Genomic DNA, 72,089 nt, shown 5'->3' with positions numbered 1-72,089 from the left:
AGATTATTTTCTACATGCATCTATGAAATGGGTTTGTGCTTCACAATGATGGGTGAACTTGTTCAGGTAAGGCTACTTTCACACATCCATTTTCTGGAATCCGGCACGATGCGGCGAAAATGTAAAAAACCTGATCCGGCACCGGATGGCACCGGATCCGTTTTTTTCCTCATTGACTGTCATTATCGCCGCATCGTGCCGGATGGCCATGCGGCGTGTCAGGTTTCTGACAGAAACGGGAAAAATGCGCCGTCCGGCATGTGTAAAAAACGTTCCCTGTAACGTTTTTTCAGAGCGCCGGAACGGTTTTCAGCACTGCGCATGCCCGGGCACGTTGTCTTTTAACCCCATAGGTGATTCTCTCTCTCTCTCTCTCCATACCTGTCTGCGTCTGTCGCCCTATTTGCGCTCTGGCTCCTTTAAATCTTCACGACACCGTATCCGCCCATACACTGACATCCGGTGTCTGCGCTCCACGCCGCTTCCGACACTACGGCTTTTCACCGCAAGGCGCTGGATCACTAAAAACGGAGGTGTGAAAGTAGCCTAAGGTGTTATCTGAGCATGCTCGTGTGCTAATAGTATTCGAGCACGCCAAAGATACTCAATGTTCGAGTCCTCGTGACTGTTTGACATCCTCAACACATGTAAGGACTGCCTAACAGGCAATCGTTTAATTGGCCGGGCCTTGGTAGGCGCCTGTGTATCACATATTCTGAAGTGCTGGATAACTATATGGTAGCTGAAGGATAGGCACTCTCCAAGAAGCTGATATACAAAGTGTAAAAAATAATTCAGTTGCCGAAATAAGGTTAGAGAAAATAAATATGGGGATAGGAAGGTGAGAAAGTGAATGGCCAAAATCTTCTGGGAATCTGGCATTAGATAACCACTTCCGATAAACTGAATAAGGCTGGGGACACACAGTGACTATGGTTGTGACAAAGGTTGCATGAGCAAAGACTGCTGTGTGCCACTGTAGAGTTGCCATGAGCGGTAGTCATGACCGAGCCGCTGTCCTGTTACACTCTGGCACTTTACTGGAAAACCGTGTACCATTCCCAGTGTGCTATCAGGTGTGGGGTGCATCCCACTTACTTGTAGGCCGCAGGCCTCCGGTGCCTCCAGGCTACCATGCTCAGTAACCATCACACACATTTTAGAGGACACCACACTCTTTGCAACAAGCAAACGTTTACTGGTCAGTTCAAGTTTATCAGGTGGTGACGTGTGGGATAGGGCACAGCATTTCATGGTCCTTACTTCACTAGTACAATACATCTTCAGCCCTACCATTCGCTCTTCCTGGACTACCCCTAAGCCCACTGACTCTGTCGACCTCTGGGATTTCCTGTCCACTTCAACTGTGCACTCGGGATCGACCACCTGCCCTTAATGCAGTTCCACGTCCACCAACTTTGATCCGTCAGAAGACCAGGCCCTTTCCGTGGCCCTTGGCCCAAGCCCTAAGCTCTGAACATTGCAAGAATCTTCTGCAGGGATTTCAGTACGGCCTCCCACTACCTTGAGAGATACTCAATGCTGGCCCTAGCAGCCTATTACACCTGAACTTGACCTTTTCACTGCACTTTTCTATCTCCCTCCCTATCAGGAAGTACCCACCTTTTATTAACACTAGTCCCCACCCACTGGGCTAGTTCTATTTATTAACTTTATCTTATCCTATAGACTAAACCTATTGTCCTTATCTTATGTCCCATGCCATTGCTAAACCACTTATTATATAAGCAATTCTTATCTTATCCCTAGTCTAATCCTGTGCTTACCCTGCACTATATATTACTTACATTATACATTAACACTTTATATACTGTCATTACCATCAAACAATATACAAAACGCACATCACTATTCACATTACACAGAGAAACCGCATAACACTTGTACACAGCGCCATTGTTGTTTTTAGGGGAGGAATGCACCAGAACACTCCATCATTATTACACCACACTATAGTACAAGTGAATGGGGTCACTATCAAGCCCTATTGAAGATACAGAAACCAAAAAGTCAGCCTATTTGCCAATGCTGTGTCACGGGCAAAGCTTATTATAGAGTCAGTGTGCGCGAGAAGCCAACTCTTTGCTGAGAAGAGGGATCCAGGCCTGTAGGGAGACCCTCAAGCCATACTTTTATGGCAAACTGATATCCCATAAACTGGCCTATTACATGGCTCTGCCCCGACTCCATTGTGCACATCGTGTACAGACCACTACAGTAGAGTACTTGGACATCACATTCTCCAATCTATTGGGCAGGCTGTAAACCAGCAAAGGTTTCATTCTCCTTCCTGATCTAATTACAGTGTAAGACGCTCCCAGAGGAATGGAGCATGTTTTATTCATGCAGGGCGCAGCTGATGGGCTTTGTAACAATGACTTCTTTCTAGCTTGCTGTAAAGCCATCTTCCCAGTGATTACCTCCACCCTTCATAGTGGCGATAAGGTTTCCACAGAGCAAAGAAAGAAAGGCTGTTCCCATATTGTGTCCTGCTGGTCATGATCTGAGCACTGGGTAATGAACACACAGTGCCAATCCATCCATCCAGCCACATATACATTTATCCAGTCATGAATTACCGCAGGTTATTTTCACTTCCATATTGGAGTCTCCATCACAGATCCCAACGACAATGTTGGACCAAATAACCCAGCGTGCTGCTCTGATTTGTCTGGTAAATTAGTGGACACTGATGGAAAATCTCAAGGATTTTTTTATAGTCAGTGAGATCCATCAGGTGCAGCTGGTTTCTGTCATGTCACTTCTTGAAAGAGCAATAAACTGAAAGAATGAATAGAGCCTAGTGATCTGAAACTATAAGCACCATAGATAAGCAACTATCCATAATAATCATGAAACCAATTGGATTTTTCATTGGAAGGGCAGGTTCATACGACCGAAGTCTCCACATTCAAGAAAACAAGTCCTATTATCTGATCAGTGTGGCATCAGGTCTCCTTTCTCCATTCTGTCGGTCTGTGAAAATCGAAGGGTGCTTGTATGTCATCCGAGCACGGTCCAATTTTTTCCACATAGCCTAAACTTGTGTTGTCGATTTTGATCCGACACTTGGATCAAATTTAGAAATGTCTCCGATTTTTTTTTTTTCCCAAGACCACTTGATCCAAGGAAAAAATCGGACTTGTGGAAAGCCCCATAGAATATCATAGGTACGAATGCTATCCACGAAAACCATGGATAGTACTTGTACGAGAAAATCAGTCGTATGCACGAGCCCGAATTATCATATCTATCTGGTAACCTAAATAATATGGCAGATCTAAACTTTAGTATGTCTTCTACATAGTTAAGAAAATAACTGTTGGAGCAGTAAAGTGTGTATGGTCTCCATAAGTATATATGGGTCCCGCAGCCTGCACCTTTTAACCACATCTATAACACACTTTTTCCTAAAATTATGCAACTTTTTTTAGGATATAATAGTATAGCTGTAAATGCCCCCTATTAGATTGATTGCTGTCAGGAGACCCCTGGATGTTTGCAAGATCTACTGTTGGTAAAGCGGCCATGCATTGGTGAGACTGAATGATCACTGTAGGAGGTGAGCAGCTGCTTGACACCTTCTACACAGTCAATGTGGACAACCTAAAGGGACTGATTTAAAACAACCAGCATCACAGATTTCTGTGTTCCCCTAAGAGTGGGAAGCTGGAGGGGACTGCAGGTACTTACACACACTTTAAAAAAAAAAATTGGGATTGACACAAATCCGATATTTATGGTCAGCTATTTATCATTTTTATGGGCGTTTGGTGGCTGCTTATCTCCACCACCATTATACAGAGTAATATCCACACATGGCGACGTTGTTGTTCACTGAAATGAAGTTATGGAATGTGAACGTTCGTAATCTTAAAAGGGTTGTTCCTAGCAAGTCAATTTACAAACTTGGAGATGGAAGTGGACAGGAAACCCACCGAAGATCCAAAACACAATAGGAGACCAGGTGCGGTACGGATGCTGCTTTGTCAATGCGTTTCGAGGTGATCATACCTCTTCATCAGGACAAAGCACAATGATCTCAGTGAGTCTGACCACTGGGACCACTATTGATCCTTGGAAGGGCCTCAGGAGCCATTTTTGACAGGGGTGGAAGTCGATCATGAGCATATCTGCTCCCTTCATTCTATACAGGATGGCTGGAGATAGCAGAGTACAGCGCTAGGGTAACCTGGAACAATCATTTCAACTAATTAATGATGAGTTAAACGACTGACGTCTGCGGGAGCATAATTTACAACATAGCACGTCTTTAAGGTAGAACCAGCTAGTTTTCAACGCAAAGGTTTTTTCCTCTTCGCCACGACAGCACCCACTGAGAGAGGGGATCCGCCCCCGGAACAGGAAACCTACAGAGAGATAAATGGGGTGGTCCCCCTATCCCTCAGTTTTGGTTTCCTGTTCCTGGAAAGGAACCCACAGAAGAGGATTCCTAATCTGGTAGCCGCCTGCGTGCAGAATATGAGCAGCAGGGGCCCCAGGACTGGAGGCAGCATCGGGAGGAGAGGTGTGTTCCCCCCCCCCAGAGCTGGTAATGCAGGTGAGGCCGGAGGTGACAGCGGTGCCAAGGCTCACTAGGGAAGAGGGACATGGCTATACCCCCCCCCGAGGGGGCAGGCGCATTACAAGTACCATATGGGGCATACTGGGCCGCGTGCCCCCCCCCCGAGGCAGAAGAGCTCGGGTGCCGTGCTGTGCAGTAGCACCAGGAAAAATGGCAGCTCCAGGAAGGAATCTAGTGGACCTTCCAGGCAAGATGAGCCCTTAGAGAAAAAACGCAAGGAGAAGAAGTCGTCCCATGCCTCGCCTCAGCCTGGGTCGCGGACACCGCAGCCGGTAGTTTACTGACGAAACTCACGGGTGAGTGTTATTTGGTCAGAATAAATGATTGATGGCCTTCTCTTTCTGGTCCATACCCCTTTAGGCTAAAAGAACGGAGAAGGCGAAACATAGAGAGTGTGCCTTATGTTCTCAGCCTCTCCCAGACGGCCACCCTAAGAGATTATGCCAATCCTGTATTGAAGAGGCCTTACAGGAGGAATCCTCACGGAAAAAGGAGGATATCCGGGCAATGATAAGAGAGGAGCTACGGGCCTTAGGCGGCTCCAGTAGTTTGGGGGGTCACTCCTCAGTGAGAGAAATATGTTCGCCAAGAGGAGGAGTTTCGCTGGCGTCTAAGTCGCCGTCAGAAACTGGGGATATATATTCCAATAAGTCCCAGGAATACCTGTCCTCAGAGGACGAGGACCAGACGTGTTTCCCCACGGACAGTGTCAGTAATTTAGTGAAGTCTGTCCGAAATACTATGGGGTTGCCGGAGAGGGACGACCTACTCATAGTAGGAAAGTCTGTTTCACAGTGCGAAGCCAGAATAACTAAGATTATCTCATCCCTGAGAACACTAGGCTGGCTAATTAACTGGGAGAAGTCCAGGCTAGAACCAGTAACCTGTCAGAGGTTTCTAGGCCTGCAAGTGGACTCCGTAGCGGAGGAATGCTTTCTGCCCCACGCCAAAGTGATAGCCATAATCAATAAGATAAGGAATACTATAGAAAGACCTGTAATATCATTGAGACAGGGTATGTCCTTGCTGGGATCCTTGATATCGTGTATTCCAGCGGTGCAATGGGCCCAGTTCCACTCTAGAGAACTACAGTGGGCTATTCTGCAGGAAACAGACTGCAGGGGCGGTTGGAGGGGAAGATGTCCCTATCGCCCGAGGTGGTTGAATCCCTAAGATGGTGGTTAAATCCTTCCAATTTATCGAAGGGAGTGCAATGGTGGGTGACTCCCTCCAAAATACTCACCACGGATGCCAGCCCCTTGGGTTGGGGGGCCCATCTAGAGGAGCACATGGTACAAGGCTGGTGGCGTAATGATGAAATAGAGAACTCCTCTAATGTAAAGGAGCTAACAGCAATTTTCTATGCGATATCTCATTTTCTCCCGCAGTTAAGGGGCGCCCACGTAAGAATCCAGACAGACAATACCACCGCAGTGGCCTATATAAACCGGCAAGGAGGCACGCGGTCAGTGCCACTGATGTCTATTGCGGGAAAGATCCTGGAGATGGCCGAGGTACATCTTCTCTCCTTGTCAGCACTCCATATAAGAGGAGTAGACAACTCCCGAGCAGACTATCTCAGTCGCCAAGCCCTATATCAGGGCGAGTGGGTCCTCAGCAGGCACGTCTTTGAAATGATAGCGTCAGAATGGGGCACACCAGAGATAGACCTATTCGCGACCAGAGCCAACAGGCGCGTAAGAAGGTTTGCTTCACTCTACAGGTCAGACAACCCAGACATTCTAGATGCCCCCCAAGCACCCTGGACATTCCAGCTAGCCTATGCCTTCCCTCCAATGGTTCTACTACCAACAGTAGTCAGGAAGATAAGACAGGAGAGGGCGAGGGTCATCTTGATAGCCCCGTTTTGGCCAAAAAGACCGTGGTTTTCATGGCTGAGAGCCATGTCAGTAACCGACCCGTGGATCCTGCCGCTGCACCAGAATCTTCTCTCGCAGGGACCCTGCTACCATCCACAGGCCAAAGCCCTGCACCTAGCGGCCTGGAATTTGAAAGGGAGCTACTGAGGCAGAAAGGTTTCTCAAAGAACCTAATCAATACCCTGCTGCAAAGTAGGAAGGAATCCACAACAAAAATATATGCTAAAGTGTGGAAAAAGTTCCTGGCCTTTCACCCAGCAAAACTAGCCGGGGAAGTACCTATTACGGCCATTCTAGAGTTTCTGCAAAAAGGCCGAGAATTAAGGCTCTCGGTAAGCACTCTAAAGGTCCACGTGTCAGCCCTAGGAGCCCTATTTAACTAAAATGTGGCGGCAAATAGATGGGTGACCCGTTTCATCTCAGCTTGTCAACGCTCGGAACCGGTGCATATTCCTCAGCTACCAGCATGGAACCTTACTCTAGTTTTGGATGCTTTCACTCAGGCACCATTTGAGCCCATAAGCTCGGCATCAGTGAAGTGCCTCTCGTTAAAAACTGCTACGCTAGTAGCCTTAGTATCGGCTAGAAGAGTGAGTGATCTTCACGCTCTATCAGTGGACCCTCCGTTCCTGTCAATAACACGAGATAGTCTGATTTTAAAGACAGACCCGTCCTACCTTCCAAAACGGACAACTAAATTTCATAGATCTCAGGAGATATACCTACCTTCCTTCCATGAGAACCCGTCAACACAAGACGAGGTGAAATATCACACTTTAGATGTGAAAAGAGCAGTGCTAGCCTACCTAGATAGGACCAGTCCCTGGAGGCAGAGTAGGTCTCTTTTTGTCTCCTTCCAGGGTAGCAGGAAGGGGTCTGCAGTTACATCAGGCACGATATCCAGATGGATTAGAGATGCGATCACAATGGTATATTTGGCAAAAGGAGAAGACCCTCCACTGGGGATTAAGGCGCACTCTACTAGAGCCATATCATCCTCCTGGGCCGAGAGGGCGAACGTCCCAATCGAACAAATATGTAAGGCCTCTTTCACACATCAGGTTTTCTGCTTCAGGAGCGATCCGGCGCTTTTGACTAAAACCGGATCCGTCGAAATGCAATGCCGGATCCGGTTTCCCCCCCATTGACTTGCATTAGAGCCGGATCGAGCCGGATGGCCATGCGTTTCATCCGATTTTCGCCGGATCCGGCAATGTGACGCGATCCGGCGTTTGGAAAAAACGGTGACTGTAACGTTTTTTGTATCCGTCGAAAAAGCCGGACACGCCGGATCCGGCGTGTCCGGCTTTTTCATACAATGAAAGCCTATGAGCGCCGCAATGCGCCGGATCCGGCGGCCGGATCCGGTTTCTTTGGTCTGAGCATGCTCAGTAGCTCTGCCCACAGGACATATATAAAAGCAAGACAATGGGACCCTCAGCCACACCCAACATGCCACCCAAGCCAAAAACCAGGAGCAGGAGAAGGCAGCAGACATCTGCAGCAGCAGCACCATCAGCACCACCCCAAATGGAGCAGCATGCTGAACAACGGGAGGGGAGTCCAGCAGCAGATGAGAGACGGTAATTATCAAATCCCCCATTCCTCCAAACTAGGGCTATGGAATATCAAGATATTCATTGGCCCTTTGTTTCTCTTTATTCAACAGCCGCCCAATAGATGCAGCAGCAGCAATGGCAGCAGCAGAAACCCCACCCACAGCCATGGAGTCTTGCCATGAGGAAGACAGCACATCTTCTGGGAGCCCTCCCTCGCATCGTCAGCGTTTGACGGTAAGTTTTTATTTCCAAAATCCATCATCTCTGTAATATATGTGTATTCATTGCCTTTTATTTCAAAACAGGAATCACAAGATGAAGAGGAGCTCCCAGAAGAAGAAGGAAGGGGTGGACAGACACTTGGAGTGGGCTCACAATTGGTAAGTTTTTTGCATCAAACGCAGAAACACAACATCACACTACACACAACACATAGAAAACAATGTTCTGCAGACCACACACAGCAAACAAATGCCTACATCCAAAGACATAACATTTTTTGTTTTCTTCTCTAGTCTTCCCAATCTGGTGCTCGGCCAAGAGGTCCTCGCAGTGCCTCCCAGGGTCGTCGGCGACAGCAACGCGGCGGTCACCAGCGTGTAAGTATAAATATTTTTGCTTTTTTTTTTTTGCACTTTTTATTTCATTTCTTTTGTTGAGGCTAATTATGTTATTTTTGTCTTTTTCTTTAACAGCCTTCACAGCGTGCTCCCGACTCTGACGGTGAGGATGGAGGGATTGATGTGGACCGCCTCATCGATCTCGTCAGAGAAAGGGAGCCGCTCTGGAATATGGCTGACCGACGCCACGCTGACCTGATCGTTACCCGACGACTCTGGGAGGAAATCTGTTTGCTCCTTGTGGACCGCTGGGAGGACCTCGAAGCTCGGGCCCAGATTAAAGAGCGTAAGTATATACAGTACCGGTTGCTTGATTTAAACCAGTGTTTCCCGAACTCCAGTCCTCGTGGTCCCCACGGATCATGTGTTCAGGATTTCTATTTACTTTGGAAATCCTGAAAACATGACCCCTGGGGACCATGAGGACTGGAGTTTGGGAAACACTGATGTTGTATACTAACCACTTTGTCCTTTCTCGTTTCAGCGGAGAGAATTGTGAAGCGGTGGCGGTCTGTGAGGGATCGTTTCAAGAAGGAGTTCAATAAAGAGATGCGGGCCCCGAGTGGATCTGGAGGACGCAGGAGCAAGTACAAGTACGCACGAGCCCTGTCGTTCCTCCGGGAGACAATGCTCACCAGAAGGTAAATATTACACACCACATGTGACAAAAAAATGTTTAGATGTAACTTTTTTTTTTCAGCCAGGGCCATACCATGTCACTATTTTAATTTTTTTTTTTTCTCTTTATTCCACAGCACGGTGAGCAGCACTCGGGAGCCTGCACGATTGGACCCTTCTGAGGCGATCCCTGAGGAGACCGGCACCGAGGGACACTTCGACCGCCCCGGTACATCTGCACCTTCCCAGCCTTCCCACACATTCGACCCATCTGTCCCATCCACCAGCACAGGAGCATCGTGGCCGCCTACATTACATGAAGCTGCTGGTGAGGAGATCGCTTTCCCTTTACCCCACCCTTCTGCCCCTGCCACCTCTAGTACACCTGCGGGTACTGGGCGGCAGCGGCAGAGGGGTCAGGAAAAGACTTATGCGCCAGAGTTCTTGCATCTGAATGCATCTTTCCAGAACTGTCTAAAAGTCTTGTCAGAGCAAATCTCCGCAGGCTATCAGCAGATCAACTCCAGCATTCTGGAGGTGAAGACACTTCTGCAAACCATGCATTCAGAAGCAAGATCTTCGCCAAACCACACCTTTTTCAGGTCTGTTGTGGAGCGCATGGAAACGCTCTCTCCTGCCCAGCAGATGCATGTAATGCATTCATGCCACGCTGCTCTCCAGCAAGTTTCCTCCCAACCTCCTCCTCCCACCACAGTAGTTCCTCCACCTGCACCCCCTCCAGCCACTTTCCATCCTCCCCCTCCTATTACATCTACACCCCCTCCAGCCACTTTCCATCCTCCCCCTCCTATTACATCTACACCCCCTCCAGCCACTTTCCATCCTCCCCCTCCTATTACATACCATCCACCTCCCCAGCACCATCCACCTCCCCAGCACCATCCACCTCCCCAGCACCATCCACCTCCCCAGCACCATCCACCTCCCCAGTACCAGCAACCTCCCCAGTACCAGCAACCTCCCCAGTACCAGCAACCTCCCCAGTACCAGCAACCTCCCCAGTACCTGCAAACTCCCCAGTACCAGACATCTCCCCACTTCCAGCAACCTGCCCCGTACCAGACATCTCCCCACTTCCAGCAACCTGCCCCGTACCAGACATCTCCCCACTTCCAGCAACCTGCCCCGTACCAAACTCCTTCCCCATACAACTTGCCATCAACATCATCTGCTCCTACAGTCCCTGCCCAACCCTCCACTCCACCACCCACCACCTCTTCTGCTTCCCACATGTCCACCCATTCTGTAGTTTTTTCCACACCTTCACCTCTAACTGTTCCTTCCCCACCACGATCCCAGTCCTCTCTCCACACTCCCAGTGTCGAAGTGTCCCGCAGCCCCTCCAGCAGTATTTCCACCACACACTACACAGATTTATAATGTGTGTATTTAAATAAAAATGACCAGTTTTATGGTTTCAAAGCTTTATTAAACAAGTTTATTAAAATTTTAAAAAAGTTTACTAAAAAAAACATTTTTCAATAAAAGTTAAATTATTTTACACTGGTTGTCTGTCATTTCTTTCTGCGGCGAAAAAGGTTAAATACAGGGTATTTAAAAGGTGAAATGGTATTCAAAACTAGGTATATAACTGTGGGTAAATTTTAGCTTTTTGCCACAGTTGTGTTCCTGGTTGTGTTTGAAGCAAAGTATTTCACCTAAAAAGTTGTGTTTATTGTTGGTGATTTCATAACAATGTACACAACTTTTGTTAAAAGGTGAAATACTTTGCATAAAACACAACCAGGTACACACCTGTGGCCTAAAGCTAAAAATAGAGACCATGACAAGATAGCCAACTTTGGTTGGCAAAGGTATATACTGTTGGTACAGAAGGTACACAAGTTTGGTTAGGGCACAAATCTTTCACACTCTGTCATCCTGCCAGTGTACTCTGCCTTGAGGTGACATAAAGTATAGTGCAAAATTGTCCCTCATTACTGAAACCGTCACAGAACTTCTAGTGGTAATGTCATGGTAATCTTGCAAGGTGGTTTCTTCAGAGGTGTCCTCAATGGAAATGGGTTCCTTGCAGATAACAAAATTGTGGAGTACCACGCACGCTTTGATCACCTCGTCCACATTTTCTGTCTTGAGGTTGATCGCAGTCAATAGGACCCGCCATTTGGCTGTCAGAATACCAAAGGTACATTCAACCATTCTTCTTGCTCTTGTGAGGCGGTAATTAAAAATGCGTTTTGTTCTTGTCAATCCTCTGCTAGAGTACGGTTTCAAAAGGTGTTCTGACAGCTGGAAGGCTTCATCCCCTACACAGACAAATGGCATAGGTGGACCAGATGTTTGCGGCAGCGGTCTAGGTGGTGGGAACTGGAAGGTGTTTCCATACAGTTTACGCCCCATGGCAGACAGTTTGAAAACTTGAGAGTCATTGGAGCGGCCATAGGCCCCAATATCAACCGCAATAAATTTGTATTCCGCGTCAGCGATGGCCATGAGGACAATTGAAAAATATTTCTTGTAATTGAAATATTCCGATCCCGATCCAGCTGGCTTTACAATGCGGATATGTTTCCCGTCCACAGCGCCCAAGCAGTTGGGAAACTGACATATCTGTTGAAACTTGTCAGCAATTTCAATCCACCTCTGTTGTGAGCTCTGGTAAAAACTCTTCAGCTAAGGAGTCCCACAGTGCACGGCATGTGTACTTCACTATTCCAGATATGGTGGAAATCCCGAGTCTGTACTGGAAATGCAGTGACGAAAGGGATTCTCCAGTTGCAAGAAATCTGTGGGGAATTAAAAAACAATAAATTAGTTTTAAATCACAGCATTACATACCAAAACTGAGCTATAACACTTGGAGATACAAACTACCACCAACAAGATTGCAGTGAAAGTGTGCTCTGATGCGATCACATCCAATAAATGTGGCTTACATTAAAGTCACCATCAGACGCTCTGTGGGTGAAACAGAGAAGCGGCAATAGGTGTCCGCTTTTCTTATGAGGTGTGCAATGCGCTCCACCAAGTAATCAAAATTCTCCATTTTCATCCTAACATATCCAAAAAATGTATCCGGGTTTCGTCGAAGGTCCATGCAGAGTGTAGAATAGACCCCACGCGTCATTCTCTTGGCTGTGATGGGGTGGATCCACAAACGTCGTCTACGATGCCTGATGCGCTGCTGTCTTGCTCTCTCCTTCTCCAGAACAATCACCCTCAAACGATTCGCCTCCGTTATAAAATCCGCCAAATTCTTCAAAATATTTCCAATGACAACATCCATCTTCGCCAGTAACTTGCTCTTCTCTCCAACCTGCACTTTCTCCTCTACAACCTGTCAAAGAAGGGCTGTAGGAACATGCTATATATAGTTTTCCAGTAGCCAATCCCGTTCGGAAGGCCACAAGGGTCAATTTTAAAAACCGGATCCGGCGTAATCCGTCAAAAAACGGATAGAAAAACGGATGAACCGGATGAGACGGATCCGGTTTTGTCTGTCAAGAAAAAGACGGATCCGGCAGAAAACCGGATCCGTCACATCCGGTTTTACTAAACATTTGCCGGATCCGGCGTTCCGGCACGACGCCGGATCGCGCCTGACGCCGAAAACCTTAAGTGTGAAAGTAGCCTTAGGCTGCAACCTGGTCTTCTCCGTCTACCTTTTATAGTCACTATAGACTAGATTTGTCCTCTACCGAGGATCTAACCTTTGGTAGATCAGTCCTTAACACGGTGTGCCCTCCCAAGTGATTATCTCTGGAAATCTCTCAGTGGGTGCTGTCGTGGCGAAGAGGAAAAACCGGATTACTTAGGCTGGTTTCACATTAGCGCTTTTTAAGCGCACGCACGGCCGGGGGTAGCTCTGCCCCCGAGCCGGCTCTCTGCCCGGCGTGCCCGCCCCTTGCTTGTAGCGCCGCCTCCTAGCGCACAGCGGCGCCTGCGATAGGCGCACCCTATCTTTAGCATAGGGTGCGCAGATCGTGCGCAGGCCGTGCGCTAGTTGCGCTTTGACCTGCGCTGCGCACTTTTGACGGTGCGCCGTGCGCGCCAAAATCAATCTTTTTGGATTTTGGCGCGCACGGCGCACCGTCAAAGGTGCGCAGCGCAGGTCAAAGCGCAACTAGCGCACGGCCTGCGCACGATCTGCGCACCCTATGCTAAAGATAGGGTGCGCCGATCGCAGGCGCCGCTGTGCGCTAGGAGGCGGCGCTACAAGCAAGGGGCGGGCACGCCGGGCAGAGAGCCGGCTTGGTGGTGGAGCTACCCCCGGCCGTGCGTGCGCTTAAAAAGCGCTAATGTGAAACCAGCCTTACCGGTAATACTCTTTTGTAGAGTCCACGACAGCACCCGCTCACTTCCCTCCCGTATTAATTTTGCACACATGGGTCTCCTTGGTGGTGGAGATTATGAGTTAAGTTAGATATGTGATTAAACTTAGTAAGCATAAGAAGCTACATAGGGGTAAGATAGATGAATCGCCCAAACAATTTGACTAAAACATGTATGGCGGTTCCTCTGTTGTTCTCGGTAACACAAAACTGAGGGAGCGAGGGGGACCACCCCATTTATCTCTCTGTAGGTTTCCTGTTCCGGGGGCGGATCCCCTCTCTCAGTGGGTGCTGTCGTGGACTCTACAAAAGAGTATTACCGGTAAGTAATCCGGTTTTTTGTATTATGTTGACACTGAGTTTATTTTTTTTCTGTGGCTTTTTCAGGTTTAAATATTCGTGAAAAAAATGTAAAAAAAAAAATTGTGGGTGTGTTTTCTGAATTTTTTGTGCATGGGTCGTTGATTCCGTTGAAAAACTTGTGGCTTTTTTTTTTCCAGGTAGAAGGAATTGATATGTTTCTTTTTTTTTTCCACGCTGATAAAAATAAATGAAAATGAAATGGCACTTTAGGCACGTTTCCCCAGTGAAATCAATAGGAAGCCTTTTCAAAGAGTATCATGATTTTTTAATATGGATTTAAGGCAGAATCTGTTTCAAAATCCATCTAAAAAACTGTATAAACTTACACTATGTTGTTGACTTTTAAGTGGAAAAATACATAAGAAAGCTACTTGTAGAGCACGCTGCATTTGAGAGAAACTAAAATGCCAGGGATGAAAAATACCCTCCTCAATATTGGAATTGCAACACCAAGAAAAAAAAGTGGAGTTATGGCAAATCACAACATCAATCAACATGTTAGTTACCGTATATGCAAATGCTAAAAAATTGAAATAAAATTTTCAAAATATCTGAATTTATTCAACCACATGCAGAAATAGGCCATATACACATGTTCAGTATTTGGTCAGTATTTTGCATCAGTATGTGTAAGCCAAAACCAGGAGTGGAACTAGCAGAGGAAAGTATAATAGAAACATGTGACCATTTCTGTATTTATCACCCACTTCAGGTTTTGGCTCACAAATACTGATCAAACACTGAATGTGTGAACAAGGCTATGATGACACAGCCTTTCTTCTTAATTATGCCAGACATAAATTCAGTAGGCCCAGAGACATGGAATATTATCTTTATGCTGACTTTTGAAATTATGTATTTTCCTTTGGTTGGTCAAGAAGCACAGACTATTGTTCTTATGAGCCTGGATGTTGATTTTCGAGTTGATGTTTGTTGTGTCTTATTGTAACTATCTCTGCAAGACAGGGACGCAGGGTCATTGAACAATGGATGTTGGCTAAATATGTTGAATGACCACTGTGTGGGTCCTGTGGTTAGTTGACCTGCAAAACAGTGAAGGACAAACAATGCAGATTGATTACTCAAACAATGAGAGTTAGGCTATGTGCACACGCTGCGGATTCACATGCGGGTTTTTCCGTGCAGAACCGCAGGTAAAGTGACCTGCGGTTTTCCTGCTGTTTGGCCTGCGGTTTTCCCCTGCGGTTTCAAACCTCTACTGTGTTAAAGGTGTGAAACCGCAGTGGAATCCGCAGAAACAATTGACATGCTGCGATTTATAAACCGCAGCAAAACCGTGCGGAAAAAAACGCAGTGTGAGCACAGCGGTTTTTAAAACCCATAGGGTTACATGGTACTGTACTATGTCTGCGGAACTGCTGAAGTTCCGCAGGGACAAAACTGCAGCAGAACCACAGCAAAAACTGCAGTGTGTGCACATAGCCTTAAACTCATCCCACCTCCCCCCTGACCTGTGGATGATGGCTTGAAGTACAGTTGTGAACTATATAAGGGGGGATATGCCTCTGAATCAGGGGGACTTTACAAAACCACATCCAGGAATATTCTACAGGATGTCAGCTTAAGGGACCACGGCCCCAGCTAGAAGAACACAGATCTGCTCTATAGACCATAACTGAACCCTCAGATGTCTTGAGGAATCCAGGTTGGGACAATCGGGTCACCTGGCCACATAACTCACTGGTCTCGGTCAGCTTCCTAAGCTTGTTGTTACCTCCTCTCTGTTAGTGCCTGCCAAAAGCGGGGGGGCCACTGGTGGGGGTAGTCGGCCCTGGAAGCCCAGGGGTCGCAGCTGCTCTATTCCTGGCGAGTTAGCAGAATGGTGAGGCTCTGTAGTTTTACACCATCTTGGGTATTTTGCTGGGACTGATCTATAGGTTATCTGTTTTGTGGTTCAATAAAGTATTGCAACAATGTTTTACCCTCACCCTGTGTTGTTTGAGTAGTTCTATGCCCAAGGGAAGAGGGAGTGGACGTTCAGTTGGATGAGCCCTGGTCCATGCGGTCTCTGACCAGCGGACGAGAGCACCCACTGATCCCCCCAGTATCTCCACAATGGCCATATAAGCACTTACAAGTCTTGTCAAGCAATTAGAGAAGTTACCAATTGTCTGAGGAATGTTCCTTTTCACACGTCAAGATTCACTTGTTCAACCCTTTATGCAATTGGCGACCAATGGGATCCAAGTCTGGAGATGCTGAAGGCCGTGGTAGCATGTTAAGGTCACTTAGGCTGCTCAACCTATTATGAGCAAAATGTGGCCTGGCGTAGTCACTTTGAAAAATTGCCTCTGGGACATTTTGAAGAAATGAGTATACCACAGATTCACTTGTAAGGCAAATGAAAGTGGACATCATATACCAAGCCTAAGGCGTTATATAGCTTCTACTCAAATGATCAGAACAAGTTTTACAACATTTGGCTATGGGCCAGACTTTCACCTACCGGGGTTCCATTGATCTTATGTCCCTACATTCAAAGGCTATCATGGTGCTGAACAAGACAGCAATGGATTTTGGAATGGAGGTCTGTTTGATGAATCCTGCTTTTGTCTGGTCGCCATGATAGCCAGAGATTGGTCTGGAGGCCACTTGAGCAATGCTGTGATGAGGGATACAAGAGGGAACGTCACATCGGTCCTACTGCCAGGAATATGGTTTGGGGTGGTATAATATATGGTAGCTAGATGTCTCAAGTCTTCATTCTGGGTACATTAACAGCTCGGTGTTGCGTTGATTTGGTCATGGAACCAGTGGTACGGTCATCTCTCCAAAATGTCCCAAGAGCCACAATGCCAAGCCACATGTGCTTGATGATTTCCGTGCCCAAGTGCACTCAGTGTGGCAGAATATTCCTCCACTATTAATAACCTCATTGAACGTGTGCCAGAATGTATTTCTGCGTGTGGTGCTCATTCTTGATACTCAATAAATTGAGATGTTTTAAGAATTTTTGTTTCCAATTTTTAACACTTGCATATCATTAAGACAGCATTTTCTAATGTCTTTAATGAGACCCTGTGAGCTTCCCTAGCCCCCCACCCCCTGAAGCAAGCATTTATAGCCAATTTTCCCTGAATTCTAAGACATCCCACAGGGACGTGCTTACATGACGAGGGGGAGTATTAGTCCAGGGAAGTAAACACCCCCCGACTGGTCAGCCACTAATTTGCATAGCACAAGCGCAGCTTCAAGCCTCGTATATTAATTCAGCAATGGATGAGCCTCATAAAGACGCCTGACAGAATGCAGGGAAAGGTTCTTATGTATTCATGGTGACAGTCTAGGGGGCTAGGGCAGATGACAGGTTCCCTTTAATGCTTTCTTACTGACTCACAGCTCAGACTCTGGACATGGAATTATTAAAAGAACAGACTTTACAACTAAAAGCACAATGGGGTGCGACGGCGCCTCAATATTGTTCCCACAGCGATGACTCCTAGATGTGTTTATGGCTGAGACGGAAAGTAGTGGACCTTCCCCCATCACAAGAGGAAAAGGCCGCAGTATAAGCAATGGATGCAGAATACAAAAAGCGTGCATTGTGAGCTCTCGCCATAAATGGAGCGGGGCGCACGGTTCACTCAGTGGGAAGGATGTCTAAGTGGTTGGGTAGAAGCACAACATGGCAACACTATTATAAATGGCATGTGAGGCTTGTGTAAGCGATACCTTCTAATATGGAGACTGTCGTTATCTTTGGGGCTGGTGGTGATGTGACCTTACTATTCTCACTCCTGGGGACCAGGAGTCTTATTCACAGGAAGGATCTGATCCAAGAACGCAGATGATTAGTCGTATGACTGAGGAGGCTTTGTTCTGTGATGTGCACCATGTATATAACCGGCAGAATGTAACCGTGATTGTGTATCGGAGATGACAAGGAATGGAGGGGAGGGAGTGAGAATGGGACCATTGTGCTGGATGTCACCTCCGCACACAAAGAGCCGGCACTGGGGAGTGGCAGGAGAAGATACCTGAATGGAGGAGGGTCCCAGCCACACTGCACCCACTGCCACACATCAGCTGTCACTGAGCCGTATTCACATGCAGCAGATCTGGTGCAGCATTTTCCCTGTCTGGTTCATGCATGTGAATGGGGTCTTTTCTGAAGCAGGTGCATAGCTGTCTGCAAACTCCATTCAGATGAATGATGTATTCATGGGATAATCAAGCTTTGTGGCCGGGGAAGGTGTCCAGCCCACTACTCCTGCCTACGAGCACTAGCATATGCTACAGCCCGGAGCCCACCCTACAGGTAGTAATATGTGCGGGGCTGGAGACGCAGCCCAGAGCCCACCCTACAGGTAGTAATATGTGTGAGGCCGGAGACGCAGCCCGGAGCCCACCCTACAGGTAGTAATATGTGCGGGGCTGGAGACGCAGCCCGGACCACCCTACAGGTAGTAATATGTGCGGTGCTGGAGACGCAGCCCGGAGACCATCTTACAGGTAGTAATATGTGCGGGGCCGGAGACGCAGCCCGAAGCCCACCCTACAGGTAGTAATATGTGCAGGGCTGGAGACGCAGCCCAGACCACCCTACAGGTAGTAATATGTGCGGGGCTGGAGACGCAGCCCAGACCACCCTACAGGTAGTAATATGTGCGGGGCTGGAGACGCAGCCCAGACCACCCTACAGGTAGTAATATGTGCGGGTCTGGAGACGCAGCCCGGAGACCATCTTACAGGTAGTAATATGTGCGGGGCCGGAGACGCAGCCCGAAGCCCACCCTACAGGTAGTAATATGTGCAGGGCTGGAGACGCAGCCCAGACCACCCTACAGGTAGTAATATGTGCGGGGCTGGAGACGCAGCCCAAACCACCCTACAGGTAGTAATATGTGCGGGGCTGGAGACGCAGCCCGGAGACCATCTTACAGGTAGTAATATGTGCGGGGCCGGAGACGCAGCCCGAAGCCCACCCTACAGGTAGTAATATGTGCGGGGCTGGAGACGCAGCCCAAACCACCCTACAGGTAGTAGTATGTGCGGGGCTGGAGACGCAGCCCGGAGCCCACCCTACAGGTAGTAATATGTGCGGGGCTGGAGACGCAGCCCAAACCACCCTACAGGTAGTAATATGTGCGGGGCTGGAGACGCAGCCCGGAGCCCACCCTACAGGTAGTAATATGTGCGGGGCCGGAGACGCAGCCCGGAGCCCACCCTACAGGTAGTAATATGTGCGGGGCCGGAGACGCAGCCCGGAGCCCACCCTACAGGTAGTAATATGTGCGGGGCCGGAGACGCAGCCCGGAGCCCAGTAATATGTGCGGGGCCGGAGACGCAGCCCGGAGCCCAGTAATATGTGCGGGGCCGGAGACGCAGCTGTGGCCACAGTTCACATTGTACTTCCCAGGATTCTATTATTAGGAAGAGAAGAATGATAACAGTATCACCCGGTCCATCACATGATGGACACCAGAAGGCGCCTGTGGCCCCCACTATAAAGACATCTGCCATCATTAGTGACAGGCCTCATCCTGACACCTGGGGGCACATGGCGGGGGGGGGACACAGGTTGGAGACTTAGAGCCATTATCCTTGGTTTCAGCCGGTTACTGGGAGAAAAGTAAGACAGCAGGCAATGTGAAGGCGACATCTGCTCCGCGTGACGTCATTCCGTCACTTGCAGGTACTGACATGAGGTATCAGTATGGGGGTCTTTGTTAGCAGACCACCATGTTCCCGGTCCGGGCGGATGATGCTCCGGCGACTCCCTGTCTCTCTTTGTCCCTCACTCTGTCTGTGGTGGGTCGGGCGGATTACCTCATCCTATGACCGTGTGACCAATCACAGGCCAGTACTCACGGCGCTTGCACCAATGAAAACGGCTCCAGCCCGGTTTCCTTGACAACGCCGCTGTATATAACGGGCTGCTGTGGACCATGTGTAGCAGGTTCTCTTACACCGACCTCCTTAGAGTCGCACTGTAAGAAGGCATCCTTCTCCTCCTTCCTCTCGCCCTCCTCTCTGAAGCCCTCATCCCGCAAACATGGTAAGAAGGCTGGGGTATGGGTGGGGCTGGTGTACTGACACTGGGGAGCGGAGATGGAGCGCTCATAGCATAGGCAGTGGGCTGATGTGATCGCATAGGGCGGCTCCCATAGCTGCGCTCCCGTGGAAGCTGTCACTATTAACCCTTTGTGGTCAGGGCAGGGCCAGGCTGCCTGTAGCCGGATAGGACATGTGGGATTGTAGTAATGATCGCGGTCCATTATCTCTGTATGTGAGATGGCTGTGTGCTGCTGTGTGATGGAGGCTCTGTCACCCTCCCCCGCTGTGTATCAGCCTGTCAGATCCTCCCATGCCTGCAGTCAGGGCTGGCTGGTATCCTGGTGACGTGATGTGGACCCCCTGGGAGGGAGCAGCCATCCCCCACCTTCTGGTGCTGCGGCAGTGGGTGTGGTGGGCTCATTGTTCCCATCCTCCGACATAGTGTCAGCCTGGTGCCGAGCTGTGACTAGTATGAGGAGGTGCCGGGCTATGACTAGTATGTGGCGGTGCTGGGGCTGTGACTAGTATGAGGCGCTGCCGGGCTGTGACTAGTGTGAGGCGGTGCTGGGGCTGTGACTAGTATGAGGCGCTGCCGGGCTGTGACTAGTATGAGGCGGTGCTGGGGCTGTGACTAGTATGAGGAGGTGCTGGGTCTGTGACTAGTATGAGGAGGTGCTGGGTCTGTGACTAGTATGAGGAGGTGCCGGGCTATGACTAGTATGAGGCGGTGCTGGGGCTGTGACTAGTATGAGGCGCTGCCGGGCTGTGACTAGTGTGAGGCGGTGCTGGGGCTGTGACTAGTATGAGGCGCTGCCGGGCTGTGACTAGTATGAGGCGGTGCCGGGCTGTGACTAGTATGAGGCGGTGCTGGGCTGTGACTAGTATGAGGCGCTGCCGGGCTGTGACTAGTATGAGGCGCTGCCGGGCTGTGACTAGTATGAGGAGGTGCCGGGCTGTGACTAGTATGAGGAGGTGCCGGGCTGTGACTAGTGTGAGGCGGTGCTGGGGCTGTGACTAGTGTGAGGCGCTGCCGGGCTGTGACTAGTGTGAGGTGGTGCTGGGGCTGTGACTAGTATGAGGCGGTGCTGGGGCTGTGACTAGTATGCGGAGGTGCTGGGGCTGTGACTAGTGTGAGGCGGTGCAGGGGCTGTGACTAGTATGAGGAGGTGCTGGGCTGTGACTAGTATGAGGAGGTGCTGGGCTGTGACTAGTATGAGGCGGTGCTGGGGCTGTGACTAGTATGAGGCGGTGCTGGGGCTGTGACTAGTATGAGGCGGTGCTGGGGCTGTGACTAGTATGAGGAGGTGCTGGGGCTGTGACTAGTATGAGGAGGTGCTGGGGCTGTGACTAGTATGTGGAGGTGCTGGGCTGTGACTAGTATGAGGAGGTGCTGGGGCTGTGACTAGTATGTGGAGGTGCTGGGGCTGTGACTAGTGTGAGGAGGTGCTGGGGCTGTGACTAGTATGTGGAGGTGCTGGGGCTGTGACTAGTGTGAGGAGGTGCTGGGGCTGTGACTAGTATGTGGAGGTGCTGGGGCTGTGACTAGTGTGAGGAGGTGCTGGGGCTGTGACTAGTATGTGGAGGTGCTGGGGCTGTGACTAGTGTGAGGAGGTGCTGGGGCTGTGACTAGTATGAGGCGGTGCTGGGGCTGTGACTAGTGTGAGGCGGTGCTGGGGCTGTGACTAGTATGAGGCGGTGCTGGGGCTGTGACTAGTATGTGGAGGTGCTGGGGCTGTGACTAGTGTGAGGAGGTGCTGGGGCTGTGACTAGTGTGAGGAGGTGCTGGGGCTGTGACTAGTGTGAGGAGGTGCTGGGGCTGTGACTAGTATGTGGAGGTGCTGGGGCTGTGACTAGTGTGAGGAGGTGCTGGGGCTGTGACTAGTGTGAGGAGGTGCTGGGGCTGTGACTAGTGTGAGGAGGTGCTGGGGCTGTGACTAGTATGAGGCGGTGCAGGGGCTGTGACTAGTGTGAGGCGGTGCTGGGCTGTGACTAGTGATCGGCTGGCTTTCAGCCTCCCCAGAGCTCATCTCTAGTCTTTCCTTTTTCTGACATCTGTTTAGATATTCCCAGTAAAATCCAAGTGTGGTGTAAACACAAGGGAAGATGACATTTTAACAGACAAATATTGACAGGACACTAACCAGTGACATTCTGCTCTTTCCTTCCAGCGTGAGTGCATCTCCATCCATGTTGGTCAGGCCGGTGTGCAGATCGGTAATGCCTGCTGGGAACTCTACTGCCTGGAACATGGCATCCAGCCTGATGGGCAGATGCCCAGTGACAAGACCATCGGAGGAGGGGACGATTCCTTCAACACTTTCTTCAGCGAGACTGGAGCTGGCAAGCATGTCCCTAGGGCGGTGTTTGTGGACCTGGAGCCCACAGTTATCGGTGAGCACAATACACGAACTAACTCTAATCTCTAGTGATTGAATATATGATAGTATGTAGAGACCAGGTAACACGTCTCTATGCGGAGAAGTCATCAGATCCCAGAGTAATAGTGCATTGAATGGCCGCCCTGTGCTGCTATCGGTGGATGTAATTCTCTGCAGGGAACAGTATTGAAACTGGAAATGGCAGATACGGACCATAAAATATGGGACCACAATATTTCATTCCCTGCCTTACTACAAGAATGTCCCCAGTGACAGAGCAGGGGTCAAAATATATATATATATATATATATATATATATATATATATATATATATATATATATATATAGTGGGGAAAAAAAGTATTTAGTCAGTCAGCAATAGTGCAAGTTCCACCACTTAAAAAGATGAGAGGCGTCTGTAATTTACATCATAGGTAGACCTCAACTATGGGAGACAAACTGAGAAAAAAAAATCCAGAAAATCACATTGTCTGTTTTTTTTCATTTTATTTGCATATTATGGTGGAAAATAAGTATTTGGTCAGAAACAAGCAATCAAGATTTCTGGCTCTCACAGACCTGTAACTTCTTCTTTAAGAGTCTCCTCTTTCCTCCACTCATTACCTGTAGTAATGGCACCTGTTTAAACTTGTTATCAGTATAAAAAGACACCTGTGCACACCCTCAAACAGTCTGACTCCAAACTCCACTATGGTGAAGACCAAAGAGCTGTCAAAGGACACCAGAAACAAAATTGTAGCCCTGCACCAGGCTGGGAAGACTGAATCTGCAATAGCCAACCAGCTTGGAGTGAAGAAATCAACTGTGGGAGCAATAATTAGAAAATGGAAGACATACAAGACCACTGATAATCTCCCTCGATCTGGTGCTCCACGCAAAATCCCACCCCGTGGGGTCAGAATGATCACAAGAACGGTGAGCAAAAATCCCAGAACCACGCGGGGGGACCTAGTGAATGAACTGCAGAGAGCTGGGACCAATGTAACAAGGCCTACCATAAGTAACACACTACGCCACCATGGACTCAGATCCTGCAGTGCCAGACGTGTCCCACTGCTTAAGCCTGTACATGTCTGGGCCCGTCTGAAGTTTGCTAGAGAGCATTTGGATGATCCAGAGGAGTTTTGGGAGAATGTCCTATGGTCTGATGAAACCAAACTGGAACTGTTTGGTAGAAACACAACTTGTCGTGTTTGGAGGAAAAAGAATACTGAGTTGCATCCATCAAACACCATACCTACTGTAAAGCATGGTGGTGGAAACATCATGCTTTGGGGCTGTTTCTCTGCAAAGGGGCCAGGACGACTGATCCGGGTACATGAAAGAATGAATGGGGCCATGTATCGTGAGATTTTGAGTGCAAACCTCCTTCCATCAGCAAGGGCATTGAAGATGAAACGTGGCTGGGTCTTTCAACATGACAATGATCCAAAGCACACCGCCAGGGCAACGAAGGAGTGGCTTCGTAAGAAGCATTTCAAGGTCCTGGAGTGGCCTAGCCAGTCTCCAGATCTCAACCCTATAGAAAACCTTTGGAGGGAGTTGAAAGTCCGTGTTGCCAAGCGAAAAGCCAAAAACATCACTGCTCTAGATGAGATCTGCATGGAGGAATGGGCCAACATACCAACAACAGTGTGTGGCAACCTTGTGAAGACTTACAGAAAACGTTTGACCTCTGTCATTGCCAACAAAGGATATATAACAAAATATTGAGATGAAATTTTGTTTCTGACCAAATACTTATTTTCCACCATAATATGCAAATAAAATGAAAAAAAAACAGACAATGTGATTTTCTGGATTTTTTTTTCTCAGTTTGTCTCCCATAGTTGAGGTCTACCTATGATGTAAATTACAGACGCCTCTCATCTTTTTAAGTGGTGGAACTTGCACTATTGCTGACTGACTAAATACTTTTTTTCCCCACTGTATATGAACAACGACAAAGCAAAGTCCAGCAATAACGTGAGCAATCCAGGATGCTGTTAAAAAAAATTTTCTTTTTATTCATAAATCCATTAAAATGCAATGGTCCAAGCAGTTCAAAACAGCAATAACGCAGGAAAGTCGTGCAGATAGGACTACGCGTTTCAGCGGTAGAACCCGCCTTCTTCACGGTCCAGAATGTTGGATATATATATATATATATATATATATATATATATATATATATATATATATTTGTGAATTGAGTAAATCTATTATTTTCTACCACATTATCATAGTAAAGCACAAAGACCTAGCTGTGTATGTGCACATAACTGCAATGTAGGGATGTCCATGAGCCCCTCTTTCAGCTGCACGGCAGTTACTAATGAGCCCGTCAGAAAGATGTGTGTGACATGACATAGGATTTAGAGAAGAGCTCTTTTAAAGGGGTTCTCCTTTAAAATCTGATATCATGGATCAGTGGGAGTCTAAACACTGGGACTTGGTCCGATTGACAGAATGGGCACTTTTATCCCAGCAGCAGTGCACATGCTCTACCTCCTCTCCGTTCATTCTCTGTGGGGCCACCAAGCTCTGCTATGCACTCAGCTTCTTCCAGGAACCCCGTAAAGAATGAATGGAGCGTCGGTCAGTCATCCAACCTGTAACTCTATTTTGTAATAGGGATGAAAATTCCCAAGTCTGAAGTTTGGTGCTGGTCCCAGTCATTGGACATCCATGGATCAATTAATGATTACTTGTTCTGTGGATCGGTGATGGCTTGTTTTATCTGGACAACCCCTAACCGTTTAATTAGATGATGACGGTGACATTTTGTATCGTGTCTTGTATGGTATCTGATGGTATCACATGTTCAAGCACCACTACAATGTTTTTTTATTCCAGCACTGGAGTGGTGCCACTAACATATGGTCTGTGACCTTAGTATTATACTTGCTCCCCACCGTCTTCAGCTGTTCCTGGTGCCGCTCCTTGTGACTCCAACTTTAGACTGACTGGAAATCAGCGGTAACGGTCACAAGTGTAAAGGTACTGTCACACTTAGCGATGTACCAGCGATCCCGACCAGCGATATGATGCGGTCAGGATCGCTGGTACATCGCTAAGTGGTCGCTAGTGAGCTGCCACACAGGCAGATCTCACCAGCGACATCGCAGGGGACGGGGGTCGCTACTTACCTGTCACACTAGGCGATCCTGCGTCCTCCCGCCCGCCTCCACGCTTGTCGCTCGTCTCTCCACAGGAAGCCCAGCAGGAAGCTGACGACGAGAAACAGTCCTGAACGTTCTCGCGCGATCAGCGATAACTAGCGGGGGAGCGGGTCGTTGGTAAGTATCAGACACATCGATATCGCTAGCAATATCGCTATAACGTCACAAGTTATAGCGATATTGCTAGCGATATCGCTTAGTGTGACAGTACCTTAAGTCTTCAAGTTCTTCGCTATGGCTCTCATTGACTTACATTGAGTAGTGACTTCCGGATCGCCCAGCAAACACTGGTACAATACGGTAGGTCACAGCCTGCTGCAGACTGTCCAGAGGGACACCGATAACAGATGAAGGTGGCGGCTGATAAGTATAAGACTAGGGGCAGGGAACTTACACTAGTGGCACCACTCCAGTGGTGAAAAAAATAATGCTGGAGTGGTGCTTTCGGTCACGACATAGAAGCCTGATTGTTGGCGTCTGCTAATTTCCTAGATGAATCTTCCATTGTTTTGTTTTTTTACACCATATTGTCAATTATTTGCAGATGAGGTGCGCACTGGTACATACCGACAGCTATTCCACCCAGAACAACTGATCACTGGAAAAGAAGATGCTGCCAACAACTATGCCCGTGGTCACTACACAATTGGCAAGGAAATCATTGATCTGGTGCTCGACAGAATCCGCAAACTGGTGAGTGGCTGTGTTAATGGTGTGGATATATAGCAGACACATTAAATGTTTGTGATCGTAACATGCTGTGCCTCATGTTTTCCACAGGCTGACCAGTGCACAGGTCTTCAGGGCTTCCTGGTTTTCCACAGTTTCGGTGGTGGCACTGGTTCTGGCTTCACCTCTCTGCTGATGGAACGTCTCTCTGTTGATTATGGAAAGAAGTCCAAGCTGGAGTTCTCCATCTACCCAGCTCCCCAAGTGTCCACCGCTGTTGTTGAGCCCTACAACTCCATCCTTACCACTCACACCACTCTTGAGCATTCTGACTGTGCTTTCATGGTGGACAATGAGGCCATATATGACATCTGCCGTAGAAATCTAGATATTGAGCGCCCAACTTACACCAATCTTAACAGGTTGATAGGTCAGATAGTGTCCTCTATTACAGCTTCCCTCCGATTTGATGGAGCCCTGAATGTAGATCTGACAGAGTTCCAGACTAACTTGGTGCCCTATCCTCGTATTCACTTCCCTCTTGCCACCTATGCCCCAGTCATCTCTGCAGAGAAAGCCTACCATGAGCAGCTTTCTGTGGCTGAGATCACCAATGCTTGCTTTGAGCCAGCCAACCAGATGGTGAAATGTGACCCACGTCATGGTAAATACATGGCTTGCTGCCTGTTGTACCGTGGTGATGTGGTGCCCAAAGATGTTAATGCAGCTATTGCCACCATCAAGACCAAGCGTACCATCCAGTTTGTGGACTGGTGCCCAACTGGTTTTAAGGTTGGTATTAACTATCAGCCACCAACTGTGGTTCCAGGTGGGGATCTGGCCAAGGTCCAGCGGGCTGTGTGTATGCTGAGCAACACCACTGCTATTGCAGAGGCCTGGGCAAGACTGGACCATAAGTTTGACCTAATGTATGCCAAGCGTGCCTTTGTGCACTGGTATGTAGGTGAGGGTATGGAGGAGGGAGAGTTCTCCGAGGCCCGTGAGGACATGGCTGCTCTGGAGAAGGATTATGAGGAAGTTGGTGTCGACTCTGTGGAGGGAGAGGGCGAGGAGGAAGGAGAAGAATACTAAATGTCAAAACGGTGCTGCTTTTCACAGGGAACAATGTAACATCTAAGAAACATGCAAATCTATTTGCTCAACCAGTTCGTTTCTGTGTAGCAACTTTATGTTCTGATGTATTTTTGCTGCATTTAACTGTCCTGGTCCAATACACTTGAAACACTTCATGACATCTCCAATGTGCTGGATTTGTCAATAAAACATTCCCTGTCTTAAATATATATTTGAGTGGTGCATCAATTCATATTACATTATGTTTAATTACATTTGCAGTTTTATGTTCTACAAAACTCAGTTATATAGTGAACAATCAGACAAGCAGAAATCACAGATAATAAAATTAATAATATAATTAAACCAATGTGACCATCAATATTACTTGTAATAGATGGCATGTTAGGTCACACGAGCGCAGATTCTCTCATGCAAGAGAATGGGATCGATTATGTAAATGACACTCGCATCACACTACTGATCACAGTTTAGGCCGAGCGTCCACTTAGTGTGATCCTGCTTCTCTTGGATGAGACAATTGCAGCACAGGTATGGAGAATAAGATATCTCCATTGTGTGAGTCTGCGGAAATCAGATTGCACTCCGATGTGAGCTCCACTAACAGAAGCCGTAGCTTGTATTTCACTGTTTGATAAATCAAGCCCTTCGTTTTTAGTAGCATTGTTGGGGGCTCTTTTTCCCCACAGTAAGGCCTCATAAAGATTTCCATGAATTTTTTTCATAAAAACACAGACCGTTAGTCATCAGTGTTTTGGATCTGAGTTTCATCAGTGTTTGGTCAGTGTCAGGTTTTTACCATCAGTGATATGACTAATGAAAAAAAAATCCATAAATAAATTACAAAGATTCTCCTCCCATTACAATGTTAATAATGGCCAGCGCATGGACGCCATCTATGTATCCATGATCTTCCCAGACCCGCACGCTTATTTGGTAGTTTTGATAGATGAGTTTGATCAAAAACGGACACGTCACCGTGACTTTTTTTGGGGGGACACGCAGTTTGTAACCATAGACTATAATGGGTACTTGTGAAAAACATGTATAAAGCACAACATCAAGACTCTAATGTCGCTTGAACCACCCGGGATTTATTAGAAGCCCAGCACCTCTTAAAATGAATTGCAGCGGACATGCAATTTTAATATATTTTAAAAAATTTTTCGTAGTTCACCAAAAAAATAAAATTAGAAAATATTTTAAAAATATAGAAGTGACTTGAGGAATTTGCATTCCAAAACATAACAGTGTTTTTTTTTTATTTTTCATCCCTGAGAAATCATGACATCAAACATGAGCAGAATATGTCATTTTATCGCGGGCAGCACCGTGAGATGTGCCGACGTGCCCCATGACCGGATGTGACAGCACATTATTAGGCCCCGGTGCATATAATTACAGCAGTACATGGATTCACATTGAACTGTGCCGGTGAAGCTAAATAAAGTTGTCAAAAGAATTGGCGTACATTATAAGTGTAAAATCTACAGAATGGAGACCTGCCCAAAATAAAAGAAATGCTGACCTCACTCGCGATAGATGAGGCGACCCTCGCAGGGTTTTGCAGTGACCAGTCGGCAAAGCTCCAGGATTTCACATCAAACATATTCACGGACCCTATATATTCAACATATTATATGTCAGTCAACTTTTTTTAACCTCTTCACCATCACAACACTAATAATTACCACTTAACAATCATAGACCACTACCACCAGAGTTACTAACAATGACCATCCATGTCATCCTAAAAGACCAGGGACGTTAGGAATTGACATTAACGAAAACCCTAAAATATCTCTGAAAGGGGTTGTCCACTAACAACGTATAGATGGCCTGTCCAGCCACTGTGAGCTCAACACCCACGCCCCCAACTTATGCTAAAAATCCAAGACGGAATGGCTGTATAAGCCTTCTGAAAAGTTTTCTGCCTGTTATTAAAATGCTAATTTTAACCCCTTCAAGACGTGCCTAATTTCCGTTTTCATTATTTTTTCCCAGAGCCTTCACTCTATTTATTTTTCTGTCCACATAGCCATATGAAGGATTGTTTTTGCAGAATGATTTGTACTTTTCAATGACACCATTCATTTTACCATATAGTGTACTGGAAAACGAGGAAACAAATTCCAAGTGTGAAAAAAATGTAATTCTGGCATTGTCTTTTGGGATTTGTTTTCATGGTGTACATTTTGTGGTAAAAACAACCTTGCAGTATGATTCTCCTCATCCGTACCATTAAGGTGAACATGTCCAGTTTTTGTATTATAATGGTGAAAACAAATCAAAAGTTTTAAAAACATTTTTTAAGGGACTTGATGCTGCGATTGTCTGATCGCTTGTGCTAAATACAGATATGCTGCAGCATCACTGTATATAGCGAAATCACGGTCTCCATTGAAGCCCAGCTGCAGAATGGATTTCAAAGGAGCTCCGTAATGACAAGCATGGATGTCCTCAACAGACCCCCAGCTGTCACAGCAACCCATGAGCGAAGCACCCATGCCTGGCATTTTAAATGCCGCCGTCAGAGTTTGACAGCAGCATTTAACAGGTTCAGAAGCAGATAACACACAGTCATTACCTACCGGGTATGGGGCGGGTTCACATGTACGGCGCATGTCGTGAAGGGGTTAATATTGGGATTATACAGCTTTTCTGACATCGATTTTCAAAGTAAGTACACCGCGTCTAGGATCTGTTCATTAGCGTATGTAGTTTGTATTGTGAAATCATCTGACTTCCACTTTATGGGCTTATTCACAAGCTGCATTTTTGCCACAGCAAAAAAAAAAAACACAGCGTCTTACAGTTCCAGAAAAGTGAATAATCTTATGGAAATGCTGCTTAGTTTTCCATGAACCATCGAAGAGTTGTATTTCAATTCTTTCAGTGTTTTTGCAGCATTTTTTACCTGCTGTAATGAATGGTACAACAATGCAAGTGAAAATACTCGTAGAAATGCCTGCATTTTAGGCTAGTTTCACACGTCCTGATATTTCCGGTACCGGAGAAATCCGTGTGTGTCCATTTGTCACATCCGTGTGCTATCCATGTGGCCGTGTGTACCATCCATGTGTAATCTGTGTGCTGTCCATGTGCATACGTACCAGAGCCTAGTTTTGGAACAATTTAATTCAATTTTAACCCTATAACTTTAAAAACGCACACGGATAACATGGATGGCACATGGACGGCATCCGCTGTCCATTGACTTGTATGGGTCCGTGTAATCCGTGCAGCTGCACAAAAACAGACATGTCTACGTGTGGGGCACACGTACACACGGTCTGTGAAAAGACACAGATATGTGCACAGACCCATTCATTTGATGGGTCTACGTGTGTCAGTGTCTCCGGTACATGTGAAAAATGTCACCACACCTACCGGAGACACTGATGTGTGAAACCGGCCTTATGCAGCGTTTTTCCTCCAGTAACTACTGCAAGGTATCACTGTCATTCGGGTAGGGGATACTCGCTTGGCAGCCAATAAATCACATCCGGCACAGGTTTTCCATAAAAACAATCACAGTCCAAGCGGTTTATTTAGGCATCATAAACCATGGCCAGCAACATAAAGTTCATATTAACAGCATAGAGTCCATGACAGAGCTTCACTCTGTTATCCCTGTGGTCACACAGGTTGTGCCATGTCCAGCACACAGGCTCTCTTAGCCTCACAGTTATATCCCCTCTCTGGGTTTACCTCATGGCTGCTTCACCACGCTGCAGACGTCCATTCCCTCCAGGGAACTATAAGGCACGTGCAGCCATTAGACACAGCGTTCACTTGCTCTCAGGAAGACAGCCCCATCTCAGACGGGACCTTGCAAAACAGACCAACCGGGACCCTGCATTCACTCCATGTGACCTACCCTGGCCACCTTATATGGTCTGTAGCCAAGCCCACCGGGTCACATGGCTATGACCTCATCACAGGTCCTTCAACCACACATACATACTTTAAAATAGTGTTCTTAAACACACCCCCAAGGTGGGTTTGTAGGTAACTGGTCTCACCAGCTACCTAGAGACTTCCCAAACACATTGAAACAGCACCTCAGCAGTATCACTGCTGATCAACATACACACAAGTCTCCATCCCAAGGCCACCCACCTTGAGATACATAGCGGTCATTCAGTATTCTGCCACTCATCCTCTCTCCTGGGACATCCACACAGCGCCCCCTAGCGGACACAGTGGTCACTACACCACATACCTCCCCCCTCTGTTCAAACTTGTGGGGTTGAAAACACATTACCCCGGGATCTCGAGACCGGGCACTCATTACATCTTGCCCCACAGGTCGAGAGAACCGTCTCCGTCTGTTATCCGGCCTCATCTCTACGTTAGGCCTCCCTCGCCCCCAGCGGTCAGAATATCGGTCGTTGTCTTTGACCCTCCAGTCACGGTCTATCTGCGTCGTCAGACACTGTTTAGTCACCATCCTTTCTCTATCAAAGCGACTTGTAACAAATGGTACCCCACCACGTCTAAATTTGCTTTTCAGTGCATCACCCTCACGGTTCATTGCACCTGCTGTCTCTGTAGCATCCTCCAGTTCACACTGTAATCTACGGTGCAACGTATTGGCACGTTGAGCCTCTTTCTCTGCTTCTTCCACCTGGCGTTTCAGCTGTTTCAGACGCACATTATTTCCCTTCGCCAGGTCTTTGTACTGCTCAGAAGTACGCCTTTCATCATCCATTTGCCTAAGTACAACCTTCAGTTTTTTCTCTGCATGACATACTTTTTTGCTTACAGATTGTCACACTTTAATTTCCGCATCAAGCTGTTCCTCCAGTAGTGCAACCTTTGCTTCTAAGTCCTTATTCTGGCGAACTAATTGCTGACGGGCACTCTCATTCTTCTGAGCATTACTATGTTCTGTCTTCAGATCAGTATTCATCTGGTCAACCTGAAGTGTGGCCTTTCTCAGCCTGTCATTGGCTAATTCAACGTTGCCGTGTTCTTCCTCCACTTCTTCTTCCTGCTGAACAATGCGAGACTCTAACCGCCTCTTTTCTTCCAAAGCCAGAGCATCTTTACCACTGTTTTTGGCAATCACATCAGCCAGTTCATCTCTTTCCTGCTGTGCTTGCCTTTTAGCATGCTCTGCAGCAGCAAGCTTCTCTTGCATATGGATCATCTCTGCTTCCATACTCTCCAGTTTCTTCTTGTCTTCACTCTGTTCATCACTCAGGCCTGGCCGCTGTAAGCCTTCGTCCCACTTCTTAACCCGCAGAAGACCTCTTACAGTTTCTGTGAGTACTTCTACCTCTTCTCTGAGGGACTTATTCAGACCTTGCCACGATGCCAGGTGACCTTTGAGCTCGAAGACTTCTTTCTCTAGCTCATCTAGTCTGTGCTCCCTCTCTCTCTCAGAGCCACAGTCACCCCTAGAGTCTAAAGGGCCGTTTACATTTAGCGATGCACCAGCGATCCGACCTGGTCAGGATCGCTGGTGCATCGCTAGATGATCGCTAGTGAGCTGTCACACAGGCAGACCTCACAGCGAAGCAGCAGCGATGCAGCGCACGATACCTTTCACACACAGCGATCCTGACGTCCTCCCGCCCGCCTCCACGCGTCGCTCGTCGTCACAGCAGGAAGCCTCAGCTGGAAGCGCCCGACGAGAAATGGAGCCGGACATTCTTGCGCGATCAGCGATGGACAGCGGGGGAGCCGGTCGGACGTAAGTATCACACATAGCGATATCGCTATAACGTCATAAAATCAGTGACGTTATAGCGATATCGCTGTGTAAAACCCCCTTAAGTCACGTCGATCATCCAAGAGAACCCTCCAGTTACCCTCTGACCGTGTGTCCACTCCAGTCGTCTCATCTCCCAGCCCACCATCCGTCATGTCACGAGACGTCAGGTCCGCAAGTTGGGCAGATGTACCCCTTCTTCCAGTCACTTCTAACACTGACCTGCCCAGCTTAGCAGGCGTCACCGTCACCATGTCTGCTAACCCAACAGTAGGAACGTCTTCATCCTCCTGCCATATATCATCAAACAAGACAAAGTCCCGACCCCTCTGAAAGGTATGCACTAAGTTTGGTGGCATACTACCACCTTGACAGTTAACCCCCTTTATCATCTCAATCAGGACTCTGTCCACCGTATAATTCACAATGACCCCATGGTCGCACCGAACCCTTATGTTTTTCTCGGTCAGAGATAAAATGAGAGGAGTTCCTGTCAGAGTCATCTGACTCTTTGAGTCCAGCCTTCCAGAGACTCCTTCCCAGTGCATCATCACGGTACACACCTGTGGCCTGTCGTTATCTGGAAAATACATGCCACACTCCTCAAAAGACATACACACACTGCGGCTCCCCAGACATGTCCACTGAGGTACCCAGTGCTGCCCCTTTTGCAAACTCTGCCCCTTCCTGGACCACCATCTCAATTTGGGCCACCGCCTCCCTCTGGAACTCCACCCCTTTTTGGGTTACCACCCCCTTCTGGGACTCCACCCCCTTTTGGGCTACCACCCCGATTTGGGCCACCGCCCCCTTTTGGAATTTCCCTATGTCCGTTTTACCGGTCTCAGACCGCCGTTCACACAGTTTATGTCTCTTACGATACCACACAAGTCCTTGCTGGCACCACCACAGCTCCTGCTGTCACCAATCTCCGACACCTCCGGCTGCCGTTCACACACAGCTGCCGGAGTCACCTTCGTAACTCCGCCGAGTTACAGGAAGCCGCTTGTCCCCTTCGTAACCCCGCCGAGTTACAGCAAGCCGCTTGTCCCCTTCGTAACCCCGCCGAGTTACAGCAAGCCGCTTGTCACCTTCTTGACTCCCACTGAGCAACCGCAGCTCAGTTGAGACAAGAGAAGAAAAAAAACACACCACACAAAACTCACGTGTCCTGTCTGTGTGCTATTCAGGATGTTCCGTCTCGACCTGAGACCGTCCAACACACAGGGCGCACCGGGTGCTATTCAAGGAGCCGACCCTCCTCCCAGGGTTTCCCAACACACCGGCCTCACCAGGTCCAGGGGCTCAGCGGGTGCTCTTCAGGACATCCATCTCCTCCTGAGACTGCCCAACACTCACGCCTCACCATGTCCAAGGTCATACCACGTGCTTCAGGGATCCGATTCTTCTCCCAGAACCTCCCAACACTGACCCTCCAGAACCTTGCTCACTGAACCCTCCAGGCACACAGTCTCTCTCACTGACCCAGGTCAATACAAGACGAACACCTGTCCGTTACCTGTGTCGGCCACACAGGTCCTCAGGTACCTCTTATCCGCAGAGGCACCCTAGCAATCACCAGTCTCTTTATCACTGAGCCTGGTCAGCATTTCACACGGCTTTCACGACCGTCACCTGCTGGCCACGCAGGTTCTTGGACCCCACTACCGCAGAGGTGTCCTATAAGTCTTTTCCACTGACCCCGGCTCTCCGGGCTCAGCGTTGCCAGCACTGCACCAGGTGCCTTTGGAAACCGTTGCCCTTAGCAACCGACATTTTGCAGTCCTCTTCCGTTGCCCCTAGCAACAAGGCTACAACACTGCCCATAACATTCTCCACCAATTGTAAGGTAGCGCTGTCATTCGGGTAGGGGATACTTGCTTGGCAGCCAATAAATCACATCCGGCATAGGTTTTCCATAAAATCAATCACAGTGCAAGCGGTCTATTTAGGCATCATAAACCATGACCAGCAACATAAATTTCATATTAACAGCATAGCGTCCATGACAGAGCTTCACTCTGTTATCCCTGTGGTCACACAGGTTGTGCCATGTCCAGCACACAGGCTCTTAGTCTCACAGTTATATCCCCTCTCAGGGTTTACCTCATGGCTGCTTCACCACGCTGCAGACGTCCATTCCCTCCAGGGAACTATCAGGCACGTGCAGCTATTAGACACAGCGTTCACTTGCTGTCAGGAAGACAGCCCCATCTCTCTCAGACGGGACCTTCCAAAACGGACCAACCGGGTCCCTGCATTCACTCCATGTGACCTACCCTGGCCACCTTATATGGTCTGTAGCCACGCCCACCGGGTCACATGGCTATGACCTCATCACAGGGCCTTCAACCACTCATACACACTGTGACGGGCGTCAGCTTACGCTGAGTCGTTTCTTCTTTGAATGAGTGGACCCTCTGGGCCGTGGCACCCACCTAGGGCGAGCTAACCTAGTGAGAACCACCCCCTATACAGGGAGTGTCAGGGGCAAGACCAAGGGGGTGAGCCACCACGGCAGCTGGACCAGACGGCCGGCTCAGGAAAACAAGACAAGGCGAGACGTTAGTTCAAAGAAACTTCATTTAAGGAAGGCTTCAGGGATAACATCAGGTACAAACATAACCAGAACAGGGACAACATAGCAAGGTGCGTGCAAGGGCATGCCAAGGTCCAAGCATGGTACATGCAGATGGTATGCGGAGGCACGATGACATCAGACTCTGGACAGCAAGCGAAGATCAACCGGGACATCAGGTTCTGAAGCTCTGTAGGCAATCAGGATCCGGACATCCGAAAGTCAGCCAGGGTTCCATGCAAGGAAACAAGACAGGGTAAACGACATGATGCGTGTCAACGGACACGCCAGGTTCGGGTTCACAGGACGAGACCTGCGCATGCCAAGGGGCATGCCAGGGAGAGACACAAGGACGGTGGCTTGCGCGTGCGAGGGCACGCCAGGGAGATACACAAGGACGGTGGCTTGCGCGTGCAAGGGCACGCCAGGGACAGGTACATTGGCATCGGAAACCGAGGTACTGGCATCGACCGACAGGGTCCAGGTATCTGGCTACGGACATCAGCTCCGGACATCAGGCCGCAGTCATCTAGGTCCAGACCTCTGGCAGCGGTCGGCAGGTTATGGAATCCGGCAGGCAAACTAGGGTTATGAGCAGAGCAAAAGAGGCAAAAGGCTGTGTGCAAGAGTAGCACAAAAAGGCACAGTGCGAGAACCAGCGTGCGTACAAGAGAGCACGGAGACCACGGCCGGGGCACTGGCAGGTGGTACCGACGATGGCAGTTGCAGGCAGGCACGACTAGAGGCGACACCGCTGCGGGGCCACACAGCCAGGAACTACTTTAGCACTGGACGGGGGCACGGCTGAGGCACACAGGCGAGCAAGGCTACAGGCGGCACGGCTGAGGCACACCAGGCAGGCACAGGCGACCAGGCACGTGCATGGAGGCAAGGAGCCACAAGGCAGGGCTAGGCAAAGGTACAGGACAGAAACGCGTGCGATACCGCACGGCAAAGCCTAGTATGAAAAGTGCAAGAGCGCACGAAACATCAGGGAAAAGACAAAGATCGAGGCAGAGGCCTGCGCATGCAGAGAGCATGCCAGGGACAGGGACAGTCTAGCAGCGGAGCGTAGGCCGAAGCCCAGAGCCGGGCCAAGGCTGGGCCTTGGGACTAGACAGGGTACAGAGCGAGGCCTGCACGTGTAGAGACACGCCAGGGAGAGGTTCAGAGCGGAGCCCTGCACGTGTAGAGACACGCCAGGGACAGGGACAGTCTAGCAGCGGAGCGTAGGCCGAAGCCCAGAGCCGGGCCAAGGGAGAACCTTGCAATTAGACAGGGTACGGAGCGAGGCCTGCACGTGTAGAGACATGCCAGGGAGAGGTTCAGAGCGGTGGCCTGCACGTGTAGAGACACGCCAGGGAGAGGTTCAGAGCGGTGGCCTGCACGTGTAGAGACATGCCAGGGAGAGGGTACAGAGACGGGGGCCTGCACGTGTAAGGAGATACGTCAGGGACAGGGTACAGAGACAGGGTACCTGAAGCCACAAAGCAAAGCGAGACAAAAAACATGGAAAGAAACACGGAACAGAATCAGAGCAAACAAGGACTACAAGACAAAGCAGGGCAAAGACAAAACATGGCACGAAGGACAAACACTAGACAAGACACGAGACAAGAGACGGAATACGAGCACGGAGCGTGTGCAGAGACGCACTACAGAGCTAGGTGCAAGGGCACAGAATAGAGGGAGCGCCCCACAGACCAAGCAGCCATGCAGGGACACAACACAATACTCAGACCCTGAGCATAGGAAGGGGAGGTCTGATATAGGGCACAGCACCTCCTCTTCCGGGTCAGGACCAGAGGAGAACTTCCTAGTTCAGATGCTCCAGGATCACAGAGCGTAGTCACATGATCAGGGTTTCAGACATGACGAGATGATTGCAGAACCAGACAGTGCAGGATCCTAGGAAAGGTCACATGATCAGAGTTTCAGACATGACGAGATGATTGCCGAACCAGACAGTGCAGGATCTTAGGAAACGTCACATGATCAAGGTTTCAGACATGACAAGATGATTGCAGAACCAGACAGTGCAGGATCCTAGGAAGGACACATGATCAGGGATTCTAGACATGATGAGAAGATCACAGAAGGCAAAGCAGAAACGCAGGCATCTTGCAGCTCAGCAGACATGAGGTGAGTGTGCACACTGCTCTAGGGAGCAAGCAGGATAGCAGACAAGATATGCGCATGCACATCGCTCCAGAAGTTCTTGAGACAAAACAGACATGGCAGACATGACAGACATGGCGGACATGACACACACTTTATAATAGCGTTCTTAAACACACCCCCTGGGTGGGTTTTTAGGTAACTGGTCTCCCCCGTCTCACCAGCTACCTAGAGACTTCCCAAACACATTGAAACAGCACCTCAGCAGTATCACTGCTGATCAACATTCACATAAGTCTCCATCCCAAGGCCACCCACCTTGAGATACATAACTCAGTATTCTGCCACTCATCCTCTCTCCTGGGACATCCACACAGCGCCTCCTAGCGGACACAGTGGTCACTACACCACACTACAATAAAAAAATCTGCTGCAAATACTCAATTTGCTGACACCCTACGTAAGCAAGTGCACACGTGTTTTCATATCTCTAGCCATGATTACTGTGGGCACAGGAGCATTTTTTGACCATTTCCCCATTTTCCCTGAAACCCTAATGAGATTGTTTCCAGTCTACCGTTCTCTCTTTTCTGGGTTGTGATTGAATGGGATGAACATTGTGACACTTTGACACAAAGGATCTAGTCAACTATATTGAAATCTAGAAGCTGTGACAGAAAGAGGTCAGTCTCTGATGCACGTATTTGATGAGGTTTTTAGCTCAGAATGACCCAGATTTGCCGGCAATGCTGACAAGCAGCATTGACTATCTCTGCGCCATAAGATTGTAAAGGGAACAATGCAGAAACTTTTGCAGAGTCCTGTCAGTCCGGGGACAAGTTATTCGAGATGCATAGTCCCCGGCTGGCATTTCTCATTATTGGCACAGGGTCTACATACACAGCTGCAATAACGCAGCTGATGTCTGCTTCATGCTGCCTGTGGTTTGCTGTAATAAATGATGGCCAATGAGTGAGTTTACGTTAATGTGGACCTCTACCTATATGTTGAATATGATGTATTGAGCAGTATATGTTTATCACCCACCAGCAAGTGGAAGCAATGCAGAATATTGGAGCTGTATAAATTAAGTAAATCATGCACTGCGGCATTTGAGTAAAACATCCACAGCTGCAGTAACACAGACGGTGTCTGATTCTGTCCGTGGTTCCGGTCCATAAATCAGATGACGGGTTCCCTTTACACAATTATTACCATTTACAGTGCAATCTTAGGCTTATCAATTCATTGTCTATGAATAAGAGACAAGTGACAGCAAATCTGAGGGCTAAAAGGGAAGCACCAAAATGCATAAAAATATCCCATAGTTATATAGATCGAAAAAATACACAGGTCCATTAAGTTCAACCTTCCACTAGCAGTTATACATTTGCTATAGATTATTTTTAAAAATTTTCTTTAGATTAGCATCTAGCCCTTTTTTAAATGCTGATAGTGTGCACCTTAACCCCTTTCGTACAGAGGAATATGGACGTGGATCCGCGTGAGGGAAACGTAGCACATCTCAGGAATACTGGGGTGCCGGACAGGAATAACCTGGGGCTGACAGAAGGAACAAGTGAAGGAATAGTCTAAGCGGAACATAAGGAAATTATGGAAATGTTCTGCGTAAATGAAGACAGTGGTGAAGGGTCCTGTCCCCGATACTGAGTGGTAAAGACTGATGTACTTCAACTGTCTAGTAAAGTTGAACTTGATAAAACTAATCGGGTGTCCTCTGATGTGTGTCCCTGGAACCATAGATGTAGAGACAGCAAAGGATTCCAGCCTGCAAGTGAGTGTAGTGCATCATACACAGCACAACACATATGGACTGAGATACAATATTTTTGTAATGTGCTAGTGCGTTATGGAGCAGCAGATCGTCCATGGCTACTACCCTCGGCCACTTTACACATGGAGGGTGTGTAAACTGATGATTACAGGGACCAGATTCTGATGAAAAGTTAATACAGAAAACAGTTAGATTAGTGAGGTGATAGGCAGATCGAAAGAAATGTGTTTTTGAGGCATGCTCAAATCACTGCGAATTAACCGGATTGTCAGGGATAATATGGTCCACAAAACTGGTGCAGCACGAGAGACGTCCTGGAGGACAGGAGTGGAAGGTTCAGATTATAGAGGATGTCAGTCTTAGGTCCTTAGCCGAACAGAGAGTAGTGTTGTAGTCAGAGATGAGGGAAGAGACAGAACAGAACTTTGTGGGTGAAAGTGATAAGTTTATATTGTACTGTGTAGCAGATGGCTAACCAGTGTAATGACTGGTACAGGGTGGAGGAATCAGGTAAGTGGCTAGATAAAAATATGACCCTGGCTTCTGCATTCAAGAGGGAATGGAGAAAGGAAAGATTTGTCAGAGGGAGACCAATTAGTAAAGAGTTGCAATAGTCTAGCCAAGAATGGATAACGGTGATAGTTTTTGCAGAGTCAAAGGTAAGAAAAGGACAGATTCTTGAGATGTTTTTGAGAATGAAAGCTCTATATTAAAGTACACTATATGGGCAAAAATATGGGGTTACACATACAGGAGTTTTTATCGTATCCCATGCTAAATTTAGAGGCATTAATTTGAAGCTGGTCCCTTTGTATCTACAACAAATTTCACCCTTCTGGGAACCACCACTGAGGATTCTCAAGTCTAAATATTCTCCACCCTTCTGGGAAAGCTTTTTACAAGATTTTGGAGTATGCCTTTGGGAATTTTGGCCATTTATCTGGAAGAGCATTTGTGAGGTCAGGCACTGATGTTAGGTAAGAGGGCCAGGCACACAATCTCCTTTCTAGTTCATCCCAAAAGTGTTTGATGACCCAACCATGCTGGAACAGAAAAGGGCCATCCCCAAACTGTTTCCAGAAAGTTGGAAGCATACAATTGTCCAAAATGTCATGGGATGCTGCGGCATTAAGATTTCTCTTCACTGCAATTAATGGGCAATGTCTCTCATCCTCCAAACTTTACAGTTGGCATAAAGCAATCAGATAGGTAACAGTCTCCTGGCATCTGCAAAAGTCAGACTCATCCGCCAGCCTGACAGATATAGAAGCATGATTTGCACTCCACAGGACTTGTTCCCAGTGCTCCATAATCCAGTGCTGGCCTCTTTACGCCACTCCATCTACCGCTTAGAATCATGCTTGGTGATGTGAGTCTTGCATGCATGCTTGGCCATAGTAAACCAAACCATGAAATTCTCAGTGCAGTATTTAGTCTGAATTTTAATGCCACTATGTGCCTCTGCAGTTGAAAATCTGTCTCTGTAAAGTCCCCCATACACATTAAGGCCCCGTCACACTAAGCGAGATGGCTAACGATATCGCTTAAGCATCACCGATTTTGTGACACAGCAGCGATATTGCTAGCGATATCGCTATGTGTGATACTCACCTCCGACCGGCTCCTCCGCTGGCTATCGCTGATCGAGCGAAAACGTCCTGGGCCGTTTCTCGTTGGCCGCTTCCTGCTGGCGCCGACGAGTGACGCGTGGACGCGGGCGGGAGGACGTCTTCATCGCCGCGTTTGACAGATAAGTAATGACCGCCGACCGCTGCTGCATCGTTGGTGAGATCTACCTGTTTGGCAGCTCACTAGCGATCCATTTAGCGATGCACCAGTGATCCTGACCGGGTCGTATCGTTGTCGGGATCGCTCGTGCATCGCTAAATGTGACGGTACCCTTAGACTAATGCCAGCAAACCAGCAGATCTCAAAGGGTTCAGCCAACAATGTAATGTGTATGGGGGTGCTGGCCAACTGATGGTTGGGTAAGACATTGATCGGTCATGTCCTAGCATTGTTCTCCTACTCCTCAACGGTCGGTTTTCTCACAGAGAACACAGGAGCGCTTATCTGAATCAGAGGAGCACTTAGACTGTATGTGGGAGAGTCATCAGAGATGACTGTGTTGGCTGAAGGATTGCCGCTGCATCGTTCTGCCGACAGCCATCTAATGTGTATGGGAACCTTAACATTATGTAGTCTTCACTCTGTGCTGAGTTCCTGTAGTTCCTAAACATTTCCATTCTTCAATAATATCATTCACAGTTGATCATGGAATATTTAAGAGAAAAGAAATTCCTGAATTGTTACAATGGTGACATTACAGTACTATGCTCAAATTCAGGGAGCTCATCAACTGGAGTGAGGCACATAGAGAAAACAGGATCCCTCGGATGATCGAGTAATTCTGTGTATAGAGGAGTCAGGAGAGATAGCTGTCAGCTGAACTATGATTTTGGTGGGAGATGATGATCCAGCGTATCGGATTTTGGACTGCTACTCCTTGTTTTCAAAGACAGAAGCCGCTGCCAAAGGAGTCTGGCAGTGACTCTCTCATAGACAAAACAGGAGTGCTCTACCATGGAGATAACACTTAAATTATCTCACAGGATTGTTATTTTTATTTTCCTTTGGATGTACAACAGCAATTTTCTTAAGTAAAATCTATTAGACAAAGAAGATCAGTGGCATGTTTACACAGGCAGTTAATCAGCAAATGAGTATTCATAAGAAAGCTTCTTCCTGATTATCTGCTTGTGTAAACATGACACTGATCTTGCTTGCTCGCTGATTGATTGGATCATTCATGGAGGCCATTAAATCATCGTTGTGATTAGCACAACACCCTATGTAAATTAAATATTCTGCCGACAATATGCAGTTTGTATTAGCCCTATATAAGCGGTCCATAAACGAGTGCTGATTGACTTATACTGCACATCCTCAACATCGAAATTGCAACACCAAGAAGAAAGTCATGTGTTTATGACATGAGGGCCAGTGTCAGGCAGCTGCTGCAAAGGCAAATAAAATAACGGGATGCATTAAAAGAGGCATAGATGCTCATGAGGAGAACATAATTTTACCTCTATATAAGTCACTAGTGCGACCACACTTAGAATACCGTGTACAGTTCTGGTCTCCGGTGTATAAGAAAGACATAGCTGAACTGGAGCGGGTGCAGAGAAGAGCGACCAAGGTTATTAGGGAACTAGGGGGTCTGCAATACCAAGACAGGTTATTACACTTGGGGTTATTTAGTTTGGAGAATCGAAGGCTTAGGGGTGATCTTATTACAATGTATAAATATATGCGGGGACAGTACAAAGACCTTTCTAATGATCTTTTTACTCTTAGACCTGTGACGGGGACAAGGGGGCATCCTCTACGTCTGGAGGAAAGAAGGTTTAAGCATACTCACAGACGCGGATTCTTTACTGTAAGAGCAGTGAGACTATGGAACTCTCTGCCATATGATGTTGTAATGAGTGATTCCCTACTAAAATTTAAGAAGGGTCTGGATGCCTTTCTTGAAAAGTATAATATTACAGGGTATATACACTAGTTTCCTTAATATTGCGTTAATCCAGGGAGCTAGTCTGATTGCCGTATGTGGAGTCGGGAAGGAATTTTTTTCCCCAATGTGAAGCTTACTGTTTGCCACATGGGTTTTTTTTGCCTTCCTCTGGATCAACATGTTAGGGCAAGTTAGGACAGGATATGGGTTAAACTAGATGGGCTTAAAGTCTCCCTTCAACCTTAATAACTATGTTACTATGTTACTATGTTATGAAAATCACAGGATCAACAGACATGTTACTACTATGCAAATGATAAAAAATAAATAAATATTGATTTATTCAGTATCGAGTTCACATGTACTCATGTACCACACTCAGAGATCCCCACACTTACACACCTTGGCTGATATCAATGAGGTTATTAACGGTTGTCTTAGGAATATCTTGCCACTCTGAATGCACTTGGACACACAAATCATCAAAATCCACTGCTAGCAACTTGCAAGAAACTCCTCTGGCAGTGGTTCATCTTGAAGAGAATAAAAGGATCGGCAGTCCGAAATTGGACGTCAGATCCTTATTTATACAAACATCATCTGTCAGGGTCCCCTAATCCCTCCTTAGCTCATTAGCTTTAATATATTTGTGGTAGTTATACACAGTCAAATACTACCCTATGAATACAATCTGACACTGACCAGACCGGAGTCTGAGGAATCCCCTGTTCTCACAAGGAAGTGTGGACTTTGCTGTAGCAGTTTTCCCAGGTCACAGTTGTGGTCATGGCAGGTACGCAGGATGCAGTGACGAGACGCGAGATGGATTAAACTTTAGGTAGTAACTTTTATAGATAGATGCCGTTAGGGCTATCCTAAGCAACCAACAAAATAACAGCAATTGTCCTCGCAGGGACCAAATACAAGCAAACACTTATTTTGAAAACACGGCTACCCCAGCAAAGGCTAGTCACTATATGGCCGACTATGGGTCCTTAGTTACCATGTGTCACTTAGCTGTCTTGACGTCCAACGGTGTGCTGTTCGATGGTGCCTTGGCGTCGCAGCCGCTGCGCCCAGCCGCTGAGGATCTGGCGAAGTCTTCAGGTGTTCCTTCGTCCGGCGAGGTAGGGGCCCAACAGGCCCTAGAAGAGTTTTTTGGCGGGGTGTCCCCCAGCGGAGGCAGCGGGATACCACCTGGGAGTGGGTGAGTGGAGGCCGCAGCCCCTAGACAGGGGCGGGCAGCGGTGCTGCTGAGTGGCGGTTGGTAGGCCACAGGCACAGCCCCAGGCTGTACCAGGGGCCCTGCGGGAGGCGACAGCCTGGCCCTTACCACGGACTGGAGCGGAGCGGTGGCGGCTGCGGGCGGTAATGGACAAGCCACAGCTGCGGGCTGGAGTGAAGCGGCAATGGCCGTGGGCGGCAGCGGGCAGGCCGCAGGCCGCAGCCGCGAGCTGGAGTGAGGCGGCAACGAGCAGGCCGCAGCCGCGGGCTGGAGCGAGGCGGTGACGGCCGCGGGCTGGAAAGAAACGGTGGTCCTCTGTCTGTCGGCTCGGCGCCGTCTCCCTGCGATCCACTGAGAGTCTCCTTCCTGTCGCTGTCCTCCTCTCTGGTTACTGCTGGAGGCTCTGGCTCCCTTGCTCCTTCTCTCCCGTTCTGCTGACTCACCCTGACTGGCGTCCTCCGCCCCTTTTATATAGGCTCCTCCCTCAACCGTCCTGGAAGTCTCAGCGGTCCACCCCCTAACTCTGCTCCCTGGAAACAGACCCCCTAGGAACCTAGATGACGGTCCCCTTGGTTTCGGCCCGGACACTCGGCGGGGGTCTTTCCTCCTACACAGTCAAGAGTAATCTTGGAGTGAGGAATGGTCAAAGATGGAGCTAGCGGTCATTGGCAGAATAAGAGAGCAGTTAAGAAATGACAGCCCAAAGACACCAGGCATGGTATCCAAGGGTCTAGGCAGGAATGTAGCAAAGGACCAGGAGCAGGAGCACAAATACCAGGTGTATTTATGAATCAGTTAGGAATGGTCAGAAATCAAAGCTGAGGTCAAAGAGCAACAAAATAGTAATCCAAGTGCACAGGGAGCCAGAATCAATCTTAATCACCATGTATCGTGTGGCAAATGAATGTTAGTTTACGTTGCCTGACAACATCTGCTGGCAGTTATGGCTTTGACAGCCGGGCACTGCAGTGAGCAAAGGAACAGTAGAGTCATGGTCTAATCAAATAGGACTGCTGCAGAAATCATAACCTGGGAAGGAGGGCAACCAACCAAATGCAAGAGTCTGGAGTTGCTGCGGCTTCTCGCTGAGTTGTGGCAAAGGAATTGGGCAATGTAACATCTGAGTCATGATTATTCAGCAGGGTCCCTCCATTTCCCTAAAAAAATTGCAATAAAATTGAATTTTCCTCAAAAATTTAGGTAGCCTATGCATGTTGCATTTTGTTCAAAGAACCATACACTGTAGTTAGAATTATTAGGCAAGTGAGTATTTTGACCATATCACCATTTTTATGTTTTCCAACTCCGAGCTGTATAAATTTGTATGCTTACTGGATGAAGCAGATTAGGTGATGTGCATTTGTGTAATAAGGGAAGGTGAGGCCTAAGGATACGACACCCTTTATCAAGATGTGCAGAATTATTAGGCAGCTTGTTTTAACGGATTCTGAAAATTCAAAAATTGTATAATCTTATAGAGGGGTGCAGCATTCTTGAAATTGCTCAGATACTGAAAAAGTCTTGAGAAAAGACGCCACACATTAACTGACAAAGATTTCAGAAGAATCAAATGTGAAGCGATCAGGAAGCCATTATCTTCTGCTGTCATATTCCCGAACTGCGACCTCCCTGGAGAGCCCAGATGTACAAGGTGTTCAGTGCTCAGACATGGCTGAGGTAAGGGAGAGTGAAACCCAACCACAACTGAACAAGACATGGAAGTGGGAACATCTAGACGGGGGCGAAAAAATTTTCTAGGGTTTTATGGACTGATCACATGAGTAAATCTTCATGAACCAGATGGTTAGACCCGTGGCTGGATCAGTAATGGATTTTATTATACAAAAATGAAAAACAAAATCAAGATTATAAATAGGTAATTGTTACGGTGTTGAGGAAAAATAAGGATGTACCTGAAAGTGGACCCTCTGGGTCACGACTCCAGAGCCCCCGGAGGCGAGTGCCCAGGTGAGGACCACCCCCTATACAGGGAGTGTTAGGGACAGACCTCCAGGGGATAGGGCCACAACAGCCGGAACCAAAGGGACGACTGAGGCAATAGAAAGAAGGCACTGATATGGACGATAGGCAGGGCACCGGGCAAGGCAGAGACCCAGTGGTGTACAGGACCGGAGAGCCGGGGAACCCAGGAACGGATGCTGTAGAGGTAAGGAAGCAAAATAATGAACAAGGTGCAGGAAGGCAGATAACCTGAGACGTGGAGGGGAGAGCAGGAGGCAGGACAGAAGAGGGAAAGCACTAGGGAGACTGGGAGGGCAGAGTACAGGAGAGGCAGACCGAGATTAAGCAGACAGTGGGTTAGGAAGCACGAAAGCACTAACACAGAACAGACAGAGGAACAAGAGGGGTCTGAGGACACAGTGAGCACCACAGCAGACAGCGTCACCGCCTTACCTGAGCAGACGCCGGGCATATGTAGCGGTGGGTGCGGCCATATTGGGGGCAGGGCTAGCGCATCACCTTACCCAGGAGGCCGCGCGCTGTGTGCTGGTGCCCGACGCCGAGGGAGCCGGAGGCCGGGCGCGGGGACGCGCCGGAAGACAGGAGCGCGCCGGACAGAGCGTGCAGGGAGGTAGGCAGGAGCTGGTGCCGTGACAGTACCCCCCTCATTACGCCCCCTCCTCCTAATGTTGGAGAGGAACCGTCTCATGATGCGGGGAGCATCAATATTTTCCTGAGGTTCCCATGATCTCTCCTCGGGACCAAAGCCCTTCCAATCAACTAAAAACAGAGTTTTTCCTTTAACAGTCTTCCTAGCCAAAATATCCCGCACCTCAAAGGTGTTATTCGAGCTACATGGTTGGGAGGTTTGAGAGGGGGCAGGATGAAAGTGGTTAAACACGGCTGGTTTAAGGAGAGACACATGGAAGGTGTTGGGAATCTTAAGTGAGGCGGGTAATCTCAACTTGTAGGCCACGTTGTTGATCCGACTTAAGACCTCAAAGGGACCAATGTAATGTGGACCTAACTTGTAGGAGGGGATTTTCAACCTGATATATCGGGAAGCTAACCAAACCTTATCCCCAGGGCGATACGGGGAAAACATCTAGCCGTCTCCTGTCGGCATACCGTTTCATTCTGAGGTTGGCACTCTCAAGAGCCACTTTGGTCTCCCTCCAAATCTGAGAGAAGTCTACGGACAAGGAATCCGCTGCCGGCACACCCGAGGTGGGGGACACGGGAAGGGGAATGCCGGGGTGTTGACCAAAAACCACAAAAAAGGGAGATTTAGAGGTAGCTTCACTAGAATGGTTGTTGTAGGCGAATTCCGCCCAAGGAAGGAGAGAGGCCCAGTCGTCTTGATGAGCATTGGAGAAATGCCGCAGGTAAGATGTTAAGACTTGGTTGACTCGCTCGACTTGACCATTCGACTGGGGGTGATAGGCTGAGGAGAAATCCAATGTTATCTTCAGTAATCCGCAGAGAGCTCGCCAAAAATGGTAAGTAAACTGGACTCCTCGATCTGAGACAATATGTTGAGGAAAACCATGAAGGCGAAAAATGTGAAGCACAAGGATCTTTGCCAATTCGGGAGCGGTAGGTAGACCAGGCAGAGCGATAAAGTGGGCCATCTTGGAGAATCGATCCACAACCACCAATATCACAGTACATCTAGACGAAGGAGGCAGGTCAGTGATGGAATCCATGGCAATATGAGTCCATGGGTTTGCGGGTACTGGTAACGGATGCAGGAGTCCCGCAGGAGAATGCCGGGGAACCTTGTTCCGGGCGCAAGAAGGACAGGAGGCAATGAAGTCTTGAACATCCTTGCGAAGCGAAGGCCACCAGTAATGGCGGGAGACCAGCGAGAGAGTCTTGTAAAGGCCCCGTCTCACTAAGCGATCTCGGTAGCGAGATCGCTGCTGAGTCACAACTTTTGTGACGTAACAGTGATCTCACCAGCGAGATCGCTGTGTGTGACAGCGATCAGCGAGCGGCCCCCCTGCCGGTATCGCTGATCGCTGCAAGAAATCTCTGGACATTTCTTTTGTCGCTGGTCTCCCGCTGGCCAGCACGCATCGCTGAGTGTGACAGCGGGAGACCAGCGATCAGGTGTAAAAAAATAAAAAATATAGTTATTCTCACCTTCCGATGTCCCGTTCAGCCATCCTGCCTCTCTCCACGCTCCGGTCCCAGTGATCCTTTGCATGAATGACCGCGAGACTTTGTTATCCCTCGAGACCGTGACATCTCGCGGTCATTCGTGCAAAGGATCACTGGGACCGGAGCGTGGAGAGAGGCAGGATGGCTGAACGGGACATCGGAAGGTGAGCATAACTATATTTTTTATTTTGATTCTATTTTCTACAGCGATGGCAAGCGATGCCGGGCGCTCGGCATCGCTGTGCTGATCGCTGGTGAAGCTGTCTGTGTGACAGCTCACCAGCGATCACATAGCGACTTACTAGCGATCCTGACACCTTGATATCGGTGTCGGGATCGCTGGTAAGTCGCTTAGTGTGACGGGGCCTTTAATTCCGCATGTCCAGAGAATCTTGAAGAGTGAAACCAGCGTAGAACTTTTAATCTATCTCCACTCCGAACAAAGGTTTTACCAGATGGTGGGGAGATCAGTCTTAGTGGAGCCACGGTAAGGATCTTGGCAGGGTCAATGAGATGGTTTGGACCCTCCTCCTTGTCCACAGACTAGAAGGACCGTGAAAGAGCATCCGCCTTGATGTTCTTCTCCCCGGGTCGGAAGTGGAGTTCAAAGTCAAATCTCTCGAAAAATAGTGACCATCTGGCCTGTCGAGGGTGGAGCCTCTGGGTGGACTGAAGATAGGCCAAATAATAATAATAATAATAATAATCTTTATTTATATAGCGCCAACATATTCCGCAGCGCTTTACAGTTGAACAGTTTCAAACACAACAGTCATAAGTAACAACGTTAACAATACAATAATTAAAGCGAAATAAGACGACCCTGCTCGTGGAGCTTACAATCTACAATGAGGTGGGGGGGATACAAAGCACAGGTTTGTATTTACAATGATGTATTTACAATGACGGTCCAGCCATCTTCAGGGGGTGGGGGTTAGATGGAGATAGTGAATGGGCTACACACACACAAACATGACTTTGATTACTGAATGTGATAGGCCGCTCTGAACAAATGTGTTTTGAGCGAGTGCCTAAAACTATGCAAATTGTGGATGGTCCTAATATTTTGGGGTAGAGCATTCCAGAGGATTGGCGCAGCACGGGAGAAGTCTTGGAGTCGGGAGTGGGAGGTACGGATTAGGGCAGAGGTTAGTCGAAAGTCATTTGCAGAGCGCAGCGGTCGGTTAGGCCGATAGACAGAAATGAGGGAGGAGATGTAAGAGGGTGCCGCACTGTGGAGAGCTTTGTGGGTGAGAACAAGTACTTTGAATTGTACCCTGTAATGAATTGGCAGCCAGTGTAACGACTGGCGAAGAGCGGACGCGTCTGAGAAACGATTAGCCAGATGGACAACCCTGGCTGCTGCATTAAGGATAGACTGGAGAGGGGAGAGTCGAGTGAGAGGGAGGCCAATTAATAGAGCATTACAGTAGTCTAGGCGGGAGTGGATCAGGGCGACAGTGAGAGTTTTTGTTGTTTCCATGGTGAGAAAAGGGCGGATTCTAGAGATGTTCTTTAGGTGTAAGCGGCATGAGCGGGCAAGAGATTGTATATGGGAGGTGAAGGAGAGATCGGAGTCGAACATAACACCCAGACAGCGCACCTGCTGTCGGGGTGTTATTATGGTGCCACCCACAGAGAGGGAAATGTCAGATTTAGGGAGGTTAGTAGATGGTGGGAGCAGAAGAAGTTCAGTTTTGGAGAGGTTGAGTTTCAGATAGAGAGCAGACATGATGTTGGAGACTGCAGACAGACAGTCAGTGGCGTTCTGTAGTACAGCGGAGGTAAGGTCAGGGGATGATGTGTACAGTTGTGTGTCATCAGCATAAAGATGGTACTGAAAGCCAAATCTGCTGATGGTCTGTCCAATTGGGGCTGTATAGAGAGAGAAGAGAAGGGGGCCAAGGACTGAGCCCTGAGGTACCCCAACAGTGAGAGGAAGAGGAGATGAAGTGGAGCCAGAAAACAGAACACTGAAGGAGCGGTCGGAAAGATAGGAGGAGAACCAGGAAAGAGCAGTGTCCTTAATGCCTAGTGACTGGAGCCTAGAGAGTAGGAGAGGATGGTCAACAGTGTCGAAAGCTGCAGAAAGGTCGAGAAGAATGAGCAGAGAATGGTCACCATTACGTTTTGCTGTCAGAAGGTCATTGGTCACTTTGATGAGTGCAGTTTCTGTCGAATGTAGGGGGCGGAAACCGGACTGTGAAGGGTCTAGGAGGGAGTGAGTGGAGAGGTAACGGGTAAGGCGTGAATATATCAGGCGCTCCAAGAGTTTAGAGATGAAGGGGAGATTGGAGACTGGTCTGTAGTTGTTTGTGCAGGATGGGTCAAGGGTGGGTTTCTTTAGTAATGGAGTAATGATAGAGTGTTTGAAGGAGGAGGGGAAAATGCCAGAGGAGAGGGAGAGATTAAAGATTGTAGTTAGGTGAGTTGTGACGACTGGGGAGAGAGACTGGAGGAGATGTGAGGGAATGGGGTCGGTTGTGCATGTAGTTGGACGAGAAGAGGAGAGGAGCCTGGAGACTTCTTCTTCTGTGATGGGAGCAAATGTGGAGAGTGAGCCAGGGGAAATGCAGGGAGGGATGGGAGTCACTGAACTTGGTGATTGGGAGCGGATTTCCTGACGGATATTGTCTATTTTCTCTATAAAGTGGGAGGCCAGGTCATCAGCGCAAATGTCTGTGATAGGGGCTTGTGCTTTTGGCCTGAGGAGGGAGTGAAAGGTGTCAAAAAGTTTCTTGGGGTTGTTGGATAGTGAGGAGATCAGGGTGGTGAAGTAGGTCTGTTTGGCGAGGTGAAGGGCAGAGTTATATGTCCTTAACATAAATTTGAAGTGTATGAAGTCTTCTGGTGTGTGTGTTTTCCTCCATAAGCGTTCAGCACACCTAGAGCATCGCTGGAGAAATCGGGTTTGCGATGTGAGCCAGGGCTGTTTCACTCTGTGTTTGGAGGTTCTGAGGGTGAGGGGAGCTACTTGGTCAAGGGTGCTTCTAAGAGTGTCATTGAAGTCATGTACAGCCAGATCAGGACAGGACAAAGAAGAGATTGGGGACAATGATGAGTGTAGGGAGTCTGAAAGTGTATGAGGGTTAATGGCTTGTAGATTTCTGACTGAATGGTAGGTAGGAGGGTGCTGGGGTGAGCGAGGATTTGTGAGTGTAAAGGAGAGACTGTTGTGGTCAGAGAGGGGAAGCGGTGAGTTATCTAGGTAGGAGATTGAGCAGAGCCGGGCGAAAACCAGGTCCAGGGTGTTACCGTCTTTGTGTGTTTCAGAGGTTGAGAGCTGAGAGAAGCCTAGAGAAGTGGTTAGTGATAGAAGCTGGGATGCAGATGTGGAAGTGGGGCTGTTAATGGGGATGTTGAAGTCTCCCAGGATAAGGGTTGATAGTTCTGAGGACATGAAGTGCGGCAGCCAGGCAGAGAAATGGTCCAGGAAGTGGGTGGGTGAGCCTGGGGGCCGGTATATGACCGCTACTCTGAGGGAGAGGGGACGAAAGAGCCTGATGGTGTGGACTTCAAAAGAAGGGAATGAGAGTGATGGAACTGAGGGGATGACCTGGAAAGTGCATTGTGGGGACAGGAGTATGCCGACTCCACCACCAGGTCTATTTGTCGGTCTCGGGGAATGGGAGAATTGTAAGCCACCATGGGAAATGGCAGCAGGAGAGACAGTGTCAGAATCCTGAATCCAGGTTTCCGTGAGGGCCAACAAATTCAGAGAGTTTTTCAGAAAGTAATTGTGTAGGAAAGGAAGCTTGTTGCATACAGACCGTGGATTCCAAAGGGCACAATTGAAAGAAGGAGATGAAGGAGTGCAAGTGATATTAGTAAGATTATTAAGGTTTCGATGTGAGGTAGGGTAGGGGTTGAGGTTGGGGGATGGTGGACCGGGGTTGGGGGAGATGTCCCCTGAAATCAGTAGGAGCAGGAAGATAAAGAGCAAGTAGTTTTTGGAATTGTATGAAGATTTTATGTGCAGTGTGTTTGGGCAAGATGGGCTGAGGCTTTTTAAGAAGGTGAGAAGTGCATGGGAGCTGTACATGGGAGAAGCAAAGAGAGAGGAGCTGATGTATATGAGTCGTGATGGAGGGGGGATTGGTCGGTGAAAGTGGATTGCAAGAGAACATAGGAGGATAGGAATAAAGCACATGGTTAAAGGGACAGCAGAGTGTGGGTTACCTGACTCCTGCCCTGACTAACTGGTGGGAACTGGTTGAGGATAATTTGGCAGCTGGGGTCAGCACACCAGGGTTTTTTTTTTTTTTTTTTGGGATGATCAAAGACATTCAGCCTGGCAACATCTATTTTAACACCTCCACCAGATAAGATCTACACTGATCCCAGTCATGGAAATGCAACAGTGAGTTTTAAGTACAATGCACCAAATGATTTATAACAAAGAATTAGCAGACACATTAAACTATGTTTCTAGATGGTAAAGCAGCGGATGACACAGCAGACAGCAAGCAGAGGGAATTTTTACCATTAGAGTCTATTGCAGCAGATGAGACAGCAATCAGAGGTGGGAAGTTGTACCATTTGAATATGTTGCAGAAGACAGCAAGCAGAGGGAATTTTTACCATTAGAGTCTATTGCAGCAGATGAGACAGCAATCAGAGGTGGGAAGTTGTACCATTTGAATATGTTGCAGAAGACAGCAAGCAGAGGGAATTTTTACCATTAGAGTCTATTGCAGCAGATGAGACAGCAATCAGAGGTGGGAAGTTGTACCATTTGAATATGTTGCAGAAGACAGCAAGCAGAGGGAATTTTTACCTGTATGAAGAGAGAAGATGGATTTTAGTTCTGTGCCATGTAATAACTGCTGTATCCCGACGCTTATCTTCGTGACGCTTTGCTTCTGTGATGCGTGCACCCCCACATGCGCCAAATTCTTGTGATCCGTAAAAATGATGAACGGATGGAGAGCACCCTCGAGAAGATGGTGCCATTCCTCAAGAGCCATCTTTATGACCAAGAGTTCTCTATCTCCAACGGCATAGTTACGTTCGGGAGCGGAGAAAGCCTTAGAAAAGAATCCGCAGGTAAGAGTGCAGCCCGAGGAAGACTTCTGCAGGAGAACTGCTCCAGCTCCCACCGAGGATGCGTCCACCTCGAGGATGAATGGCCTGCTTGCATCCGGGCGATGAAGTACCAGAGACTTAGCGATTTCTAGCTTCAGGGCCGCGAAGGCCGCCTCTGCTTCAGAGGGCCAATGATTGGGATCGGCCCCTTTGCAGACAAGAGCCGAGATGGGCTTAGCCAAAGAAGAAAAATGAGGGATAAATTGCCTATAATAATTGGCAAAACCCAAAAACCGCTGAATTGCCTTGACTCCGGACGGACGTGGCCAATTGAGAACTGCCGAGACTTTCTCAGGATCCATCTCAAGTCCCGAGTTCGAAACGATGAAACCAAGAAAAGGCAAAGACTTTTGCTCAAAGAGACATTTCTCCAACTTGGCAAAGAGATGGTTCTCTCTGAGACGTAGAAGGACTCGGCGGACGTCTCGGCGATGTGTGGCCAGATCAGGAGAGAAGACCAAGATGTCGTCTAGGTAGACTACGACACAAGAATAGAGGAGATCTCGAAAGACATCATTTACGAGTTCTTGGAATACTGCAGGTGCGTTGCAAAGTCCGAAGGGCATAACCAAATACTCGTAGTGTCCGTCACGCGTGTTAAACGCCGTCTTCCATTCGTCCCCGGAGCGTATACGAACCAGGTTATAGGCCCCTCGTAGATCAAGCTTGGTGAATACACGCGCCCCCTTCAAGTGATCAAAAAGTTCAGAGATGAGTGGTAGTGGATATTTATTCTTCACCGTGATGCGATTCAAGCCATGATAATCGATGCACGGGCGCAGGGACCCATCTTTCTTCTTTATGAAAAAGAAGCCTGCTCCAGCAGGGGATGAAGACTTCCGAATGAAGCCCCTGGCCAAGTTGTCCTGGATGTATTCAGACATGGCTTGGGTCTCTGCCGGAGAGAGGGGATAAATTCTCCCACGAGGCGGAATGGTACCAGGAACGAGCTCGATGGGGCAGTCGTAGGGACGATGCGGAGGAAGAGTCTCAGCCTCTTTCTTGTTAAAAACATCCAAAAAATCATGGTACACCGATGGCAAACCGAGGGGAACAAGGAAAGGACGAGGTTCACCTACGGGACGTACCGGCAGCAGACACCGAGCCCGACAAGACTCCCCCCAGCGCAAGACGTTGCCATTATGCCAATCTAAGGTGGGCTCGTGGAGCCGCAGCCAAGGAAGACCAATGCCTGCTAAGACGTAAAACGTGATCTTCTCCTTGTGCAACGCCCCTACCTGCAATTCCACTTCATGAGTAACTAGAGTAACAGTCTCTAGCAGGGGTCGACCATCTACGGAGGCGAGAACTTGCGGTTTTTGCAAGGCCCTCACAGGAATAGACAGCTTATTAACCTCCTCTAGCCTGATAAAATTCCCGGCGGCACCCGAGTCCACATAGGCCACCAGGGAAGCCCGCTTTCCACCAACATGCAAGAGGACAGACAAAGTGAGAGGGAGAGAGGTATCATTTACACCTAGGGAGGCCTCTCTTACCTGGCCTAGGCGGAGAAGTTTTCCAGACGCTCCGGACAAGTTCGGATGAGGTGGGAACCGCTACCGCAGTAGAAGCATTGACCGTGGAGGCCCCTCTCCCTACGACGCTGGTCAGAGAGCTTCAGGCGATCCACCTGCATAGGTTCGGGTGTCGGAGGTGATGGGAGACTCCTAGGTCGAGGACTGGGTGGCCTGCGGACCGAAGAGAATGGACGAGAGGCCCTTCTCTCCCTAGCACGCTCTTGAAAGTGGAGGTCAATTCGTGTAGCTAAAGAGTTCAAATCCTCGAGAGCTGTTGGGGTGTCACGGCCAGCGAGCTCATCCTTTATGCGACCTTAGAGACCTCGCCAGAAAGCACCCACCAAGGCCTCATTATTCCAACCTAAGCCTGAAGAAAGAGTCCTAAACTGGATAGCATACTGGCCCACAGTTAAAGAACCTTGACATAGGTTAAATAAAGCCTCAGTGGTAGAGGCTAAACTTCCCGCCGAAAAGTATCCAAAAAAACGGAAAGCTGAGTAACTACTGGGTCATCTCGTTCCCAGAGCGGATTGACCCAAGCCAAAGCGTCCCCCTCAAGATGGGAAATGATGAAGGCCACTTTGGCTCGGTCAGAAGGGTACTGCTGGGGCAGCAATTCAAAATGGAGACGGCACTGATTTAAAAACCCTCGGCATAGCTTGGCGTCTCCGTTATATCGAGGTGGTTTGGTCAACCGCGGAGGAGGATGGGAACCAGCGGCTGGAGGAACAGATGCGGCCGAGTGCAAGGTGAGCAACCGACCGTCCACCGAAGCCATGTAGCTGAGAATATGCGACTGCGTGTCTCGCTGCTGCGCCAATTCCTGTTGTAAGCCAGCCAACTGGGCGGCGTTACCAGGGTCAGAGGACTGGAGGGCGGACAGACGTGAGTCCATAGTTTTCATGAAGGACATCATGCGCATCTGATTCTCCCGAAGGAAGACTAACTCCTTCTGAGCGGCCGTGGCTCCAGCAGGGTCCATGGCCTGATTATGCTGTTACGGTGTTGAGGAAAAACAAGGATGTACCTGAAAGTGGACCCTCTGGGTCACGACTCCAGAGCCCCCAGAGGCGAGTGCCCAGGTGAGGACCACCCCCTATACAGGGAGTGTTAGGGACAGACCTCCAGGGGATAGGGCCGCAACAGCCGGAACCAAAGGGACGACTGAGGCAATAGAAAGAAGGCACTGACGTGAACGATAGGCAGGGCACCGGGCAAGGCAGAGACCCAGTGGTGTACAGGACCGGAGAGCCAGGGGAACCCAGGAACGGAGGCTGTAGAGGTAAGGAAGCAAAATAATGAATAAGGTGCAGGACGGCAGATAACCTGAGATGTGGAGGGGAGAGCAGGAGGCAGGACAGAGGAGGGAAAGCACTAGGGAGACTGGGAGGGCAGAGTACAGTAGAGGCAGACCGAGATTAAGCAGACAGTGGGTTAGGAAGCACGAAAGCACTAACACAGAACAGACAGAGGAACAAGAGGGGCCTGAGGACACAGTGAGCACCGCAGCAGACAGCGTCTCCGCATGAGATAATCAGGCGTCTTACCTGAGCAGACGCCGGGCATATGTAGCGCTGTGTGCTGGTGCCCGACGCCGAGGGAGACGGAGGCCGAGAGCGGGGACGCGCCGGAAGACAGGAGTGTGCCGGACAGAGCGCGCAGGGAGTTAGGCAGGAGCTGGTGCCGTGACAGTAATTTATAATTACATAAACATACATAAGGGAATCAGCAACACCTAAGTGCCACACACAAGTAGGGTTAGGTAAAAAAATCGCAATTTGATGTACGGTAAATCACATATATCAATGAAGATGTCCGTGAAGGGTACACAAAAGGTATTAAATTATATGTAAAAAAAAATAATAACAACCAAAATGATGCCCCCGAAGAAGCTAAGTAGCGAAACACTCGTTGGGGTCCCTCAGCCCACATCACAATGAGGTTGGTTTTTGGCTTTATTTATTACAATTATTTAAGTCTCAAATACCCTCTTTGGCAATTTGGCTATTATTGGTGGTAGTCACATTAGGTATCAGACTATAGCTTTCTTTTTTTGTGGTCTATTTCTGTAGGTCCATATTTTGGATCACTAAATAATGCACTGTTGCACTTTATATGACTACTGAGAGATATCTGTCTTTTGCACCTTTTGTATATACCCTCCTTTTGGTGGTTATTTTTTTTACATATAATTTAATACCTTTTGTGTACCCTTCATGGCCATCTTCATTGGTATATGTGATTTACATCAAATTGCCATTTTTTACCTAACCCTACTTGTGTGTGGCACCTAGGTGTTGCTGATTCCCTTATGTATGTAATTATAAATTACCTATTTATAATCTTGATTTTATTTTTCATTTTTGTATAATAATAAAATCTATATATTTTATGTACTGCTCCTGGTCCTTTTTTCTTGGGTTCATGTGATGTTATAATGGATGAGCTTTAATACTACTAGCCTCTTTTTGGGATTATGGATCAGTAATGGGCACAGACCTCCACTTCAACTCAGATGCCAAGAAGGTAGAGGTGGGGCACTGCTATGGGCTGGTATTATTAAATATGTGCTAGTTGGCCCTTTTTGTGATGAAGATCAACTGAAAATCAACTCCCAAACCTACTGCCAGTTTTTTAGAAGACACCTTCTTCATGCAGTGGTACAGGAAGACGTTGGTATTTTTCAAGAAAACCATGATTTTTATTGAAGTCTCCACTGCTTGGCTGCCAGTAAAGGCCTTAAAGGTGAGAGAATAAAGACGCGGCCCTTCCTCACCTGTCCTGAACCCTATTGAGAATTTGTGGACTCCTCTTAAACAGAAGATTCACGGTGAAGGAAAACTGCACATGCTGTGGTTGGTATGGGCCAAAAGTTGATCATCAACAGATTAAGAAACTGACAGACTCCATGGATGGAAGGTCTATGGCTTATTGAAAAGAAGGGCGACTATATTGGTCACTGATGTTTTTTTAAATGTCAGAAATGTATTTTTGTACATTTTGAGTTGTTTGGTCATTATTCTCACTGTAACAGCTGAAGGGCTGTCTCCAATGAAGGAAACCACCTATGCCAAAACATAGGGGCATTGCTCTAGAATTACTGCGTTGAGAAACATTTGATGGTGTCTCCGCAGTGTTGGATGTTGATCTCCATGAGTTCATTCATCCTCATTTTTCACAGTCTTCTAGTAGGCATTGCTCCTACTGGCCAGTTTCCTACTCCACACTGATGAGGGGCAATACCCCGAAACAGCTGTCTGTGGATGGATACCATGTTTTGGCATAGGTGGTTTCCTTCATTGGAGACTGCCCTTCCCGTGGTTGTTCCTTCCCGGGGAAAGACCTGGCTAGTCATTGCTTGCGTTGAGAAACATGTGATGGTGTCTCCGCAGATTGTGTTTTGCATGTTTTTACATATTTCCCATAAGGGATGGGGGCATTGCTCTAGAATCACTGCGTTGAGAAACATGTGATGGTGTCTCCGCAGTGTTGGAAGTTGAGCTCCATGAGTTCATTCATCCTCATTTTTCACACATCCAGTATTACAGACACTATCATGGCGTCATCATATAATAGCTGCTATATGTTCCCAAAAATTGTATACATTTTTCATTAGTGTATGTCTCTCAATAGTGTTTGGGGTATAATCACGGTTAATTTATGGTATTTTCCCCTTTAGACACTAAAGGATTATTGACACAATGGCAAGGACATCTGCATGTCTTGTAAACCCCTTACAGACATTCAACGTACTGATACATCTAGTGCCAATTCCCTGAGCCCACATCTTTCCCTGCAGTTGATGGCTGTGTTGTTCAGCCATCATCTCCCTTTAACAGCCACGGGTGGAGCTGAGCATGCGGCAGTTAACCTGTTAAATGTTGCTGTCAATCTGTGACAGTAGCATTAAGAGTTCTTCTGCGGGGGGATTTAACAATTCTAACCACCCATCAACGTCCATGAGACATGACCATGGGGCGCCAGTGGGTTGTCATGATGGACAGGTATCTATTGAACACCTGCGTGACTATCATGACGGAGGTCCTATCAAAGCTAGCCTATTCCAATGCAGGGCTGGGATGAGGAGTAGTCAGGGTAGGCACCCACCTAAGATGCTACCTTCGGACTCCCTGAGGGCGCGGTTTAAAAAAAAAAATTGATGGTGCTGAATGCCCGTGGCGCTCAACACCTTCCTCTGACTGCAGGCATTCAGCAAACCGACGGCTGTGGCGCAGGCACAGAGGTGAAAAGTGTCAATCACTGGGGTGTGGTGGGGGGACATGTCACCTACAGGTAGAGAGTATCAGAATAATAGGCACATCTATGGCCGACAGCACATATAGAGTATCAGAATAACAGGCACAAATATGATCACCTACAGATAGAGGGTTTCAAAATAATACACATGTCTGCGGTCAACTACAAATACAGACTATCAAAATAATAGACACATCTATAGTCCACTTCAGGTTCAAACTACCAAAAGAATTGCCATGCACACGTTCATTTACAGGTAGAAAGAATCAGAATAATGCGCACATCTATGGCCACCTACAAGGACAGACTATTGGCATAATATGCACATTTATAGTCATCAGTGACGCTACTAGAGTTCAAAGGGGCAAGGTGCAAAATTACCTATTATCTACGATCACCTACAGGTATAAATTATCAGAAAAAAAGAACATCTATGGCCACTTACAGATAGAGAGTATCTGAATTATAGGCATGTCTATGGCCACCTACAAATACAGAGCATCAGAATAATGGTTACCTATAGGGACAGACTATCAGAATAAAAAGCACAGGGCAGCACGGTGGCTCAGTGGTTAATACTGCAGCCTTGCAGCGCTGGCATCCTGGGTTCAAATCCCACCAAGGACAACATCTGCAAGGAGTTTGTATGTTCTCCCCGTGTTTGCGTCGATTTCCTTCTAGTTCTCCGGTTTCCTCCCACACGCCAAAGACATACTGATAGGGAATTTAGATTGTGAGCCCTAATGGGGACAGTTCTGATAATGTCTGTAAAGCGCTGCGGAATTAATGGAGCTGTATAAGTGAGTAAAATAAATAAATAAAAAATCTACGTAACAATCAGAATCATAGGCACATCTATGGCCGCATATAGATACAGACTTTTAGATAATAAGGACATCTATAGTCACCTACAGATACAAACTATCGTAAAAATATACAGTTCTATTTACCTCCTACAGTTAGAGAGTATCGGAATAATAGGCACATGTATGGTCACCTATAGGTACAGACTACCAAAAGAATTACCACGTAGATGGTCACATACAGGTAGAAAGATCTATGACCACCTACAAATACAGACAGACTATCAGAATAATAGGCACATTTATGATCACTAAGGATGAATGAACCTGAACTGGAAAGTCCGGGGTCCAAAACCCGAACACAGACTTTTCACTATACACCCATTTTCCTGTTCAGGTACGCCAGTCTAATAATGCTTGTTAAAAGGCTGCAGCGCAGCCAGTCAACATGCTTTTAAACTGTGGGCACTTCCAGAGCCATCACAGCCATGTCAAGTATTGGCATGGTTGCGAATGGCAGGCGCAGCATGTGAACCGGCCTGTATAAAGGCTGGATCATGAGTTACGCCGCCTTTATGCTCTCAGGAATAGGATGCAGCTGGAGTGAGGGACAGATTCTGACTATGCACTCTGCAAAAAAAACGCTGTATGTACTCTGCAACCCATACATGTGCTAGTACTGTGATTAAAGCCGCTATGTGTACTCTGCACCCCCGTGCCTGCGGGAGTACTGTCCTCGAAGCTCCTGTGTGTACTCTGCACCCCCCACTTGTAAGAGTTAGCGGCTGTGTGTTTTCTACTAGCCTGAGAAATAAATAATTGGCATCAGCCATCTCATTGCTATTAGTAACACAAAGAAATAATTTTTCTGGTGTTTTCTAGTAGTTTTACAAATAAATATATCACATCAGCCGGCTAGTTGCTACAGTATTGTTAAGCACAAAAACTAATTTTTCTGGACTGGTGTGTGTTTTTCACTAGTCTGTGAAATAAATAATTGGCATCAGCCTTCTAGTTACCATTTTTCGTTCCCAAAAATAATTTATCTGGACTGGTGTCTGTTTTCTATTATTGCTGCAAATAAATAAATCTACTCTTCTACCATCTCTTTACAAGTAGTGTTTTGAAAAACCATTTCCAAAAATGAAGAGATCATCAAAGGGACGTGTAAGTGGGCGTGGTGGTGCTTGTGTAGCTGCTGCTGGTGGCGTACTTGATGCAGGGAGAGGACAAGGTCATTCTGTACCTGCTAGGTGCCCAAATACAACACCTTTCTCTGTTGCACGCAGACAACAGGACAGTATGCGTCCTTTCGTAGGTCCAAACACCAGTGCATGAATGGTAAGGCCACAAGTTGTTAAAATGGTGTGAGATTAGAAGGCTGAGAGTCGCTTTAGTTCCTTCACATTATCTTCCACCTGATCCACTGCAGAAAGTGAATAATTGGCACCTGAGGATCATGATCATCCAGCTTCCACCTCACCCTCTTGCAAATCAGCCCAACAGTGTGAGACCCAGGTCATCCAGCAATCTCTTCTACTTTTTGATGACTCCGCTGGCTGGGGTTCCGTAGATCATCCACCTGCCCCAGAAGTGGAAGAGACTGGGTGCACTCATGCCCAACCAGTTGTTAGGTTGGAGGATGAGTACGTGGAAGGGCTAGCGCACATACTCAGTAGACCACCACAGCACATGTTAGATAAGGGTGAAACTCAGTTGCCAACTGCAGTCTTTCTGCAGTGTGCAGACAGGCAAGGAGAGCAGGGTTGAGAAGTCACTGGAAGATGAAGCTGGGGATGATGAGGTCCTAGACCCCACATGGAGCTGAGGCCATCCTAGTGACGTTCCCAGTTCAGAGACAGAGGAAATGTCAGGAGCCCTGCACTGCACTTGCTCACTGAGCCAGTGTGCGGGTGTCCTGAGTACAAAGACAGCGCTCAAAGATACCTGTGGAGCAGGGCAGCAGCGGTGACGATGCGTGCTTCAGAGTATCAGGACCTGAAGCACATGACTGCTGGGGGCGTGGCCTAAGCTCCACAGATCCAGGAGCTGCAGGGAAACTCCTAGAAAGGTAACTACAGGACAATGTTACCAAGGGGCATAGACAGAGACTGAAACCAGATGAAGCCAGGGTCAAAGCACAAGATAGCAATACAGTACCAAAGATTTAGACAGAATGGATAGTCAGGACGTAGCAATAGGTCAGAAAACCAGAACGGGCAATAGACGGTACAATAGGGACAAACTGTAACGGAGTAACGATAGCCAAGCCAGGAGGTCAGAACCGGAGAAGACGATAGCACCAAAGCGAGAGACTGAGTATAGAGTGAGGGAACAGGCCGGGTCATACACGGGAAGCAAACAAGCAATGCAGAATACATGCACACCAGGGGTCAGACACACCAGAACAACAGTATAGCTGACAGAGAACCCTGGTAAAGAGTGAGTATAAATACCCCTCCCAGATCCAGAAAGAGGCCACGAACACTTAACCCTGTGAGTGCAGGGCAAGAACCCTGTTCAAACCATGACAGGAGGTAGCCAAGCTGCCGCAGCAGCACAGCAAGAGAGGGAGTAGTGTACAAAAGCCCAGCAGGCAGCCCCTAGCCAGTACATCGTCTGCTACTGCCCATGGCGCCGCTAAAAAAAGCACACCAGAGCCAGCTCAAAAGAGCTCCCTGGTGTGGCACTTCTTCAGGGAATGTCCTGCCGACAAGCGTCAGGTGGTTTGCACTCTGTGCCGTCAGACCCTGAAGCAAGGCATAAATGTTCTGAATCTGAGCATTATCTGTATGATGAGGCATCTGAATTCCAAGCACGATGTGCAGTGGAGTACACACCTTAAAACACATGACAGATAAGAACCTACTCTTGCTCCCTTTTTTGCTGCAGTCTCGGTCTCTTCCTCCTGCTCACAATCAACAGGGCCACCTGCCTTTGCACAAAAAGAGGATGTGACAGCAACACCACCACCACTACGAGCATCTCCACACCGCCCTATGGAAATGTTCAGCTTTCCATCCCCCAAATCCTTCAGACAAAGAGGAGATACCCCCCTAGCCATGGGCCTGAATTACAGCATTTCCAAATTACTGGCCTTTGAAATATTGCCATTTCTTCTGGTGGAGACAGACAGTTTTAAAAAACTGATGGCAGGGGCTGACCCACAGTATGTTGTTCCCAGCCGCCACTACTTTTCCAGGTGAGCCATCCGTGTCCTGCACAAATATGTTGTGGACCAAATAAAGTGTGCACTGCACAACCCCAACAGTGGAAAGTTCCACATAATCTCCGATAAGTGGACCAGTAAGACCAATATGTGGACCAGTAATCACAGCCAGGGGTGTTACATCTCCCTAACTGCCCACTGGGTAAATGAAGTGGTGACTGGGACAGAGGCGGAAGGTGTTCTGGCTCATGTCCTACAACCATCTAGTATTGTTGGACGTTTATCTGTCTAGTTTGCCTCCTCCTCTGCTTCCTCCATCTCCTCCTCATTCAGTCACAGGAAGACCTGCACCACCAATTTGAGCACAGCCAGGGGTAAACGACAACAAGCTAAGTAGGGGGGTAGAAGAAAACATTGAGTCAAGAAAAGTTAATGTGAACAGTAATGAATATGAATGTTTTTATGGTTATCTGTTTTTATAAAGTAATTGCATTTTGTGTCTTGGCTTTTCTAGAGGTTCTACCTCAAGGCTGTCCCTGGGGATTGGGGAGGTTTGTCCATAGAGGAACCATTACAAGGCGAAGCAATATAGTTGCAGCAGTTTGGGTAAGATAGAGTTAACAGCTTAGGATTAGCCCCCATAATGGGAGGGGTTAGATTTGATAAAAAGTGGAAGCACTTCCTAGTTCAGGGGGAATGTGAGACAGTTCAGTCAAGTTCAGTAAGTGAGAGTCTCACACAGTGTGGAGCTGCAAGTTCAAGTATAAGCTACGATGGACCCTAACATTACCAAGCCTCCATCCAGCTGGAGGGAGCACCAAGAGTCTAGCTGTCACGGGAGCTTAGTTCCACTAAGGCTGTAATACCCGGGGCCCCTGTGATGTCCCTATTACTAGGGGAAACCCTGTCTGACCCTCAACCCAGGGTTTTTGCTGATGGTGCAAATGCCTGAGCCTCCAACCTTTCCTTGTCTCCTGCTCAGCCCTGCACTTAACCATCCACCCTCCACCCAGTGAGGAGTCACACCACCAAAGACCCTACACAAATTATGACAGACAGGGAGAACTTAAACTGCACTGCGCCGCACACACACAGGAATATACAGTAATGTGAACAGGGCACAACTAAACACAAATAGGGGAAGAAGAAAGGATAACGACGGATCATACACCACCAGATACGAATCTCTCTCTCTGCAACACCTCCACTCCAGACCGGAACCACTTGGTATGAAACACAAGCTATAATCGGCGACGCCCATAGGCCAGCATGACTATTTAAAGACCGTGGGCGTGACTAACCATCCAACCTGGTCTCCAGCAGGATTAACCCCTGAGAGCCTGAAGATCAAGCCGGCGCCACTGAGGCTATAGTGGCTGGAGGTAGAACTACCTCTGCCTGCCGGATGCTGTGGTGTGAACAGCGTCCGACATGACATTACCCCGTCTTCTACGAGGGACCTCCGGACCCTCAAGACTCATAGGACCCGGCTTGTCCGGATGACGACGGTGAAAAGAACTGACCAGCCGATCCGCATGTATGTCTGAGGCTGGAACCCAAGACCTCTCCTCCGGACCATACCCCCGCCAGTGCACCAAATACTGAAGAGTACGGCGTACTACTCGAGAGTGCACTACCTTGGCGACCTCAAACTCTAAATCGCCATCCACCATGACTGGAGGTGGCATAGGCGTCGTGTCCACCAAGCCTACCACCTTTTTCAATAAAGCCCTGTGAAACACGTTGTGTATCTTGTACACCGCAGGAAGTTCCAACCGATAAGCCACTGGGTTAATGATGGCAGAAATCCTAAAAGGCCCAATAAACCTTGGACCCAGTTTTAAAGATGGAATTTTGAGTTTTATGTTCTTCGTAGCTAACCACACCCATTCACCCACACACAGGTCCGGACCTGGCACGCGTCTACTGTCAGCCACCCGTTTGTACCTGGCACTCATTCTCAACAAACGCTGTTTCACCCGCTTCCAGACTGATGACAATTGGGCTCCTAGCTGATCCTCCTCCGGGACACCCCCCGAGTCACCCTGACGTAAGGTACAAAACTGAGGATGTTGACCGTACACACAAAAGAATGGAGACTCTCCCGATGACTCTTGGCGGTGATTATTTAACGCGAATTCGGCCAGAGGAAGGAAAGTAGACCACTCCTCCTGGTTGTCGGACACAAAGCATCGTAAATACTGTTCTAGATTTTGGTTCATGCGCTCAGTTTGTCCATTAGACTGTGGATGAAACGCCGATGAATGTGACAACTTGATCCCCAAACGTGAGCAAAAAGCTTTCCAAAACCTCGCCACAAATTGCGTACCCCTATCAGATACTATGTCCGACGGTACTCCGTGGAGTCTGACCACCTCCTTCACAAATACCTGAGCCAACGTCTTTGCATTGGGCAAGGAGGGCAATGAGACAAAATGCGCCATCTTAGAAAAACGGTCAACCACCACCAGGATGACCATGTTCCCCGCTGAGGCTGGCAAGTCAGTGATGAAATCCATGGAAATTTCTGTCCATGGCCTATTGGGTACCCCCAGAGGCTGTAGCGTGCCAGCAGGACGGGTACGGGGTGACTTAGCCCTAGCGCACGTGATGCAAGCTGCCACGTATGAGACCACGTCCTGCCAGATTTTGGGCCACCAGAAACGACGCGATACCAGCTCTAAGGTGCCCCTTACCCCTGGATGACCAGCCAGTACCGAGTCGTGGTGTTCCTTCAACACCTTAAGCCGAAGATGCAGGGGTACAAATGATTTGTTGGCGGGAAGTCCTGGTGGTACCTCCTCTTGGGCCTCGGCAATCTCCGCCTCTACCTCCGTCGTGAGAGCCGAGACCACTACCCCTTTCTGGAGGATGGGTACCGGCTCTTCCCGAGGTTCTCCCCCCGGAAAACACCTAGACAAAGCATCCGCCTTGGTGTTTTTAGCCCCGGGACGGTAAGTCACAAGAAAATTGAAACGAGTAAAAAACAATGCCCAGCGAGCCTGCCTAGGAGACAGACGCTTGGCCGACTCCAGATAGAGCAGATTCTTATGGTCGGTGATGACTGTGACCTGGTGAGCCGCCCCCTCCAAGAAGTGACGCCATTCCTCAAAAGCCAGTTTGATGGCCAACAACTCCCTGTTGCCGATATCATAATTCCGTTCGGCCGGCGACAGCTTCTTGGAGAAGTAGGCGCATGGATGCATCTCGCTCAAGGACGAGCCTTGAGACAGTACTGCCCCCACTCCCACCTCCGACGCATCAACCTCCACCACAAAAGGTTTAGACACGTCTGGTTGCACCAGAATGGGGGCTGAAGCAAAACTATTCTTCAGACGCTCAAATGCACGTATAGCCCCCTCAGGCCAGTTCGCCAGATCGGCACCCTTTTTTGTCATGTCCGTGAGCGGTTTGGCGATAGTCGAAAAGTGTTTTATAAATTTCCTATAATAATTCGCAAACCCAAGGAACCGCTGGAGTGCTTTCAGACTCTCCAGCCTCTCCCATTGCAGCACCGCTTGCACCTTAGCAGTGTCCATTTTAAACCCGGCTGCGGACACAATATATCCCAAAAAGGGCAACTCCTGGACAAAAAATAAACATTTTTCCAGCTTAGCATAGAGCTGGTTCTCCCGGAGCAACTGTAACACCTGCCTGACATGCTCCAAATGAGTGTCCCGATCGCTAGAATAAATGAGGATATCATCCAGGTATACAATCACAAATCTCCCCAGGACATGAGCAAATACATCATTAATAAAATGTTGGAAAACGGCAGGCGCGGTGGTCAACCCAAACGGCATAACCAGACTCTCAAAATGACCCTCAGGAGTGTTAAACGCCGTCTTCCACTCATCCCCCTGACGGACCCTTATGAGGTTATACGCCCCCCTGAGGTCCAGCTTGGAAAACCATTTCGCCCCCGCTACCTGGTTGAACAAATCCGGGATTAACGGCATTGGGTAGGGATCACGGATAGTAATCTGGTTTAACTCTCGGAAATCCAGACACGGGCGTAACCCCCCATCTTTCTTCTTAATGAAGAAAAACCCCGCGGCTACAGGCGAGGATGAAGGCCGGATGTGTCCTTTGCTCAGACTCTCCGCGATGTAGTCTTTCAGAGCTTGTCTCTCAGGACCAGAAATATTAAACATCCTGGCCTTAGGTAATTTGGCCCCGGGTTTTAACCTAATCGCACAGTCATAGGCTCTATGTGGAGGCAGTTCTGAGCAAGCCTTCTCAGAGAAAACATCCGCGAAATCCTGCAAAGCCTCCGGCAGGCTGGGCGTCACGGCGGATACACATGTGGCCAAGCAATTGTCTGGGCAGAAACCACTCCATTGTACTATGTCCTGAGTTTTCCAATCAATTACCGGGTTGTGCCTGGACAACCATGGAAAACCCAGGACCATTTGTGCTGGGAGATTACGGAGGACCCTACATGTAACCGACTCAGAATGTAGGACCCCAATGTGGAGTTTCACCTCAGCCACAAACTCCATAATCTCCCCTTGAGGGAGGGGAACAGCATTAATGGTCACCACCTGTATGGGGTGAGGAAGTCTTTCGATCTTAAACCCGGCGGTGTGTGCAAACTCCTCATCTATGAGATTGGTGGCGGAACCGCTATCCACAAACACTGATATTGGTAGCTCTCTGCCCGCGATAATAACCTTGGCAGAGAGCATACATTGAGATACCATCATGGAGGATATGCATACGCTCAGTTGGGTCTCCTCCATACCCTCTGAGCTTAACAGTTTTCTGCCGATGTGACCCTCTTAGGTAGTACCGGGCAAACGTTAACATAATGACCACTTTTACCACAGTAGAAACATGCTCCGGGCTTCCGGAAGCCCGGAGCGCGACGCTTAACCTGTGCCACGCCAGCAATCTGCATAGGTTCAGGGAACTCATCTACTTCAACCACAGTTGCACCTCTGCTTTCCCCCAGAGGTAGCGTCTCCTGTGCCCCCTGACGAAAACGGCGATCAATACGTATCACCAAACTCATGGCAGTCTCCAACGATGCTGGAGTCTCATACATCAGGAGGGCTTGTTTAACCCTCCCTGATACCCCATGAATAAACTGGCTCCGCAGTGCTGGGTCATTCCACTGTGTGTCTACGGCCCAGCGGCGAAATTCCGAACAATAGTCCTCTGCCAAGCGCTCCCCCTGGCGGAGGGCGCGGATTTTAGATTCCGCTAGAGCCAGTCGGTCAGGATCATCGTAAATGAGCCCGAGGGCAAAAAAAACATTATCCACAGAATGAAATGTAACAGAGTCAGCTGGTAAGGAAAATGCCCATGCTTGGGGGTCACCACTCAGTAATGACAACACCAGCCCTACCCGCTGGGCCTCATTACCTGAGGAGATGGGCCGCATGCGGAAGTATAACTTGCAGGCCTCCCGAAATACGACAAATTTGCTGCGATCCCCTGAAAATCTTTCTGGCAGCGGAAACTTCGGCTCTGCACCGATACCTGTAGATGCCGTTTGCACCTTCGCTACTACCAGGCCCTGCTGCTGAACTGCCCCTTTCAACTCAGAGACCTGTATGGACAGCGCCGCCAACTGGCGGGTTATGGAATCTAATGGATCCATGGACTCCTGAAAAAATGTGGGCCGATTATAATGTCACGGGGGCTTAGTTCCACTAAGGCTGTAATACCCGGGGCCCCTGTGATGTCCCTATAACTAGGGGAAACCCTGTCTGACCCTCAACCCAGGGTTTTTGCTGATGGTGCAAATGCCTGAGCCTCCAACCTTTCCTTGTCTCCTGCTCAGCCCTGCACTTAACCCTCCACCCTCCACCCAGTGAGGAGTCACACCACCAAAGCCCCTACACAAATTATGACAGACAGGGAGAACTTAAACTGCACTGCGCCGCACACACACACACAGGAATATACAGTAATGTGAACAGGGCACAACTAAACACAAATAGGGGAAGAAGAAAGGATAACGACGGATCATACACCACCAGATACGAATCTCTCTCTCTGCAACACCTCCACTCCAGACCGGAACCACTTGGTATGAAACACAAGCTATAATCGGCGACGCCCATAGGCCAGCATGACTATTTAAAGACCGTGGGCGTGACCAACCATCCAACCTGGTCTCCAGCAGGATTAACCCCCGAGAGCCTGAAGATCAAGCCGGCGCCACTGAGGCTATAGTGGCTGGAGGTAGAACTACCTCTGCCTGCCGGATGCTGTGGTGTGAACAGCGTCCGACATGACACTAACAGATATTTCAGGATGGTTCAGGGCCTATGGCCCAGAAATGGCATTGAAGTGCATGTCTAGTTCTCTCCTAAGAGGAAGGGGTCAGTTGGGGAAGAGCCAGAGGAAACTGTGGCAAGCCTCAGGAACGGTGGGTAGCTGAATAGGGAGTCCCTGGAACCAACAGAAGTTTTTGAGGTGGGGGCAGGTCAGGTAGAATGGAGGCAAGAACTGTTAGCACACCAGACAAAGGGAACGTCAATCAAAGAGGACTCTGTCTCATATTGTAAACTGAAGTTGAATGTACCTAAAGTGTACAGTAAAACCAAACCTGTTGAACTGGACCCAAGTTCTCCTGCTATGTGCATAACTGTATCCTGGCAAATGGACAGGGAGGTAATAAGGACTTCCGAACAAGTGAATACAGAATTCATCCTACAGCACAACACACATATGTCACATTCCTTTTTAGAAGAGGGGTCTCAGAGCGAAAAGAACCCAGATCCAGACAACAGCAACCGGCTCTGTACCCCCTTCAGCCGTTCTTAAACTCCTCTGTTTGGGAGACAAATCCCACAATGAGCAGGAGCTGTGGACTGGAATCAAACAGCAGACAGATGAATGGTTGATGCCGATGAACCTCAAGCCCGGCCTGATGGTGTGCGATTATGGGAGAAATCTTGTAGCAGCTCTGGGCCTAGCTGGTTTGGCACACTTTCCCTTGTCTAGAGTATGTGCTAAACTTGTTGGCACAGAGCTTTCTATAAACTACCCGCACATGTCTGAGCTGCTGCTGAAAGTAGGGCAGTGCGTGAAAACTTTCGTCGTTCCCACCCTGTCTGCACTGCAGTATCACTTCTGCCTTCCCACTCTCCGGCTGATATGTGATGTACAAAAAGGGTAGAACTCCACCTTGCATATGCTGGAGTGACTGTGTGAGCAGCAGCAGGTAATATTGGAGTTTCAGATGCAGCACGCACGGCTGAGTCAGTCTGCAGAACAACACCACTTGACCAGCAATGACTGGGCCAGCATGCAGGATGTGTGTGCCGTGTTGCGCTGCTTTGAATATTCCACCAATATAGCCAGCGCTGATGACATCATCATCAGCATTACTATACCACTTACATTTATATGCCTGCTGGAAAAAAAAATTCAGGCCATGATATATGAGGTGGAGGTGTGGTAATTGCAGGTACGCGGGATGCAGTGACGAGACGTGAGAGGGATTGAACTTTAGGTAGTAACTTTTATAGATGGATGATAGCAAGGCTATCCTAAGCAACCAAACAAAATAACAGAAATTGTCCTCGCAGGGACCAAATACACGAAAACACTGATTATGAGAACACGACTACTCGGCAAAGGCCGGTCACTATAGGGCCGCGGTATGGCCGACTACGGGTCCTTAGTTATTATGTGTCACTTAGCCGTCTTGACGTCCCTCGGCGTGTCGTTCCGTGGTGCTCCGGCGTCGCAGCCGCTGAGCAGAGCCGCTGAGGATCTGGTGTAGTCTCTGGAGCCTTCCAACACCCAGACGAAGCAGGGGCACAACAGGCTCTTAGAAGAGTTCCGTGGCGGAATGTCACCCCAGCGGAGGCAGCAGTATACCGCCTGGGAGTGGCAAAGTGGATGCCGCAGCTCCCGGACAGGGGAGGGCAGCGGCGGTGCTGAGTGGCGGTTGGTAGGCCACCGGCTGCACTATGGGACCCGCGGAGGGTGATTGCTTGGCCCCTTCCACGGACTGGAGCGGGGTGGTGGCGGCTGCGGGCAGCAGTGGACAGGCCGCAACCGCAGACTGGAGTTAGGCGGCAACGGCCGCGGGTGACCGCGGGCACGACACAGCCGCGAGCTGGAGCAAGGCGGCAACGGCCAAGGGTGGTTGCGGGCAGGGCGCAGCCGCGGACTGTAGTGAGGCGGCAACGGCCGCGGGTGGCTGCGGGCAGGCCGCAGCCGCGGGCTGGAGCGAGGTGGCAACGGCCGCGGGTGACGGGGAAGCGGCAGTCGGCTTGGCGCCGTCTCCCTGCCATCCACCGAGAGTCTCCCTTCTACGACTCACTGTCCCTGGCGTTCCCCACCCCTTTTATATAGACTCCTCCCCCAACAGTCCTGGAAGTCTCTGCGGTCCGTCCCCTTACTCTGTTCCCCGGAAACAGACCCCCTAGGAACCTAGATGACGGTCCACTTGGTTCCGGCCCGGACACCCAGCGGGGGCCCCTCCTCCTACACTGGCACAGGAAGAAGAGGAGCCAAGCCAACTCACACCATATCAGGCCTGCCATCCACACATGACTCAGAGGGTGGGTTACTATCCCAACATTGGCCAGGTACCCAACTGTACAGCCAGGGGACAGTTTGGGATGATGATGAGGAACAACCGTGTTCACAGCAGAGTGGTGCTCAAAGCAGCTCACATGTATCATTGGAGCATGGCTGGGGAGGATGCACAGGGCCGCCATCAGGGTATTACTACTCTGACTGGCGTATGGGGCCCGGTGGGCAGAGGGGCCCACATCAGGCCCTGTCTCATCTGCTCACCGGGCCCCTACTGGCAGGCTAAACTGGGCTCTTAGCGGCACTGCGGTGCGGCAGATGAACACTATTGACATGCGGGCCCGCCGGCCCGCACGTCAATAGTTAACAGCCGC

At 48.6% G+C, this 72,089-nt stretch overlaps 1 protein-coding gene across 1 annotated transcript; it reads left to right on the top strand.

The window, feature by feature from the left end:
* Positions 1-19,831: 19,831 nt before the first annotated feature.
* LOC141076133 (tubulin alpha-1A chain) lies at positions 19,832-27,511 on the top strand. Its single transcript, XM_073563448.1, has 4 exons — positions 19,832-19,978; positions 22,146-22,368; positions 26,083-26,231; positions 26,319-27,511. Exons 1-4 carry the CDS (start codon positions 19,976-19,978, stop codon positions 27,297-27,299), a joined length of 1,356 nt encoding a protein of 451 aa, XP_073419549.1. The 5' UTR covers positions 19,832-19,975; the 3' UTR covers positions 27,300-27,511.
* The last annotated feature ends 44,578 nt before the right edge of the window (positions 27,512-72,089 follow it).

Source organism: Dendrobates tinctorius, unplaced genomic scaffold (assembly GCF_039654945.1).
Source record: "Dendrobates tinctorius isolate UK_male_01 unplaced genomic scaffold, ASM3965494v1 ptg000388l, whole genome shotgun sequence".
Taxonomy (NCBI): domain Eukaryota; kingdom Metazoa; phylum Chordata; class Amphibia; order Anura; family Dendrobatidae; genus Dendrobates; species Dendrobates tinctorius.
The sequence above is the reverse complement of the archived record's forward strand: the minus strand, read 5'-3'. Positions and strand labels throughout refer to the sequence as shown.

What these genes read in the sequence shown, in the direction of transcription:
- LOC141076133 (XM_073563448.1), top strand. An exon ending in CCTGGAGCCCACAGTTATCG is followed by an intron (nt 22,369 to 26,082) that starts GTGAGCACAATA and finishes AATTATTTGCAG; the next exon opens with ATGAGGTGCGCACTGGTACA. An exon ending in TCGACAGAATCCGCAAACTG is followed by an intron (nt 26,232 to 26,318) that starts GTGAGTGGCTGT and finishes TGTTTTCCACAG; the next exon opens with GCTGACCAGTGCACAGGTCT.